The sequence below is a fragment of the Epargyreus clarus genome, unplaced genomic scaffold (assembly GCF_041222505.1).
Source record: "Epargyreus clarus isolate Ecla_fem2 unplaced genomic scaffold, WU_Ecla_fem_2.2 ptg000039l, whole genome shotgun sequence".
NCBI classification, from domain to species: Eukaryota; Metazoa; Arthropoda; class Insecta; order Lepidoptera; family Hesperiidae; genus Epargyreus; species Epargyreus clarus.
The window spans coordinates 343,741-415,829 of NW_027332242.1; the positions used below are offsets into that span (position 1 = coordinate 343,741).

At 41.2% G+C, this 72,089-nt stretch overlaps 4 protein-coding genes across 4 annotated transcripts; 2 read left to right on the plus strand and 2 right to left on the minus strand.

Moving 5' to 3' along the window:
- Window positions 1-27,945: 27,945 nt before the first annotated feature.
- LOC140757072 (uncharacterized) lies at window positions 27,946-29,011 on the minus strand. Its single transcript, XM_073092611.1, has one exon. The coding sequence runs from the start codon at window positions 29,009-29,011 to the stop codon at window positions 28,001-28,003; it is 1,011 nt and encodes a 336-aa protein (XP_072948712.1). The 3' UTR covers window positions 27,946-28,000.
- Window positions 29,012-30,877: 1,866 nt separating this feature from the next.
- On the minus strand, window positions 30,878-31,943 carry LOC140757073 (uncharacterized). The gene has a single exon (XM_073092612.1). The coding sequence runs from the start codon at window positions 31,941-31,943 to the stop codon at window positions 30,933-30,935; it is 1,011 nt and encodes a 336-aa protein (XP_072948713.1). The 3' UTR covers window positions 30,878-30,932.
- Window positions 31,944-53,736: 21,793 nt separating this feature from the next.
- On the plus strand, window positions 53,737-55,329 carry LOC140757075 (uncharacterized). Its single transcript, XM_073092613.1, has 2 exons — window positions 53,737-53,848; window positions 54,749-55,329. The coding sequence occupies exons 1-2, from the start codon at window positions 53,737-53,739 to the stop codon at window positions 55,327-55,329; spliced, it is 693 nt and encodes a 230-aa protein (XP_072948714.1).
- A 12,327-nt stretch (window positions 55,330-67,656) lies between these two features.
- Window positions 67,657-68,517, plus strand: LOC140757076 (uncharacterized). The gene has a single exon (XM_073092614.1). The coding sequence runs from the start codon at window positions 67,657-67,659 to the stop codon at window positions 68,515-68,517; it is 861 nt and encodes a 286-aa protein (XP_072948715.1).
- Window positions 68,518-72,089: the final 3,572 nt, after the last annotated feature.

Consider the following 72,089-nt stretch of genomic DNA (forward strand, 5'->3'; position numbering starts at 1 on the left):
ATATATATATATATATATATATTTTTTATATATAATTTTTTTCGTGAAAGTAAAAGAGAGAAAGAAATCTAACTTATAACCAGTATCTACTGTACTTACTAAATTTTCTATAGTAAAAGCATTACTTATTATATTTATGCTTAGTAAATTAAGTAAATACTTACTTCGGCCAAACATTCTTAATAATTTAAAAGTGATAGGTAAAGTATTAGAATGTTAAAATTATGCGGAAACCCAAATATACTTTTTAAATGTAGGTTTTATTTATCTTATCTTTAACTATTGTTTTTAATCAGTGACAAATATATACAAAAAATTAATTGATAATAAATAAAAATCCAAATCTATGAATGAGGTAGATAACATTGATTTTGAACAATTGTTTTCATTTAAAGTTTTTTTTTTTTAATTATTAAAATTGACAATTATCCCAACACTAATTTGTGCACAATATTCTTGGTTAACCTGTCTTTTGCTAACACAAACAAATTTGATGACTTTCCCACACGTGAACAGGCCACATACAGTTGTCCATGAGAGAAACACGTATTTTCTAAGTCTAAACCGCAAGTCAATATTGTTTGACCTTTTTTTTTTTTTTTTGTTGATGAGGGGGAAACTTTCAAAAGGTACCCTATGCCGTGGGAGCGACACGGGGTTATGTGGGATTCTTACCGCACTAAAACCCCCCCGGTGGCCGTCCTCGGCGCTGCGTAGAGGACTCCGGGATCTCCAACGGAACGCAACCGGAGTCCACTTGGCGCGTTGCCCCGTCGGGCTCCGCCCAGGTGAGCTTGAAACTCACCACACCATCTGGTGTTCACGACGGTATGCGACCACACATACCGCCGTCCATCCCGGGGTTGCTGGCCGGGCGGTTCGAGCTCCCACTCTTGCCGTCCGCAACCCCGGAAGCCCCCTTTTAGTCGCCTCTTACGACAGGCAGGGGATACCGTAGCCCTATTCTGGTCCCGGAACTACAGGGACAAATATTGTTTGACCTTGCAATTTATTTATGGTCATCGCAAAAGCTAAACGAATTGGAAATCGAAGCCTTTTGAATGGTATTGGAGATTCTGACGCTATTAATGGAATTCGCGGCAACAGGACGATTTTGCCTTTAAACTTTCCAGTCAAAATTGTTGCTTCAAGAATATTTCCAGTGATCCTCTTGATGACTAAACGTGTACCGTTGCATAATTTAGGTGGGTTTAAATTTCGGAGAAGAATAATTGGTGAACCAATTTTCAATTGCAGATTGTGTGGTGGCATTCCTGATAAATCCAGAGAATTTAAAAATTCGATGGGAAAGTTTACGGCTTTGTTTTCGTCAACAACTGTATCGATTGATTTAAAAGACATCAAATCACTGGGTAATAATTGTTGTATCTGGAAGTTAATTTCGTCGACATCAACGTTTCTTGCTGCCAAAATAGCACGATTACAGAGCCAATCATGATCTAAATAATTATTTATAATATCCGGGAAGACACTCTCAATTAGTTCACTTTTCGTCTCAACAACAGTGCAGAAATTATCTGGTAGTTTGATATATTGTGTATCTTGATACAGTTCAACTTCACCGTTTCCAATATCCAGTAATTGCTTAGAAAATACTTGTGCCAATGGATCATTTTGCACTTGTACTCGCATGTTTACAGTCAATCGAAGAGTCTCGACGTTTCGCCATAAAAACGATTGTTTTAGACATGCGTTAATTTCATCGGCAAAAGTAGAGTGAGGGATAACTGGTAATGTCTGTCGGAAGTCACCAGACAATAGTAAGACAGTACCACCAAAAAGTTTATCGTTACCTTTTAAATCTTTCATACTTCTATCCAATGCTTCAAGTGAATGCTTATGTGCCATAGTACACTCATCCCAAATTATAATTGCACTCTTTTGCAACACTGAAGCCATTCCACTTTTTTTTTAATGTTACACACTGCATTTGGTTTGTTGTGAATGTCTAATGGCAACTTCAATGCTGAATGTGCTGTTCGTCCACCATCTAATAATGTGGCAGCAATGCCTGACGATGCAATTGCCAATGCAATTTTTTGTTGCGACCGTATCTTTGCAAGGATTAATGATATTAAAAATGTCTTACCGGTTCCACCTGGTGCATCTAAGAAAAAAATCCACCTTGTTCAGCATCAACAGTCCTTATAATTCGATTATAAATATTTTTTTGTTCAGTTGTCAATGATGGCTCATTATTCGCAATAATTGAAGCTAAATCAATTTCATTGTAATGTGTTTCTCGTTGCAAATCAGTGTTAAGTAAGTCAGTGGCTGGACGATTAGGTGTTGGCATTTTTTTTTTTTTTTTTTTTTTTTTTGTTGACGAGGGGGAAACCTTCAAAAGGTACCCGATGCCTTGGGAGCGACACAGGGTTATGTGGGACTCTTACCGCACTAAAACCCCCCCGGTGGCCGTCCTCAGCGCTGCGTAGAGGACTCCGGGATCTCCAAAGGAACGCAACCGGAGTCCTCTTAGCGCATTGCCCCGTCGGGCTCCGCCCAGGTGAGCTTATCGCTCACCGCACCGTCTGGTGCATACGACGGTATGCGACCACACATACCGCCGTCCTTCCCGGGGCCGTTGGCTGGGTGGTTCGAGCTCCCACTCTTGCCACCCACGACCCCAGAAGCCCCCTTTTAGTCGCCTCTTAAGACAGGCAGGGGATACCGTAGCCCTATTCTTGTCCCGGAACTACAGGGATAGGTGTTGGCATACCATAATGACTAAGTGGTAAATTTGAAATTAAAATACATAAATCTTCAATCAACACCAATGCTTCATGATACATCTCTGGTGTGAAATCTACATTTGGACATTGGTTTGTTTGTTTGGCTCGATACAGGATGTCTTCAGTCATATAATTTTTATATTTCTCCTATAAAGTCAATGAATGTGTTGGATAACATGTCGTCAATATTATTGCAAATAGTTGACGCATACTATTGGGTGTGGATGTTAACGCTGCATCAGCAAGTGTCAAGTCCCAATGATTATCTGCCTCCAATAATTTCAATTCACAACATGCATCTTGATATGTATTGAACACTCGACCATTAACTGTGCGCAAAAATTCAAAAGATGTTGGTCGAGGAACATTTATCAACAACAAACGCAAAAAGAAACATTCACGTTGTTTTGGATGTACAGTGTAAAGTCGTCCCAATGTCTTGGCTTTAAATAAACCTGGTATTGATGGATGTGGTGTTCCTTTTTTACGTGGTTCCCATTTTTTGCCTACATTATTCCACGTAAAATAGCATGGAACTTCGGTGTACAATAATGTTTTTGCGAATTGGCCAAACACATCAGATTTTTGACAGAAAGTAAAAAATTCAGTTAACGTCGTCTTTGGTGGCTCAAGTGCTTTTTGGATAATATTTTTTTCAGAAAAATGAAAAATCTCTTTCATGTATGGGAAAACTAAAAATATGCCAGATAGCCTCGTTACTACTAATATATCTCCCCATTTGGTATCGTGTTATTTCGTCATTTCGGTTAATATTTTGTACTTCGAATACGGCCAGATCACTTCCTTTATTAACGTACTTGCAAATGTATTTAATGGATTTCACGGAACTACAAAACTCGACATTAATATGAGCCTTATACGTTTTGGAAAGCAGTGGTGAGTATGGAACTACCTACCGATTATCAATTTCAACTTGATTTGTAGAATTTGACATTTGCATATAAAATGTGCGGCCACCATGGTTAGTGTCTCTACGGCGATACAATGGATAACCATCGATATCCGTAATAGTATCATTCGTAAATGGTTTTGGGAAACGTTTCTTACATTTTCCATTCTCCATGCATGGCGACGTCATATTAAAAGTGGATCATCTGACTGGTAACAACCTCAAACAACTCTGGGTCAGTTGATGAATCTGGAATTTCAGCAGAAATTATTTCATCTATTTCTTCTGGACGAATTTTATTTTCAAGCCAAATCAAAATGTGAGCATGAGGTAAACCTCTCTTTTGGCACTCAATAGAATACAGCCAGCAACATATATTACCAAAAATTGAATATTTAACGATCAAATCAATCATAGATTTCAATTTTTGTTTAAAAACACGTGCAACGATATCATGGCGATGTACTGATTGTTGGCCTGATAATAACAAAGTTTGTATTTCTTCCCAATTTGGGTTACACGTAAATGTAATGAACAAATCAGGTCGACCATAATGACGTACGTAAGTCATAGCATCTTGTATGTATTCTTGCATATTCCGTGGACTGCCTATGTAGCTTGAAGGTAAAATAAATACAGTTCCAATATCATTGGTGCTTAAGTTCTCTTCGACGTTTCCGATAATAGCATCTCGTAAATGGATGTATTCCTCTGATCGTAATTTAGCCTGATTGTATCTAATGAATCGTAAACGTTCACTTTCGATCTTAGCGTACATACTACAACGTATTGATGGTACAGCTGACGATATCGCAAGATATAATTGTCTTGATTAAATCTAATCATCAATCGGTGCGCATAGTATTTCATTGAACTAACGTTTTTATTTGTTTCATTACCAGTGGCTGGATCACGCTGTTTGATGTTGATGTAATATTCATCTTGCCCTTGCCAGAATATCAAAGGATACTGAAGTGCGTCATATGAACGATGTACATCTGAAATTAAACTAACAGTTCTATCTCGACGTGTGATTCTAATGTCTCTGTTGTTAGATGGATCGCCAACCATAATAATAGCAACTTCATCTACAGTTGGCGCGTTGAACCTACCAGCATGTTCCCCGGATGGTACTTTGTCGGCTTTAATGACAATTTGACAATTGTCACTTATTAATTGTGGCGATACCCTTTTAAATAATTGAATCAGATGATTATAATTTTCAAAAAAAACTTCCAACGATTCCACAATTGCTCTTTCTTCTGCTTTTTCTATAAAATTATGCAGACACCTAGTTGTCACACGATCCTCACAACTGCCCATAAAATAAATTTGAAGAAACTTTGCATCGTCATCAGGCATCGGCATTAGTGACCCAATCTTATGATACACTTGGCCTTGGATTTTGAATGTCGTTTCAAAATTACGTTCATCAGATGTTAAGTCGCAAATCTAAGTTGCACCAATAGATGTCATTTGAAGGCAAGAATTAAATTTACGTGTCTTACGTAAAAATAATTTTGAATCGTCTGATTCGCCAGCAAGAAGTGATTTCAAATGTTCCGGTGGAGTAGGAAGAGGTGGCAGTACAATTTTTCCTGACGCACAACACATTCCTTGTTGTTTCATTTCGGAATTTGAACGCGTGGCAATATTGACATATTTTATCCATCGCACCAATTGTAATCTTAGAATGTGCCGAGTAATTAATGTCTGGTTCATACTCGAACGCAAGGCGAAAGAATGATGCACGTGTTAATGCACGACTGGTTTGTTGCCTCGTTCTTTCGAGTTCTCTAAATCTGACTATATTCTGTTGTCGCGCAGTCCTTAATACATTTTGTCGCAGACGTTTATCACGCTGTTCTTGAGCTTCTTGACTACGAATTTTTGCTGTTCTAATTCGTTGAGCTGCATTTCTTGCTGCAGTTTCTTCTTCTGATTCTCGAGCTCGTCGAGCACGCTGGAGTCGTGCTTTTCTGCTACACTTATTGGCGAGATTAGATTTCTTTCGCGGCATTACTCTGAAATTGAAAATATTTATAATTGAAATAAATTAATAAGTTAGATCGAAATTAATGAATGGATTTATTAACAATTATCAGATTAAAAAATCAAAATAAGAATCCATAAAATCTTAATTTTTATTATTGAAAAGAAAATTGTTAAAATATTTATTTATTTATTTATTTATTTATTTATTTATTGCACCTCTATAAAAATAACAGATACAATAGGGCAAAACTTAATGCCTGATGGCATTCTCTGCCAGTAATATTAATAGAATAAAAAGAAAAAATGCACGTTTAGAAAGTTAAATAATTTCTTCATAAGTGCATTTATTTTTGTTCATTTATTTATTTTTATTTATTATTAAAAAATGAATTTAAGTCTGCGAAATTTACACTCATGAAAAAAATAAAAAATAAAATGCAAGCAAGAAATACTTACATGTGTATAAAGTTATGATTTTGCACTGATTGATACTTGCAGAAGTTATATACTTGGTAAATGCACAGGTATATTTACGTAGAGACTGACACAGAGAGTAGTACTGAGACTTACACTTTCCGGAAGATAGTATTAATTTACTCGTTTAAAAAGGAACTGAACTGCAGTGACACTCGACGCCAGTATTTATACCTGGGCCTTGAATTTCCCGAACGTTCTAGTGCGCATGCTTCGAGAAGAATCGATTGATCGATTGTTCGAAATAGTGACTCTCGAAGGTTCGAGAGGGAGCTTTGTTTACGTTCAAAGGGGGTCTCGAGCGCCATCTATTGGGTGTATTTGCAACTTAGATGTCAAACAATGTTGAAGAATTTGATCGATGAATCAACTTATACCGCCATCTATGAGAACTTCATAAAACTAAACAGTAAATAAACACTTGCTTAATAAACATTTAATTTACACATTTTATTCGTTTATATTCACGACATAAGCGAATAATTGAGATAATAACTATCCTATGCCCTAAGTTAGACCAAATTACAGGTACATGTGAAATTTGGTTGAAATCGGTTCAGTAGTTTTGGATTTTATTGGCAACATACATCGTGACTCAAGATTTTTATATATATAAGACAAGATATATACTGTATACTAAATCGCTAATTGCTAATATATTATTATTATTTTTGTTTTTAAAACTAAATATGTCTAATAAGAGGAAAATCAAAGGATAAGTAAATTATAATTTATATAAAAATTGCTTTAGTTATTTAAAATAAATGTTTACTAAGCTTGAGGTGTTTTCTTTTGAGATAACATAAAATAAGTCTTGCTGTATTAATCAATTTAAAATATTTGAATCAAAATCAATTTGTATATTTTAACAATAAAGTAAAAGTTATTTATTTTGCCATATATTATTTTGAGCCATTTAAAATAAACATTCTCTTATGAGAATGTTTATTTTCCTCTTTTTTATATTAATAATTGATAAAATTCTATTATCCGCATTAAGGCCAAAGAATTAAGCTACAGATATTGTTGGGTACGCGACGGGAAAGTATACCTTCGAAAGGCTGACAATTCTAATTATATATTAGTGAAAGATATAACTGTACTAAATAACTTATTATAATTATTCGGATCTCCTTTGCATCTTATTAATTTTCTAATATATATTTTTTGTTATTACCTATTTATTTTTGTCGACATTGCAAAGTTTCTATTAATTATTGTTTTTCTACATGTTAAATTTTTATTATCAAAATGTTAGAGGTTTAAGAACTAAAACAATAGATTTCTTTAATAATATTGTGTGCAATAATTATGATGTGGTGGCATTGACTGAAACATGGTTGAACAGCAGCGTCTTCAATTCTGAATTATTTGATAGTCGTTATATCGTGTATAGGCGGGATAGAGAAACTAGTGGGTTTCACAATTATAAAGATGGAGGTGGCGTTTTAATAGCGGTATCCAAACGGTTTCCTTCAAAACGCCTGCACGAATACGAGAGCAAATGTGAGGATCTTTGGGTGCAAATAGAGAGCCAAAATGACTTAGGTAAAGTTGACATACTGAATTTATGCGTTGTCTACTTACCTCCACCAGTACAAAGACATATTTTAGAAGAATTTATCAATAATGCTAATCTATCCATGGACCACAATAATGATACTAATACTTTATTAATGGGCGACTTTAATCTGGGATCTATTCCCTGGCACTCATCTGCAACCCCTGATTCTCACAAAACAACTGCCTCGGGCAGCATATTTTCATCTCTCCTAATGGACTTTACTTCTCTATATAATTTAAAACAATATAATAATATAATAAATAATAAAAATAAAATTTTGGACTTAGTGCTTAGCAATATAAATATCTCATGTTTATCTCTTAGTGACCCGCTATCAGTAATAGACCCTTCGCATCCACCTCTACAAATTAACATTTTTCGTAATAGCAACAAGGTCTTAGAGCCAAAAATAAAAGAACATTTTTGTTTTCACAAAGCAGACTACGCTCAAATTGTTAATGCACTTAATATGATCTGTTGGGAAAATGAGTTTCAAAGCTGTACATCCGTTAACGAAATGGTCGCCATATTTTATACTCATATTCGTTCTGCTATTACTAAGTATTGTCCCAAGTCGAAGAGCAGAAGTAAAAAGTATCCAATATGGTTTTCTCAGTTGTGCTCAGAAGAAAGGAAACGATTATCATGAAGTTTATGCTCCATTGGTAAGGTATACTTCAGTTCGATTCTTGCTTGCCCTACCTGTTAAGTATAATCTAGATATAATGCAGATGGATGCTGTTAGTGCATTTCTGCAGGGTGACATAGACGCCGAGATGTCATGTCACAACCAGAATGTTATGATAAGAATACCCAAGTACGTCTTCTACATAAATCTATTTATGGACTCAAGCAAGCTAGCCGTCAGTGGAATTTGAAACTGAATAGTGTTTTAATTAAGATTGGTTTGAAAAGGTCAAGAATTGATCCATGTATTTATTTTTATGTGAATGAATCAGTAATGTTTTTTATTGCAGTTTGGGTAGATGACTTCTTGATGTTTACAAATAATAAGAAAACAGCAACAGATATTAAAGAAAAATTAAGAGAGGAACTCGGTATGAAAGATCTGGGTGAGTCTCATCAATGTATTGGTATTAAAATAAGTAGAAATCGCCAAGCAGGTATGATCATGATAGACCAGGAGAAGTATATTAACCTAGTATTGGAACGTTTTGGCATGTCTGAATGCAAACCAGTACGCACTCCAATAGAGGTGAATACTAAATTTGAGAAGAAGCCTGAGAATGAAGATAGCAATTTTCCATACAGAGAAGCGGTGGGTTGTCTTTTATATCTGGCACAAGTCACAAGACCTGATATTATTTATGCAGTGGATAAATTGAGTCAGTACTGTAATGGTTCGGGAATTTAACACTGGCTTGGAGTAAAACGAGTCATGAGATATCTCCAAGGTACCACGAGCCTAAAGTTATGTTATGTCAAGGAGGATAGTAAAGATATAACAGGGTACTGTGATGCAGACTGGGCGAGTGACCCTCTTGACCGAAGATCCTGCACTGGATACACCTTTATTTTTCAGAAAGGCTGCATATCCTGGAATTCCTGTAAACAGCAGACTGTGGCGCTCTCTACGGCAGAGGCCGAATATATGGCAATGGCGGCGGCGACACAGGAGGCCTTATGGCTTCAACAACTGCAAGCTGAACTCGAAGGCTTGTATAGTAGTAATCGTGTATTAAACATTTATAGTGATAATAATCAGATTGCAATAAGACTAGCATCTACAGACTGTTATAAACCTAAAACTAAACATATAGATATAAGATTACACTTTATCAGAGAGAATATTGTTAATTCTAAAGTATTTTTTTTATTTGTAAACGGTTGTAACATGGTTGCAGATAATTTGACAAAGGGTGTAACATTTGAGAAACACATGTTTTGTATAAGTAAAATGGGTTTGCGTTCTGGAGGGAGTGTTGGTAATTGAGAACGCAACCTCATCTTAAGTTGGCATTAGTAATTATGTATGTTTAGTTGGCAACATTTTTTTCTCTCTTCTTCCTGTCATTGTAGCACTCGGTAGCAGACATTTTATTTTTCACGAATAAAAGTATATTTTTTCCGTGTTACCTAAAGCAGTTGTATTTTTTATTAAACCACCCAAAATATCAACAAGGAGGATTCATTCTCGCTCCGGCTCTCGTCGCGTACGGTCGTGCCTGCGCGTCCGTTCCCGCCGTGAGTCACCGCTAGACGACGCCCTGTGCGTCACCTCGTGCGTCATCCGCCGCCACCTGCGTGCCACGTGGCACGTATCCGCCGCGCTACCTGACGCGGAGTTGTGTTAACGCGAGTGCTGTGTTGTGCGTTTTACATTGTATCCCTGGGGTACAGTGTGTACAGTGCAGTGTTTGTGTCTTCGTTGTTAGGACAGTGTAGTTCGCTTGCCCGAGGCTCTGCCCGGTGCAAGCAACCTGTACGTGCGTGGTTCTAGCCCGCACGTCATACACGAGGAAATTTTAATATTAGGCACTCACCCCGATCCACCAGATTGAGACGTTAGGGCCACACGCTAGGCACACACCTCCCTGTTTAGGCAGGGAGGAACAGACTTTCATTCGTGCCATTATGGCACAGTCCCCTTTGGAGGATATGGAAGCATTCCTAAAAGAATGCTACCCGAATGTGCTCGACATGTACTACTCACGTAGGCACTCAACCCGTCCCGTCGCTAAAACAATCCCTGCATCACCGCAGGGCCCGTCCTCACCCAGCCCTCCATCTTCTCCAGTACTTTCCCCGATGGAGGAGGATGTCCAAAACCCTTCTGACTCGGAAGTAAGCATTCCGGCGTTCTCTGACGCCACTTCAACCGACTCAGATTCCGACGGTTTTCAGCCCGTGAAAGGCCGTAAAAAACGAAAGGCGAAAACCATCATTACGCCACCTCCTACTAAAAAACCCAACCCAGAGGATGCTCCCTCCGGGTCTGCCCCTATACTCCAGGCCGCAGTTCAAGGCGAGCCACAAACCTCCGGCCAAAAAGGGCCGAAAAGTAAACTCCCACCGCCTATTTTTATTAGGGACAAGTCCAAGTGGGACAAAACCTCAAAATTCATGCACTCAAACGGCATGACTATAATCTCGGCTCGCTCCACCCCACCCGCCATTAGGCTCCAAGTAGCCACAGAGGATGACCATATAAAGGTCACCAAATTCTTTAGGGTGGACAATATAGGTTACCATACCTATGCCCTAGAAGATGAAAAGATGCTGCGGGTGGTTATGAAGGGCATCCCAAAGGAATTCGAGATCGAAACCATCGTAAACGATCTCAAATCTCAGGGCCTACCCGTAAAGGAGGCACATAGGCTGTACAATAGGCTGTACAGTAGGGTGTATTTTTTTTTTCGATTCTCTTAACAGCAGACCCCTCAAAAGTTGCATAATTGAGCGTAGATTAATAAAAAAATAATAAAAAAATTATAAAACTACATCTTTAGGGCTCTACCGAGCTTCAAAGTTTTGTGAAATTGACATTTTTTGGTGATATTTCGCTGTTCATTATTACTGTTCCTTAACTTAATTTCAAACATTTATTTACTTTATTTTCTATATTGGGTCAACACAAACACGACGTTTTGATTTGCTTACAATAACTCATTCCCAGCGCCTTCGCATTTGTTAGGATTTAATCAGCAAATCCTCATATTTCCACAAGTTTTATGTTTTGACTCGCGAGTGTTTTCTTTGTGGCAAAAGCAATTGTTATACCATATTTGCTGTTTATACTATGTTAGAACCATACTGAGAATTTGATGATCGGCAGCTTCCAACTATATAGGGACATCCAACTACATTTACGTGTCATCTGGAGAACTCTACCTAACTTTGAAGTTTTATAAATTTTACATTTTTACAGACACGCAACAAACATCTATTAACAGTACAAAATTTAGTTTATAATCAATGACAATACCATAAAATAAAAAAGTATTTTCTACCCAGAAATTGTGCTTGATTTTACAACATACCTATCAATAATAAAGCCATCTCTATAAGAAGCTATATTTACACTTTAGGAGGCCTCTGTTACCAGTTATACATTTATTTCTCTTCACGTGTCCTCATTTTAAATATGTTGAAGAAGCGACGTTTATATAACCTGAAGCTCCACACAATATTTTGGTATAAACTCTAGTAAAGAACTTTATTTATTGCGGTTTAAATATCCTTTTTTTTTTTTTCTTTTCGAGGGGGAAACCTTCAAAAGGTGCCCGGTGCCGTGGGAGCGATTTGAATCAACTGGACTCTAGACCTGGATAAATGTCCCACTCGAGATGGCTACTTCTGTTAATATAATAGCAACTCATCACTAATTCCATACTGAGATTTTACATCGACTATTTATTATATTGTACGTCGTTAAAATATTCGCCCGATTTTATTTCTTATCAAGAGAAAGACTTCTTCTTTTAACTTTGGATTTTTACTGAAAAAGCTGAGTTCTGTTATTGATTACTTTATCGAAAGAAATTCTTTTTCTGTGCATTATTAGTACATTTTCTAGGAGCCGAAGTAGAACCATATTACATTGTATATACTCTTGATGTTATACAAAAATCTGAGTTCTCTCGTGGATTCAATGGACGAAAGGAATAATTTTGTGACAACATTTTTGTCAGTACATTGTATGATGATAATGACTATATTGGGGAGTTAGTATTGCGAAGAATAATAAAAACTGGATAAAATTAAAGTAGTACTAAGCGTAGGATATTAAAATCGCTAAGAATCAACTTCTCTGCTAGATAATATTACATCGAAATAATTGTATGTCTCGAGCGCCAGGTCAAAATATGGCCGGTTCTTCAACATTTTTTTAACAAGGATCTTCTACTCATGTCATGGCTTAAGAGCTCTGATATTGTTTATATGATATTTTCCCTGTCACATGCAATCTACAGAAAGATGTAACAGGTAACAGCAGCCTCACAAAGTGTAACTACGACGAAGTTACAATATCGAGCAAAAATACCAAATCTCGGACACAAAAAATAATTTCAATATCATGTATTTGTTATTGATTATAAGTTCTATATTGTTTTTTATCGTTTTATCGTCTTATTCTATTAATTTTATTACAAAAGTACTCCTTAAACGTGATTTTTTTTTTATTATTCTAGGTGTCTGTTAAAATGGAAAATTTATAAAACTTCAAGGCTCGGTAGAGCCCTCAAGATGACATGCAATTGTATTTTTTTTACTTTATCCGTAATCTGTGTAAAATTACGCAACTTTTGATACCTCTGCTCATAGTCTAGCTCAAAAAATTTTTTTTTTCATACAAGGACGGGACACCCTACTGTACAACAGACTGAGGAAACCATATGACATGGTTTTAGTTATCCTCCCCCGTTCAGTTGAAGCCAGACAGGTCTTCAACATTAAAACCGTCTGCTTGGTATCAGGCATCATAATAGAACCCCCCCGTTTCCAAATTGGCCCTTCCCAGTGCCATAGGTGCCAACTCTATGGCCATTCGGCCAAAAACTGTTTTGCACGCCCCAGGTGTGTTAAGTGTCTGGGAAACCACGGCACATCTGAATGTAGCAGGCCCAAGAACTGTCCAGACCCGCCAAGCTGTGTGCTTTGTGAGACTGAGGGCCACCCAGCTAGCTATCGAGGATGTCCCCGTGCTCCCCGTAAAAAATCAGTCAGAAAGGCCTCCCCTCCTGCTACCAAGGCTAACTCTTCAGGGAAATCCCCCTCAGCTCCTACGGTTAATGTCTTCCCGGTATTAGCCACACCCGTCCCTAATGCATGGGTCAAGCCTCCTTCTATGGTGGCACAAAAGGCCCCTGAAACGACCCGCTCTCAGCCAGAAGTAGTCATTCCCAAGCCCTCCGTAGCTCCTAAGACGAACCATCCTACTGCCCGTAAGGTAAATCCAGTCCCAGAAAACCAACCAACGTTAGGAGCGTAGGACTTCAAAACTATCGGGGCCTTCATGCAGGCTCTCGACTTTGAAGAACTCAAGCTCCTAGCCACCAAACTCAGGGCTGCGAGCTCGCCTCATGAGATGATGTTTGCAGCTTGTGAACACTACTCCCTCTTGGACGCCATGTGGTGATCCAAATCTAACTTTATATAAATACATTATGGATTGTACACCTATTAGGGAACACCACACAAGTAGGGGAAAACCCCGCTCTCTGGCCATAGCGTATTTCAACGCAAATGGCCTCAAACCCCAGACCGATCTCGTTCGTGACTTCCTAACAACCCATCAGATAGATTTAATGCTAGTGCAGGAGACCTTTCTGAAACCAAGCGTAAGCGATCCCAAAATCGCAAATTACAACATCATACGCAACGACAGAGTAACGTCGAGACTCGGTGGTACTCTGATCTACCACAGACGGTCCCTGCACTGCACCTCATTAGAACCCCCTCCTCTTACTAACATAGAGGCATCCGTATGTCACATGGCAATGACTGGACATCAATCCATCATTATAGCTTCAGTGAATCTCCCTCCCGGGAAAACACTCCTTGAATCCGACCTTAGGCTGTTACTCAGTATGGGAGACTCGGTCATTCTGGCCGGCGACCTCAACTGCAAACACCCCAGGTGGAACTCACTACGCCAAAATACAAATGGCTCCCGACTAGACAAACTAACAGACATACTACAGTTTGAAATCGTAGCGCCCCTCACACCAACCAGATTCCCTCCAGGGGAACAGTCAAATCATACCCCAGATGTCCTCGATATAACGCTTCTTAAGAACGTCACCCTCCAATTGCGCAACATAGAGGTCCTAAACGAGCTGGACTCAGACCATCGTCCAGTCCTACTCAACTTAGGTACCGCCCACAACCCCCTCCAAAGAACCAATCGCATCGTCGACTGGTCTAAATTCGACAAACTCCTTGACTCGACCGACTTGCAGACGTTACCTGAAAACGTTGTCACTACACAGGATGCCCAAGTAGCTATTAGCTCCCTGACAAACCACATACGGACTGCGACAGACAAATCGACAAGGGAAGTCAAAGTGGCGAACGATCGGCGCTTTGAACTCCCGGACGAGATAAAATCCCTCATCACAGCTAAAAACGCTGCCACACGTAGATACGACCATTTCCCTTCTCCCGAGAACCGTAAGACGCTTAATTTCTACAAAAGAAAGGTAAAGGAAAGCATGAACGAGATACGGAACAACCACTGGGGGTCCCTGGTCGAAGCAATTTCGCCATCTCACCAGGCCTACTGGAAACTGGCGAAATCGCTTCTATCAGAGACTGTAGCGTCAATGCCTCCAGACCGAACCTACCACCAGGGTTCGATGATATAGAAAAGGCCGAACAACTGGCCGACAGTCTAGAGAGCCAATGCACACCAAGTACTCACTCAACCGACAGACCCAACGCACATCGCCCTAGTCGAAACTGAAGTCGAGGCTCGGTCTGGCCACCCGCCAATCGATCCCCCACTATCGCCTGTCACGTTAGACGAAGTGCGAGCAGTCATAAAAGACATGCACGTCAAAAAGGCCCCAGGCCCAGACGGAATTACAAATAAGGTGGTTAAACGCCTTCCCCCACTCCTGCTAGGACTTCTTTTGGCAATATTCAATGCCCTCCTATCCAACTGCACATTTCCAGACGCCTGGAAGGAAGCAGATGTCATAGGAATCCCTAAACCCGGTAAACCGAGGACTGAGCCTTCGAGCTACCGTCCCATAAGCTTTCTGAACACGTTTGGAAAAATATATGAAAAGTTACTTCTTAACCGACTTAGAGTGGTCGTCCAGTCCAAGAACCTCCTAATGGATGAGCAGTTTGGCTTTAGAGCAAAACACTCCTACGAACAGCAGGTGCACCGCCTCACGGAGCACATCCTCGTAGGGTTAAATCGGAAAAGATCCAGAGGCACAGGTGCCCTCTTCTTCGATGTAGCAAAGGCGTTTGATAAAGTCTGGCACCAAGGCTTGCTTTATAAGCTCTACCATATGGGAGTGCCAGACAGGCTCGTAACCATCATACGAGACTTTTTATCAAACCGCCGATTCCACTTCAGAGTGGATGGCACACGCTCATCCCCTCGCTTCTTACGAGCCGGAGTCCCCCAGGGCTCCGCTTTATCCCCACTCCTATACACACTTTATACAAGTGATGTCCCGCGCCATCCAAACGTGGAACTAGCCTTGTTTGAGGATGACACCGTTCTCTATTACACCCACCCAAAACCCTCAGTCGTCACCTCAAAACTCCAGTCCGCAGCCACCGCCCTAGGTGAATGGTTTAGGAAATGGATAATTGAGGTAAATCCAGAACAAAGCCAAGCGGTTCACTTTGCCAGAAGGGCTTACTACCTCTCTGCCAAAGGGACTGCTCCCATAAGACCAAACAGGTACTTAAGCAAGTATCACTTTTCGGAAAGCCCATCCCATGGGCTAAATCCGCTAAATACCTAGGTGTCACATTAGACAGTAGGTTGAACTTCACTGAGCACATCAAAATAACGCGAAATAGGGCCGCTTTCGTACTAGGGAGACTCTACCATATGTTAGGCAAGAAAAGTAAAATGGCACTTCGACATAAAGTGACCCTGTACAAAGCTCGCGTTAGACCCATCATGACTTTCGCCAGTGTAGTCTTTGCACACGTAAAACTCATTGACAGATATCAAAAGCTTCAAAATCGATTCTTGCGCATGGTCACGGGCTGTCCCTGGTATGTGCGAAATGTAGACCTCCATAGAGATCTTGAGCTGCCCACTATCGCTCAATACATGAAGCAGCTTTCAAAAAGCTATTTTGATACAGCTATCGACCACCCGAATCAGCTAGTTGTCAAGGCAGCCAGTTACATCCCTAATAAGGATGCAAAGGCTCTATACAGACGCCCAAAACATGTCCTAGACTACCCTGATGATAAGATCACATCAGAAAATGCCCCCCGGCAAGGAGAACCTCCTCCTCAGCCTCCACACACATTCAGATTTTACACACACCGTCCCCGCCGGCGGAGACGAGAACCCCACTACAGCACAACCGTCACAAGGTATCCCCGCGTGGTCGGTCGTGTCTCCCCTGTGCCCCACATTAGCGTAACTGACCTAAGCCGAGGCCCGTACCTCACAAGAGGTGCCCTTGGGTCAGCCGCAATCCCCATATGACAAGAGGTGGATGGTCAGGACTCCGGCAGTAGCTGGGTCCGCAACCTTCTCTCCCTCCGGCGCCTCCGATGAAGAAACACACTTGTAAGAGAGAAAAATGAGTAAGAAAGAAAAAATAAATACAGTCCACATTGAAGCAAGAAATCTTTTATTTGGCACCCTGGACCTCACAATTTCTGGGCCATCGAGTGCCAGATTTGGAAGCAGCGCAACAAGGCAACGAGGCAACGGGAATCCAGACACCGCTACGGGCAGCATAGCCAGGACGCCTCCTCGAGCAGCATAGCCAGGACGCCTCCTCGAGCAGCACAGCCAGGACGCCTCCTCGAGCAGCACAGCCAGGACGCCTCTCCGGGCAGCGTAGCAAGGACACCTCTGCGAGCAACGTAGCTTGGGCACCTCGTGTCAGCGACTACACAGCTCTACGGACCTCTGCGAGCAACGTAGCTTGGGCACCTAACGTCAGCGTCTACACAGCTCTACGGTCCACGAGTCCACGGGTCTGAACGCGGTATATCCGCGGCTCTGTCGTACAACCACCTAACGGTGTCAAACGGTTGTAAGGCACGAGTTAACGCCTCAGGGCGGTGTGGTGCATTGTGCAACACCACCGGTCAAAAATCGTCGACCGAACAGCACTTTCTCGCCAGTAAGGGAGCTGTGGTGCGGGGGCCGGACTGTAGGCACTGCTGACAGCAACGGGACATTCCAGCCGGTTGCCGAGCACCCCGTTAACTGCACATCCCCTCTGCTGGGAGAACCCCACCTATACCCACCCTCACCTATCCATACCTGAAGGAGCGAACACTAGCTTGCGAGCTAGTACCTCCCGACGGACCGTTAGGGCTTGTTAGGGACTAGTAGGGATTTAAGTTAGGTATAGTGTTAGGGGCAAGCAAGAGCCGCTGCGATGACGACGCGCAGCCCGCCGGTAACTAGGAAGAAGTTAGCCGAGGCGCGGGCATTTACGGATGCGCCCGCATCACCTTCCGAGCCTACGCGTAACGTGCCGCCATGTGGATCCGCGAGTGCTAGGGAACCGTTTCACACAAGCGCGCAACCGTGCCGTGTGGCTCCGGCGGCGAATAGACCACCCCATGCCTGCCCGTGGGTGTCGTAGAAGGCGACTAAGGGTATTTACCAGGTCGATGGGCAGCAGCGTCTTCTCGGGCATTTAACATCTTACTGCGACGGTCCCACTGGTTGCTGGGTCTGACACTGCCTGGCGTAATTCCTAAAGGTGTCCCGCTTGGTGGTAAGATCTCTTCGTGGGATCTGCCTGGCTAGCTACCACCCTCAGGCCGAAGTCTACCGCCATTAACGATTCGTCGTGTTTCGGTAGTGCGCCTGGGAGCCAGTTCATCCCTTTATCCTCCCCTCCCATCCTCTGTGGTGCTTCCGACGGCGTATCTTTCGGGTCCGGTGGGTTCTTCTAGGTGTCGTTGCTCCCGGAGGCGTGGTGTATTGGCGCGGGGGCCAGGGAGACCCGGTGAAACGGTTTTTTCGCTGGCCGCCCGCCGGTTAGTTGGGGACCCGAACCCGGGTAACACTTAATTAACCTCTGGCCCGGGAGGCTGTCCCGCCAACCGGTGAAAAATCCCGTTGCACGATTGTTCTGCCGGAGTAAGAGACCTGAGTGGAGCCGGGCAATCGTGCACGGGGGGGACCGGGGGCCCTTCCGTCCCCCGCGCCAGCATCCCACATTACCACTGAGAGTACGGCGCTACGAGACCCGCACCTTGTCCCGTGGGGCGTCGAAGGAGCATTGCAAATCCTTTCTAATTCCTCCTCTTTTTTTTAACCACCATCATGAAAAGGCATAATAAGAGAAAAGTGTACTCAGCGGCAACCTCCTCCACACTTACTGTGGACATGTGCAACATCAGGGGGCTTCATTCCAATCTTGATGCCGTCCATCACCACCTTGAGACGGCAAAGCCGGCTTTCCTCTTTTTGACGGAGACGCAGATATCACCCTCGGGCGATACATCGTATTTAGATTACCCCGGCTACAGTTTAGAACATGCCTTTAGGCGTCGAGCCGGGGTATGTGTGTATGTTCGGAGTGATATCTGCTGCCGCCGTCTCAGCTGCCTTGAAGACAAGGATCTATCCTTGTTGTGGGTGCGCGTGGATATTGGGGGGCAGACCCGCGTCTACGCGTGCCTATATAGGTCCTACAGCGGAGATGTTGAGACAACTCGACTATTCGAGCACGTCCAGTGGGGGACTGACAAAATGCTGCAGCAGTGTCCTTCGGCGGAGTTGGTGATTCTGGGAGACTTTAATGCCCACCATATTGAATGGCTAGGCTCCCGAATCTCGGACTTCGCCGGAAGAACTGCGTATGACTTCTCCTTGGCATATGGGCTCTCCCAGGTCGTACCCGGTCATACTAGGGTACCTGATATAGAGACCCATACTGCGTCTTTGCTGGACCTTCTGCTGACCAACCATCCCGATGACTACCAAGTGATGGTCAAGGCTCCTCTTGGATCTTCTGACCATTGCTTGGTAAGTTCTTCTGTGCCCTTGTCGCGTCCCACGGGGGCTCGACCTCCGGGGAAGCGACAAGTTTGGCACTACAGTTCAGCAGATTGGGACGGGTTCCGGGAATTCCTGGCCTCGTACCCGTGGAGACAGATATGCTTCGTCTCGGGTGATCCTAGCACGTGCCCTGACTCTGTGGCCGACGTCATACGACAGGGCATGGAATGCTTCATTCCAAACTCTGTCGTGTCTGTCGGCGGGCGGAGTCAGCCCTGGTTTGATAGGCCTTGCGCTAAGGCATCACGTCATAAGCAAGAGGTCTACCAAGCTTGGGCATCAGCGCACGCGTGCAAGGATCCTAAGACCTCCGAGCTACGAACCGCACTTAACGCTGCCTCCCGTTCAGCAAAAAAGTATATGGCCAAGGCGAAGTCTAGGCACATTGGCAGAATTGGCGAGCGACTACTTGGTTACCCCTCCGGGAGTCGAGCCTTCTGGTCGCTGGCCAAAGCTGTCGAGGGTAATTTCTGTCGCTCCTCACTACCGCCCCTGCGGAAATCAGACGATTCTCTGGCCCACACGGCAAAGGGGAAAGCCGATCTTCTGGGCACCCTCTTTGCCTCAAACTCGACTCTCGATGACAAGGGGGCCACACCGCCGACCATCCCGCGGTGTGAGGGCTCTATGCCTAATATACGCTTTACGCAGAAAGCTGTCAGGCGAGCTCTATTGTCCCTTGATGTCAAGAAGTCGAGTGGGCCGGATGAAATCCCCGCAGTGGTGCTGAGGACGTGTGCTCCCGAGTTGACTCCCGTCTTAACGCGCTTATTCTCACTTTCCTATACCACAGGTCAAGTACCGTCTTCGTGGAAGGTAGCCCTCGTTCACCCGATTCCCAAGAAGGGTGACCGCAGTGACCCGGCTAATTACAGGCCTATTGCGATAACCTCCCTGCTCTCAAAGGTAATGGAGCGTGTGGTTAATACCCAGCTTCTGAGGTACCTCGAGGATCGCCAGCTGATCAGCGATCACCAATATGGTTTCCGCAAGGGCCGCTCAGCTGGTGATCTTCTGGTGTACCTCACACACCGGTGGGCGCAAGCCGTTGAGAGCAATGGTGAGGCGTTGGCGGTTAGCCTGGATATCGCAAAGGCCTTTGACCGGGTCTGGCATAGAGCCCTTCTCGCGAAGCTTCCATCTTACGGTCTTGCCGAGAGGTTGTGCACATGGACAGCCAGTTTTCTGTCTGAGCGGCAAATCAAAGTCGTAGTTGACGGGTGCTGCTCAGACACAAAGCTTGTTAACGCCGGCGTCCCTCAGGGCTCTGTCCTCTCTCCCACACTAATCATTCTGCATATCAATGACATGTTGCAAAAAACTGGCAGCATTCATTGCTATGCAGATGATAGTACGGGAGATGCTGTGTACACAGACCGTGCAAATACCTCTCGGACTCTCGTGGAGGAAAGTAGAAACCGACTTGTGTCTGAAATCGAGGACTCTCTGGAGCAAGTCTCGACATGGGGTCGACTTAACCTTGTTGAGTTCAATCCTACGAAGACACAAGTCTGCGCGTTTACCGCTAAAAAAACCCCATTCGTTATAGCGCCACGGTTCCAAGGAATTCCACTCACCATTAATAAAAGTATAGGGATCCTAGGAGTTGACATATCGTGTGATGTGCAGTACCGGGGTCATTTGGACGTTAAGGCGAAGTTGGCGTCAAGAAAGCTGGGCGTCTTGAACAGAGCGAAGCAGTACTTCACTGCGGGGCAACTGCTTCTGCTTTATAAGGCGCAAGTAAGACCCCACATGGAGTACTGCTCACATCTCTGGGCAGGGGCGCCCCAATACCAACTTAACCCACTTGACTCCGTGCAGAAACGCGCAATACGAATCGTCAACGATCCGAGGATCTCCGATCGGCTAGAACCTTTAAGTTTACGGAGGGACATAGGTTCCCTCTGCGTGTTCTACCGGCTTTATAATGGTGAGTGTTCCGAGGAACTATTTGACCTGGTGCCTACGTCACCATTCCTCCATCGCACCACTCGCCGAAGGATGAAGTTCCATCCACACCAACTGGACTCGTGGCGGTCCTCCACGGTTCGGTTTGCACGGACGTTCTTGCCACGGACGTGTAAGATGTGGAATGAGCTTCCTCCCGAGGTATTCCCGGAGCGCTATGACATGGGGCTCTTCAAAAAAGGTGCAAAAAGAGCTCTCCTTCAAAGCCGGCGATGCATTGGCGACTCCTCTGGTGTTGCAAATGTCCATAGGCGACGTTAACTACTTTCCATCAGGTAGCACGTCTGCTTTATCGTCAGGTTCAAATATAAAAAAAAAAAAAACCCGCGTTAGACGCACAATCGGTGTGCTCTCAGCGTTCTACCGATATTAGGAGAAGCGAACTAGAAGCAGAAAAGCGTCTTCTAGAAGTACGGTATAGACAGTTGCGTTTAGAAACGGAGATAATGGAGAAGCAAATAGCAATAGATAAGGTCGTCACGTCACGCGAGGAAACTGATAGGGAGAGTGTAGGCAACCAACGTAGGGCGAACGATAGGCGCGTCGAAACCTGGTTGAATGAGAGTCAACCACGGGGGGAGCGGCACGAGGCAGACACGGTCCGCGAAGTAATATTGGAGCCGGGCCAACCGATACACAGTAGCGAGCCGATAGCTAGGGTGCCGACGGCGGCCAAAGACGATGTGGTAGACAGGTTAGTTTTCGCGTTAGAAAACATGTCGCGAGGTCGACCTTCATCGCGGCAAACGCAGGAATTGCCTTTTTTCGACGGGGGCCCGAGGAAGTGGTTACCCTTCAAGGCCGCGATGAGGGACTCGACGGCACTCTACCAAATGCCGCCATCGGAAAATCTAGCTAGGTTGAGGGCATGCCTACGGGGGGAGGCCAGGCAGGCCGTGTCAGCCTTATTATATTCGGCTACGGAACCTACACAAATATTGCGTACACTCGAGCAGTGTTTCGGCCGACCGGGGGCAATCATAGACCAGGCGGTGAACGAGGTACTTAGGTTACCTAGCGTAGGTTCCACGGCAAACGAATTAAATATGTTCGCGGTTAAAGTTCAAAATGTGGTAACGGTAATTCAAAGTATACTCGTAGATCCACAAGGTAAGGATACGGATCCGAGATTGTCGCGAATAATTAGTGAGAAGTTAAGTCCCCATTTAAAAAGTAAGTGGTATGACTACGCGTACGAAAGTAGAGAGGAATCGCAATCGGAGTTAGGAAGATTAGCGAGCTTTTTTATGCGAGAAGCGGACAGGGCAATTCAATTTTCGCACGATAGGATTGCCATAAATACGCGTCCCGTGCAACGTATTGTACAACTTCGCAAGCCGGTGTATGCCACAGCAGAGGGTCCCAGTAAGACGGGACAGACAGAATGCGTCTGCTGCGGAGTTGGGCACCGGACGTATGTATGCGATAAAATAGCGGCTATGTCGGTACAACAAAGATGGGAATGGGCAAAGGACGCGCGTGTTTGTTATACGTGTTTAGATAGTAGACACAGGAAGTTCGCATGTAGGGGTAAGAGTTACGGTGTAGGCGAGTGTAGGCGACCACACCACGCGTTGTTACACACTAGTCCGCGGAGGATAGATAGTGAGGAGAGCGGGGTCGAGTCGGTCACGGCGGCATCGGCACATATGCCTACCGAAAAAATACAGGTCCTACTCAAGGTGTGCCCGGTTACCCTTAAAGGGAGGCCGGGAGGTGCACACGCACGCGCTGTTAGACGAGGGTTCGACGATAACTTTAGTTGACGAGGATGTAGCGGCCTCCATAGGAGCTCGAGGCCCTATCAGAGCCCTTAACATCGTGGGAGCTACCTCTAGTCAACAGGAACCCGGTAGTCGCGTCGTGTGCATGAGAGTGAGAGGACAGAACGGCCACTCGTACGAAATTAAAGCTCGTACGGTTAGGAACCTCACATTAGGAAATCAGAGCATAGAAAGGGATTTCTTAAAGTATCCTCACTTAAAGAGAGTACCAAGGGACATAGTGTGTTACGCGAACGCAAAGCCTCGGGTATTGATAGGCGCCGATAATTGGCATCTGATAGTATCGCGTAAATTAGTAACAGGGAATAAAAAACAGCCGGCCGCGTCGTTGACTCAGTTAGGATGGGTGTTGCATGGGTCAGTTTCGCGCAGCGTCGTGGTGGAGAGGGCCATGGTCCTCTATGTGCGCACTCAACAACAGTGCATCAAGCACGCGCACACGGACGATCAGCTGAGCGAGCTGGTCAAAGCCCACTACAACATTGACGCAATAGGCATTACGCCGAACCGCAAGCCCATACCTAGTGAGACGCGAGCTGTTAGCATTACTAAACAGATGGACAAGCGCATAAACGGGCGATTCGAAGTGGGTCAGCCTTGGGTCAGCGATGACGTAACTCTACCGCCGAGTTACGGTATGGCATGCAGGGGTTTACAAGGAATCGAGCGAAATATGGACAGATCGCCCGCGTTCAAGGAAGCCTATACTAGGCAGGTAAACGCGCTGTTAGACAAGGGTTATGCGGAACCCAATACGGGTCAGTATGTTAGTAGCGATAGGGAATGGTACTTACCCCACTTCGCCGTCACTAACCCGAACAAACCGGGAAAGCTAAGGCTAGTGTTCGACGCCGCGGCGCGAGCGAATGGGAAATGCCTTAACGACGTATTGTTAGATGGCCAGGATTTGTTGCAATCTCTAAACGGGATTTTGTTCGGGTTTAGAGCGAGACGGGTAGCATTAACAGCTGATATATAATAATAATAATAATAATAAAATCATTTATTCGCAGAAGTTGTAGCCGCATGCACACATACATAAAAAAAAAAAAAAAAAAACACAATTATAAAAAATAGACAATCACAAAAACGAAATGATAATTAAACACAATAAAACCTAAAACAAAGTATAAAAAATAATAACTTAAAAACAATAAAATAAGAATTGTGACACGTGTGCTGCAGCATAACACCGCGAAATGGGCCGAACTCAGCAATGCCATTGCCGGCGACACCGCACAATGATGCTGATTTTCAGTCCGCCCGTTGTTTTGGGGCAACTCGCACGACCGTACGCGCATCCCGTCGGCACCAAATTATAAAAACGGCACCAAATGATAGAAGCTATCCAAACAGTTACAGTGAACAGCGATTATATAGAATTTTTAACATTTATTAAGACGTCACGACGCACAAGATCTGGAACACCAACTCTTATACTTATAACCTAAAATCTAAGAGGTAAGTTTGTTAAAGAACTTAATAAAGAAATGCTGAATTGTGTTATATATGTCTACTTTTTTGTTCCCTAAGCAATAATAACTTATATTTATATTTAAAGCCGTTTATTGATTGCAGGCTACGTAGCGGAGGAGGCAGGTTGTTCCAGCATTTCGTGGCACTGTACTTGAAACTACCTCTAAATGCAGCTGAACAGTTGGGTGGATATATTAACTTATCAGAAGCCGATCTAGTATTAAAAGTCCTGTATTGATCTTTAGCCCAAATCAGTTTATTATAAAGATATATGGGTTCTTTGTTTTTAATGACTCCAAATAATAATGAGGCAAAGTGCAGTCTACTACGCAAGTCCATCTTGAGGATATTAGCGCTATTAAGGAATGGTGTAACGTGTGCCCGCGGCGGTATATTAAAACAGAAACGTGCGCATGCGTTCTGTACTCGCTGAATGACATTCTTAGTTCGAGCTAGCAGACGTGGTTGTATGAGAGTATTCGCATAATTAAATTTGGAGAGAACCAACGCTTCACAAAGATTGATACGTAAAGTATTACTAAGGTAATTCCGAATTCGATACAGGACCTTAAGCCTAAAGAAGCAATTTCGGGCTATATTTATTATGTGCTTTTCAAACCTAAGATTCTCGTCCACAATCACCCCGAGATTCCTAGCCTCCGTAACTCTTTCAATTGGATCACCATTAATGAGAATATTAGGATTTCTACTGCCAATTTTCTGGATCTGAGCGCGAGTTCCCAGAATTAAGTATTTCGACTTTGCCGGATTTAAAACTAGAGTATTACGTTCAGACCATGAACTTATGCGATTGAGATCTGAATTCAAGGCACTCACCGCTTTGTCTACATCACAAGGCTTAAAACTAATATAGACCTGCAGGTCATCTGCGTACATGTGGTATTTGCAATGTTTTATGTTGTTAATAACATCAGTGCTATACAATATGAAGAGCAAAGGGCCCAAAATAGACCCTTGCGGTACGCCTCGATCAAGAAATCGGCATGCTGATGTTCTTCTCAACCCACTATGAGTGTGTTGAAGCTCGACCTGCTGTGAGCGGTTATTAAAATAGCTATTGAACCACCTGACTGCTTCTGAGCTAACTCCGTAATACGACAACTTAGAAAGCAATAAAGATATATTTAATGTTTCGAAAGCACGTGAAAAATCAAGCAACACTGAAATTGTCCCCTCTCCTTGATCCTGTGCAGTCAAAATATCATCTATTACATCCATTAAAGCAGAGGTGGTACTATGACGTTTTCTGAAACCAGACTGATGTGTTGGTAAAACATTATTAATCTCCAAGTAATGTGTTAACTGGTTACAAGCTGCCCTTTCTATGACCTTGGATAGGCACGGTAGAATGCTAATAGGTCTAAGATCGGATGGTGAAACAGGATTATTTATTTTTGGTATCGGTTTTACAAGGGCTTGCTGCCAAATATCTGGGAAGGTATGTGTTTCAAACGACTTATTGACCATTGCTGTTATCACTGTGAGGCATTCCGGTAGTACCAGCTGCAACATCTCGAGAGATATACCATCACGTCCTACTGCATTAGACTGTAATGAAGCCAAAATCTTAGCAACTTCACACTCGGTGACTGGATTGAATTGGAAGGACACTTGAGAAGTTCGACTGAATTCGTACAAAGTCAGCATGGAAATTGGAACTTTATTATTTCCCGGAGCTCTCAAAAAATAGTCGTTTAAAGCATTTGGGTCATTGAAGTGTGGTGGAAGAGATGTATCTTTGCTACTCAATTGTACTTGCTGTTTAATATGTTTCCACATTACCTTTGGATTTTTTATATTGGCATTGATATAAAATTGAAAATACGCTACTTTTTCGGAGGCTATGGCAGCATTAACAATTGTTTTCAGCTCCTTGTAATAAGCCTTATGAGATGTCTTTTTGGACTTCCTAGCTCTAACTTGTGCCTCATCCCGGGTCTTCATCATAGATTTAATATTATATGTAATCCAAGGATAATTGTTCCTTTCCTTTATGTAAATGCTTTTTAGAGGTGCATGAATGTTATATAAATTTAATATTGTATTGTTAAAAGCCGTAACCATGTTATTGACATCTTGCAATGATATAATAATTTGCCAATTTATAGATTTTAAGTATTGATTGAAGGCATCAAAATCGATACTTTTCAGTGGCCGGAACGAAAAAAACCTTGGTTTAGGGCGGATTTTTGGCAGGTTAATTTCAAATGTCACTATAGCATGACTACTTAAATCGTTGACATGGTCTACTTGCACGCATGATATCGGTATATCAGTACAAACAATATCCAACAGCGTTTCACTACTATCCGTGAAATGAGTGGGGTTTTCCACCCATTGTAGGAGATTATTACATGCTAAAAAATCCGACAGCATGGCATTACTCACGCTGTTTTTATTTAAGATGTCAATATTAAAGTCGCCTACTAAAATAATGTGATCGTATTTAGTGAAGGACCCCAACGATTCACTTAATGCATCCAAAAATAACTGTATACGTAACCAGGGAGGACGATACGCGGTTCCAATTGCAATGGACTTACCACTAATGTTAATGTTTAACCACATTTGCTCTACAGTGGGACAAATAGGATGTTGAATAATTCTCACAGGTAAGTCCTGTCTGAAATAAAAACCCACTCCACCTCCGCGCGCTCTCACAGCGACCGGCCTAGGAACGTGCCGTAGTCGGTATCCCGGCACTGAGGGAGCACGTCCTTCTTCCCCTTCCCGAAGCCACGTTTCATTAATGGCCATTATGTCCACCGAGTGACGCGCCATAGCTACCACGAACTCGTCGTGTCTTGTTCTAAGAGATCCAGGGTTCAGTAAACCAATTTTCATTTTATATGATTTAATCATTGTTAAAGAGATATATGAATTTACTATAAAGGAATTTGTCATAACTGATACACATTAACATTGACCCTTGGGGTAAGTTTTCAACTACAGTCTGAAACGGATTAAGCGGACTTGTTAAATAAAATGTGTGTGTAACGATATTTATTATTAATAAAAAGCATATTGTGTCCTGCTTAATAAAAACCGAACATGTAATCTGACGAGTTATGCTGCAGCACAGAACATAGTTAATAATATAAATGAAACTATTTTTATCACTAATCTCGACAAAAAACAATAAAACTAAGTACACATATAAGTAGCAATTTAGTAAATACAAATATCTAACCACAATATAAAGGTACATTTGATTATTATAAAAACGGCCTGACGTTATTAACGTAAAACTAAAACTTAAAAAACAATAAATAATGTATAAAAAGAATGGTCTATAATGTAAAATATGAAAACATTGGTAAAGAGAAATTATATAAAGAAGCGTCCAACATATCAATCTCCAAAAAATTTTAATATATCCGAATCTGAGCGAATACGATAACGTGCTGAATCTGGTTGCCGGCGTGCGAAAATACATCCATTTCGCGTCCACACAAACCGCCAGCCCCTACGTCGACCTTCCTCACGCGCTTTATAAAATAGGTGTCTATTAATCGGAGTAAGACGTTCATTGATGTAAAATCGTCTTGGCTCCGCACTTAAGTTCAGTCCCGCAGTGTCGGCTCCCCTCCGCACGCGCGCTGCTTTTATTAGCTGGTCTCGAACTGCACGCCGAGCGAGACGCACAACAATTGGACGCGGTCTCGGTTTGTCACCCGAGTCCTCAGCGCGCCGAACGCCCGCACGGGCCACACTTACGACGTCACGCTCGTCCAGTTCAACGCCAATCTTTGTGGCTAGCGCTGTGACAAGGTGCAGCGGATTCTCGCCCTTAAGCTCACACACACCAGCAATTTCGACGTCATTCATAAACAGATCCTGGTCCCGGTCATTCAGCTGTTTCTTTAATTCTACCAATGTTTCCTCTACTTGAGGATCCGCGGACGAAATTTGACTACTGGTTGTGTTTTGCTCGAGACGTAACACCTTTTTTTCAACATCACCTATCCTGAGGCTTAGTTCGCTCACATTTGAATTAATTGTTGACATCTCTTGCCGAAAGGAAGTTATCTCATGTACAATTGTGGTAAGCTGCTCACGTATCAGTCTCATTTCATTAGCGATATCAATATTGGTACTGTGATGCCCTCTATTAGCATGATCAATAAGTGCATCGGTAAATTCTGTGTCCATGCCACCAGAGCTGCTAGATTTCGGTGTAGCGCTTGAAGCGCTTGCGCAGGGAATCTTGGACTTACAACCACGGCATTGCCATTTGTTTGGCACCCGGCTATCACTATTGATATTAGCACATTGCCGATGAAATACACTAGAGCACTTACAACATTTTGCACCGTCCATTACAGACGCGAACTTCCCACAGCCGCTGCACTTATTCGTCATATTATTAAAGTCCAATGTTATAACAGTTCACAGACTCCGCCAAGAGATGGCGCCACGTGGTGCATTAAATATTTAAATGTTCTACTTAAAATCTAAATAGTTTTGTACGTATATAATTATTATAAAGCACTTTGGACATTCAAAAATTACCTAAAAATGTATATATTTGTGGTTGATCACGTCTAATTAGGCCAACGGAGCACAGCTGGTCGTGACATTGTGAACAGCTGATCGACAGTCAACTGTTTTGTAGAATATTAATAACTAATATACACGACTGACACCTCACTCCGAACACTTTACTACACAGCACTACTGAACTGTTCTTATTTTCACAATAATTTGCCACAATTTCCGTTTAAAACATTTAATAAAAAAATTATAATGTGGGATATAACATGCTTTGACAGCCGTCCGAGCTACCCTCATACCCGAGTCAACTGGTTTAATAAGCCTTATGAGATGTCTTTTTGGACTTCCTAGCTCTAACTTGTGCCTCATCCCGGGTCTTCATCATAGATTTAATATTATATGTAATCCAAGGATAATTGTTCCTTTCCTTTATGTAAATGCTTTTTAGAGGTGCATGAATGTTATATAAATTTAATATTGTATTGTTAAAAGCCGTAACCATGTTATTGACATCTTGCAATGATATAATAATTTGCCAATTTATAGATTTTAAGTATTGATTGAAGGCATCAAAATCGATACTTTTCAGTGGCCGGAACGAAAAAAACCTTGGTTTAGGGCGGATTTTTGGCAGGTTAATTTCAAATGTCACTATAGCATGACTACTTAAATCGTTGACATGGTCTACTTGCACGCATGATATCGGTATATCAGTACAAACAATATCCAACAGCGTTTCACTACTATCCGTGAAATGAGTGGGGTTTTCCACCCATTGTAGGAGATTATTACATGCTAAAAAATCCGACAGCATGGCATTACTCACGCTGTTTTTATTTAAGATGTCAATATTAAAGTCGCCTACTAAAATAATGTGATCGTATTTAGTGAAGGACCCCAACGATTCACTTAATGCATCCAAAAATAACTGTATACGTAACCAGGGAGGACGATACGCGGTTCCAATTGCAATGGACTTACCACTAATGTTAATGTTTAACCACATTTGCTCTACAGTGGGACAAATAGGATGTTGAATAATTCTCACAGGTAAGTCCTGTCTGAAATAAAAACCCACTCCACCTCCGCGCGCTCTCACAGCGACCGGCCTAGGAACGTGCCGTAGTCGGTATCCCGGCACTGAGGGAGCACGTCCTTCTTCCCCTTCCCGAAGCCACGTTTCATTAATGGCCATTATGTCCACCGAGTGACGCGCCATAGCTACCACGAACTCGTCGTGTCTTGTTCTAAGAGATCCAGGGTTCAGTAAACCAATTTTCATTTTATATGATTTAATCATTGTTAAAGAGATATATGAATTTACTATAAAGGAATTTGTCATAACTGATACACATTAACATTGACCCTTGGGGTAAGTTTTCAACTACAGTCTGAAACGGATTAAGCGGACTTGTTAAATAAAATGTGTGTGTAACGATATTTATTATTAATAAAAAGCATATTGTGTCCTGCTTAATAAAAACCGAACATGTAATCTGACGAGTTATGCTGCAGCACAGAACATAGTTAATAATATAAATGAAACTATTTTTATCACTAATCTCGACAAAAAACAATAAAACTAAGTACACATATAAGTAGCAATTTAGTAAATACAAATATCTAACCACAATATAAAGGTACATTTGATTATTATAAAAACGGCCTGACGTTATTAACGTAAAACTAAAACTTAAAAAACAATAAATAATGTATAAAAAGAATGGTCTATAATGTAAAATATGAAAACATTGGTAAAGAGAAATTATATAAAGAAGCGTCCAACATATCAATCTCCAAAAAATTTTAATATATCCGAATCTGAGCGAATACGATAACGTGCTGAATCTGGTTGCCGGCGTGCGAAAATACATCCATTTCGCGTCCACACAAACCGCCAGCCCCTACGTCGACCTTCCTCACGCGCTTTATAAAATAGGTGTCTATTAATCGGAGTAAGACGTTCATTGATGTAAAATCGTCTTGGCTCCGCACTTAAGTTCAGTCCCGCAGTGTCGGCTCCCCTCCGCACGCGCGCTGCTTTTATTAGCTGGTCTCGAACTGCACGCCGAGCGAGACGCACAACAATTGGACGCGGTCTCGGTTTGTCACCCGAGTCCTCAGCGCGCCGAACGCCCGCACGGGCCACACTTACGACGTCACGCTCGTCCAGTTCAACGCCAATCTTTGTGGCTAGCGCTGTGACAAGGTGCAGCGGATTCTCGCCCTTAAGCTCACACACACCAGCAATTTCGACGTCATTCATAAACAGATCCTGGTCCCGGTCATTCAGCTGTTTCTTTAATTCTACCAATGTTTCCTCTACTTGAGGATCCGCGGACGAAATTTGACTACTGGTTGTGTTTTGCTCGAGACGTAACACCTTTTTTTCAACATCACCTATCCTGAGGCTTAGTTCGCTCACATTTGAATTAATTGTTGACATCTCTTGCCGAAAGGAAGTTATCTCATGTACAATTGTGGTAAGCTGCTCACGTATCAGTCTCATTTCATTAGCGATATCAATATTGGTACTGTGATGCCCTCTATTAGCATGATCAATAAGTGCATCGGTAAATTCTGTGTCCATGCCACCAGAGCTGCTAGATTTCGGTGTAGCGCTTGAAGCGCTTGCGCAGGGAATCTTGGACTTACAACCACGGCATTGCCATTTGTTTGGCACCCGGCTATCACTATTGATATTAGCACATTGCCGATGAAATACACTAGAGCACTTACAACATTTTGCACCGTCCATTACAGACGCGAACTTCCCACAGCCGCTGCACTTATTCGTCATATTATTAAAGTCCAATGTTATAACAGTTCACAGACTCCGCCAAGAGATGGCGCCACGTGGTGCATTAAATATTTAAATGTTCTACTTAAAATCTAAATAGTTTTGTACGTATATAATTATTATAAAGCACTTTGGACATTCAAAAATTACCTAAAAATGTATATATTTGTGGTTGATCACGTCTAATTAGGCCAACGGAGCACAGCTGGTCGTGACATTGTGAACAGCTGATCGACAGTCAACTGTTTTGTAGAATATTAATAACTAATATACACGACTGACACCTCACTCCGAACACTTTACTACACAGCACTACTGAACTGTTCTTATTTTCACAATAATTTGCCACAATTTCCGTTTAAAACATTTAATAAAAAAATTATAATGTGGGATATAACATGCTTTGACAGCCGTCCGAGCTACCCTCATACCCGAGTCAACTGGTTTAACTGGTGATACTTTCGATTTGGCACAGACTAGCTGGATGGAGCTCTTGCCAGCGACGATGGTGTGCAAGTATACAACACCTCCGTACGCCTGTTCACTGGCATCCGCGAAACCTAAAAGGGTGACCTCACTATCCATGACTACTCCGAGATGGCGCGGGATTTTTAAATTATTAAGAAGCGGTAGTTCAGAACAGAATTGCTTCCATTGCCGCATAACATTCAAGGGAGGCTCGTCATGTCAATCTAACTTTAACAACCAAAGATGTTTAATTAACAACTTGGCGTAAAGAATAACAGGGGCAACTAATCCCAGTAAGTCCCACAACCGAGCTACCGTGGACAGAACAGTACGCTTAGTGCACTGTTCGCCAGGCATGGTGACATGAAAACTAAACACGTCAGCAGCAGGGTTCCACAAAACGCCTAGGATTTTATGCGGCAATGTTTTGTCAAATTCTAATTCTGGCTCTAAGCGGTGAGAAGCGGGGATGGATGACAGAACTGACAGAGAATTACAAGACCATTTTACTAAATCAAAGTTAGCTAATTTAAATAATCTAATAAGTTGATCGGAAGTTTGTAAGGCTTCAGATTCAGATGGAACTGAGAAAACAAAGTCATCCATATATAAAGCATGAGACATTGCCTTAGCCTGTTGGAACTGTTCTCCATTATCAGAGAAAAGCTGTTGAACAGTTCTTAATGCCAAGTACGGGCTAGACTTAAGTCCGAAGCAAACGCGGTTAAATTGATAAGCGGTGATAGATTCCTCAGGATTAAACCGATATAGTATACGTTGGTAACACCTATCCGATTCACGAACCTCTATACATAAGAACATTTGCCGAATATCAGCCGATAACGCGAAAGAGAATAATCTAAAATTTAAAAGAATAGTAAATAAGTCACCTTGCAAGTTAGGGCCACTATATAATATATCATTTAGCGCGATATTTGTGGACGTTTTGGCACTAGCGTCCAAGACCACCCTCATCTTAGTCGAGGTCTTGTCCTCACGGATAACTCCGTGATGCGGTATGTAGTAAGTAGGACAATTCACCTCGCCTGCGGGAACAATGGAAAGGTAACCTTTCTGTATATAATCGCGTATGACTTCTTCATACGCGAGCTTGAACTGCGGTGAGCGTTTAAATTTATTTTCTAAATATAAAAAACGCCGTTTAGCTGCGATATAGGAATCCCCTAGTGAAGAAGGATCCTTAAGAAAAGGAAGGGCGACTGTGTATCGACCAGTGGACGGGTCCCGAGTAGTGGAAGTGGTATACAACTGCTCACATTCCTCGTCTTCCTGGCTTCTAGCGGGTTTACAACAGACCTCTTCGAGTTCCCAAAACCTTTTAAGAATGGTTTTAACCGGTTCCTGGGAAGTGTGTAAACAGGTAGTCAAATTACAAGAAGAACTGAGCGTAGGAACCGAACCCATGAAAATATACCCTAATACAGTCTGTATAGCCGGGGGAGTCGATTCCAAAGGAAACTCGACCTTATGCGGTAGCAATAAATGCGGGAATAAAGAAGCGCCTATTAACATATCTACAGCTCCCGGCTCCATGAATGAGTCATCCGCCAGCTGTAGATCATGTACGTGCGAAAACAGCGAAGTATCGATGCGAGCGGTCGGCAGATTTTCTGTTATTTTATCGATTAAAAATGCATTCATATCAAAGCTTATGTTACTATCGAAACGAGAATGAAATTTAACATGAACAGAACCCCTTACCGGCTTTAATAAACCACCTATTCACCATTCACCACCCTTCACAAGGGAATGAGAATTTTGCGTGTTATTTAGGCCCAATTTGCGGGCGAGCGAATCAGTTATAAAGTTTACCTGCGACGCGGAATCGAGCAAGACACGGGCGGTATGGATGTTACCTAAATGGTCATACATGTGCACTCGCGCCGTAGCTAATAGCACCGTAGATGTCTTGCTCGCACTTATGCGTCCGCGCATCGCCGGTCGTTCCAATGATATGCAGTTTAAATTTGAGCCTGCACAAGGTGGACGCGTGTCATTTGCATTAACTTGTATGGTTCCTATTGTGGATGGTTTTATTTCAGTTTTCGTGAAATGTAATAACGTATGATGGTTTTGGTTGCAAGTTTTACATCTCGATAACGAATTACATTTCTTAAAGGAATGTCGCGTGCTTAAACAATTAATGCAACACGACTTATCCTTTACGTATTTAAAACGTTCGTTCGGTGTTAAGTCGTGAAACATAGGACAGCGGTATAAGTGTTCGTGTGTATCGTTAATACATAAGCACGGCGGCAGGGATGACGTAGCGGTTGTAAATGATTGGGGTAGCGATTTGACTTTATGCGTCGTTTTGTTTACGGAACGGATTTGGGTGTTTAAAGCATTTAAAGTATTATTTGTAGTGCGTTGTAGGATTTTAGTTTGTTCTTTAACAAATTCAATTAATTTTTTAAATGTTGGAATTTTATTTGTCCGTTCCGACATTTCAAAGGAGCGTACGGTGTCCGAATCCAATTTTTTCAACGCAACGTACAACAAAATAAAATCTGTAGTATTGTCTAGTTTTAAATTATACAGTGATTGAACGGAGCTATTTAAATTGTCACAAAAATACTCTAAATTACTTGCGTTTGCGGTGTTAATTTTCTTTAAATCGAAAATATTATCTAAATAGGACGTAGCCAACATTCGTTTGTCTTCATATTTATCTATTAAAGATTGATATACAACACTGTAGTTTTCACCGGTAGGTATAATACCTGAGACCACAGATTGCGCCTTGCCAGTTAATTTGCCTATGAGATAATATAGCTTCTCAGTCTCTGTGAGTGCGTTGTTGCTATGCACCGTGGAATTAAAACTGGCAATAAACATCGCCCACATCTTAGGATCGCCGTTGAACATGGGGATGTCAATTGGGGGTAGTTGGGGTCTTATACGAACTGGATCACTAGACTGCGGCTTTTGATTAGGCTGCGTATGAAAGCGGTTTTTAACGCGAACTATGTGACAATATAAGTCTTCTAGTGCGTTCCAACTTTTATAACTTGGAACGTAATCGTGAATTAAAGCCATTTTAAGCTCATTCAATTCGTTTAACACTTGGATAAAGTCACTACGTATTGAATCAGCAGTTTCTGCGGCTACCATAAAGGTATCCATTTTATGCGAATCAGTTACATTTAGGGAAGCGTTATAAATGGTTTGCATACGCTCGAAATATGCAGCGTTTCGTGCTTCTAGAAGCTTCAATTTCATGTCGTCGGCAGACAATGCCTCGGCTAATTGCTGACGTTTCGACATGCTCAGGCAGATTAAAAGTATGTAAGGGGATAGAAATAGGGATATATAATATGTATATAAATAAAATAAATATAATTATACAAATATATAGGTGCGGTTGATGGATTATATAATAGGATAGCTGATAATAATCCGGCTCGAAGGACCAGAAAGTGGGGTGGCGGTTTTGATGCCTATAACTTGTGCACACTGGAACTAGGTAGGCGAAATAGAGAAAGCGCGGAGAAAGAAGAATTGGGTAGCTTTCCCTATGGAATAACGCACGTACCTGTGGTCTTGTAGTTGCAGCTCGGCAGGCCTCTGGATTCTGTGCACTAATTCTAGGCGGGTATGCGGTTTGCGGTGCGCGATGTGAAAAGCGGAAAAATGCGGAAAAATAGGGCCACGTGGTCGCGAAAAGAGAGTACGCAATTGCGGCGCGGTGCGTAAGGTCACGTAGCTCAAGGCCCACTCAACCGTCCTTGGGACTAGTGGCCAATGTGCATACAGTACGTCATCGTAGACGTCACCGGAGTACGTGCGTCGGGATTGGATGATTGCGGATGGGACTGTATGCACAAGCGAATAAGCGTTGCGGCGTAACCACCAAGTGTGATTTTTTTGAAAGTTTAGATCAAATTGGAAATATGATTAACGTTCGCGATCGCTCAGGAAATTAGATAAAACCAAGATAGCTCAAATATACAATATATTTATAGCAATGCTCTAAAAATCATCAAAAGAAATCAAAAGACATAACCCCAAAGTAACACTGATTGTACATTTTGTCTAAAGTCTTAACCAAACCAAACCAAATTATTAACGTTTCGTAAGTGATACCTACCCGCTTCCAAGTACATATATAAAATAACATACGGTACTGTGTCGCCAGTTCTCTCCCCCTTTTTTCCTGGCACGCCATAACACGTCTATATGACCCTCTACGGCCCGCGACTTCTCTAACAATCGTAAATACCTGTATGTCCCGCAACAATCCCCATGATTACGGAACACTCAGAGCCTGAATTGTAACAAAATGGAAATATATCACCTGAATGCAAGTTCTTACATAGCTGTCATCTCACAGATGCCCATCTGCCATTCGGTAAACATCCTAGTTTATTCTGCGCCAGAAGTTTCATTACGTAGATGCGAGGAACTTTCGCAAGCAACAACTTCCCGGCAGAAGCCCACGAGGCCATAGAACCGGGTGTCCACCAATGTATTAGTGTACTACAGCAACTCGCCCTGAAACTCCACGCATCTAGTCCTGCCATGATTGTGCAAAGTGATTAAGTACACAGGGCCACAGAGCGGGCATTGTCAAGATTTCCGTATTAAAAATTCCATCCCGCTTCACACTAATAGTATCTTAAACTGACTGGCGTTTGACATATTATGTTTCAGAACAACTCATTACCAATTACCAATTGGTAATAAGTCATAGATGACACCTCTCGTACCGACGTCCGGTCTACTACTACTATAAACTTACATATCTTTATGATTAAACCATCCTACAATTATCGCGGTCCCGCACAATTTGCCTTACGTTATTGTGGTATCTAACAGTGTTGGGCAAAATGAAATCATGACTAACTATGATTACATATAGTAATCAGTAATTATAAGTACAGATTACAAAAAGTAATCGTAAAAAGTAGTTAAACATTTTGATTACTAACTACTAATTGTAGCTGCAATCACGATTACATGATTACTTTTCATAACTACATATTTAAAATGATGTTGGGCCTTTAAAATTGTATATACGAGCGCGAGCTCGCGCGTTCAAATTTATGTACCTACTTGTGGTTTGCTAGGTAGTTAGTTAAGAGCCTGTTAGAGCGAGAGTGCAGCGTTAAGTCCTACCACCAAACAGACCATAGGCGGCATAGGAATCAAACCCACACCTTCGGGTTTTAACTCGGGTGGCTGTACAGGCTGTACTCTTATTCCACTTTTTACTCGTATTTCATTGCAAAATATAAGTCCATAGAATTCAAATAATCAGTAGATATGACCACTAGATTTTAGCAATCAAATTAATAGCTACATCATGTAGTCTGATCACTGTAGTTATGTTATCAAAAGTAGTCAACTACAATGCAATCATAACTACATGCAGTTAAGCACCCCAGTCGCAGTTAGTAACCAGATTACAAATTGCAGGTAACAACTACTCTAGTATCTAATTCTAATAACGTCTTGAAATTTATTCCGATAACCTTATATAACCTTTTTAGATGTCTTTGTAAGCAATCAATCAACTATTCCAAATTTATTGGAATGTACCTACTTAGTATATTGCATTGCATACAGTCTTTGCCGTGACTTTGTAAACCTATAACAGATTTATGACTTTATTTATTAAATTCACTTCTAGATTTCATTTGCATGTTAAAATATTATTTTATATCACGGCGTGACTTTTAGATTTAATGACCACACGCGACCTGTATATTATATAATATATTACCACATATTTATTACACATTACTTAAGTGTCTTTTACTACTATTTTTCATAAAAACAGACAAAAACAATAATATTCATTATATTCCAATGTTGTACATAGTATTTTTGAATTTTTCCATTTAGGAGGTAACTTTTGACTATTTTTTTTTCAAATAAATGGGGAACAACTCAAAAGTAATAATTATTTAAACTTAACCTGTTCATACAACGTGACAAAACAGCTAACACGGCGAATGCCATATGTCTGACACAAAAGGGTAACTACGCAGTAAATATACTGATACACATTACACACCTACCCCACGCAGTGGGCTGTGCTGGGCTGTGGGCCGGGCTGTGTGGGTGTGTACGACCGCCACAATGGTTTACTCATGGTTTACTGTAAAAGTTTTACCTCTTCTAAATTACATTATTCAAGTAACGTATATAATTTACTAAACTATCAATTAAGTTTTATCTAATGACGTCATAGATTAGTAAAGATACTTCGCCGCCTTTTTTGAATTCTTGACAAATAAAAACATTTTTAGAGAAAATTTACGAATAAATAACTAATACTGCGTAATTTACACAATAAATAAATGATTATTTCAAATATTTTAGGGACATTTTAGCACGGAGACGTGGGAAAACTTTTTACGCAACTATTTCAATTCTCAAAACTGGGTACATTGATTAAAATAAACATTCTACTTACAGTCAAGTGATTCAGTTTTATCCTCGTCGCTATTATGTAGTGTTCCCGACTCAACGTCGGGATAGTAGTATCACTTAAACCCCATATGGCTCGCTCACGCACCAACACTTAAAAGTTGCGCTCCTGAGCTGTCTCCCATCCTTACACGATTGTTTCGTATCTCCTTAAATACTGGCCTAGTCCCCAAATCGTGGAAGCTCGCTCATGAACATCCTATTCCTAAGAAAGGTAGCCGTACAGATCCTAATAACTACCGGCCCATTGCTGTTACCACCTTACTGTCTAAGGTAATGGAACGTGTGCTTAATACCAAGCTGTTATCGTACTTAGAGACTAACGACCTTCTCAGTGACCAACAGTTCGGTTTTCGAAAGAATCGTTCTACAGGAGACCTCCTCATTTATGCCACAACTATATGGGGACACGCAATCGAGAAGCATGGCGAATCACTAGCTGTGTCTTTGGATATATCCAAGGCTTTCGATAGGGTCTGGCATAACGGGCTCCTTAGTAAGCTTCAACCTTTGCAGTTGGATTGCCAACTTTTTAAGTGATCGGTCTATCCGCGTAGTGTTGAACGGATGCTCGTCTGAAGAGCTGTCGATAAATGCCGGTGTTCCTCAAGGGTCTATTCTCTCCGCGACCCTATTTCTTCTGCACATTAATGACCTCTTGAAACCAGGCATTCTAGGTTATGCAGATGACAGCACTGTCGTGGAATGTTACACATCTACTGCTCAAGCTAGCAAAGGCGAGATTCAATTGCAAAGGCCATGGTCAAACGTGTAAACGAAACCCTTAAATTCGTTTCCGAATGGGGTGTGGCGAACAGAGCCATCTTTAACGCCTCTAAGACTCAAGCATGTCTCTTCACCAACAAACGGATCCCCTTTAACTTGGCCCCAAGTTTAAGAAATCAGGCTATACCGATCTCTGATCATCTCGAGATGTTAGGTATGGATTTCTCTCCCACTCTCAATTTCGGTCGCTTCATTGAGTCCCGAGTCAAAACAGCTGCTCGAAAACTTAGCATCTTAAACAAAGTGAAGCACTTCCTTACACCTATGCAAATGCTTACGCTGTACCAGGCGCAAGTCCGTTCGTGTATGGAGTACTGCTGTCACCTATGGGATGGTACAGCTAAGCATCACTTAGAGGCACTGGACTCGGTTGAGGAACGGGCCAAGAGACTCATTGGGGATGAGTCGCTAATTAAAGCCAGGCTCCAAAACCTACAACACCGTCGGCGTGTGGCTCGTCTTGCGGTTTTCTACCGAATTCATTTTGGGGAGTGTGCGCAACAGGTTCACGATCTAGTTCCCCAGCCCCATTCTATCTTCGGACGTCTAGACGCACGGCAGGCTACCACCCCTATCAAGTCGACCTTCCTTTGGTTCGTACGAAGCGTTTGCCTCGTCTTTTCTAATACGAACCGCCAAGGAGTGGAATGCCCTGCAGACTTCTGTGTTTCCCGACACATATAATCTAGGAGTCTTCAAGTCAAGAGTGAATAGGCTACTTCTAGGCAAGCGTGGCACATCTTAGGCCTCATCGAAGCTTACCATCAGGCGAGATCGAGGCCAAGCGCATGCCTATCAACTAATAAAAAAAAAAATAAAAAAAACACGCCCGTACTCACCGACGGTCTAGCATGACTGCCCCCACACAGTCCGCTCTCATTCCGTGTCGTATGCGCTCGAGACAAACTACCCACAATATGATACACTACAGTAATGTAATTTAAAAAAAAGACCTTCAACTCTTTCACTCTGATGATGCTGGCGTGCTTCCAACCTAAACCATTGGAGTTAGTCATTTTGTGTTTTCATATATGTATTAACGTCAGTAATTAGTCACATAGAATGAAAATTTTGACCTTCAAGGTCTTAACCCTGATAAAGCAAGGTTGCTTCTCGCCTAAACCGTATGAGTTATACATTTAATACTTACGGATATTTAAACAGTATCAAAGCTAGACTTTACCTTTTTTTCATGATCACGTTTATACAATTGTATATTATATTTGAAAGAAACACAGTTAGTACATACTCATTTAATAACCTTTTGCCATTTTAACTATTCCAGGTTAGAATATATAATGAAATATGAATATAAAGCATGTTTATTTATATGAAACATATTCACCTAACCATTATAACCATAGGTTATACTCGTACCATACATAAACATTTACAGATTTCACCTCATTTCTACTTGATTACTTTTACACAATACTAGTAGTATTTTAAAATAATAACCATATTTACCTTTAACACATCAATTACTTATCTTACATAGTTTCCTCTTGCTTACAAGCTGTCTGCGATACGACTATAAACCGACTAAACGAGCCAACGTTAACACAGCCTTTTATAGGGATTTTAGATGCATACTACCCGCAATATAAGGGTATTTTCTTATAAACTACCTATTTTAATATTTATTCTTCAATCATTGCTGTTAAGACGACAACATCCGGCCATCCTGCATACGCATTCGTCCTCGAATGCGTCCAAGTTTGGTGCTGTAGCTGAGAACAGAAACGTGTTATTAACAATGGTATAAAATACTATAAGATTTTGCATACAACATCCAATCAACTGAACAACAACTATTCCTTCACTGGTAAGTTTCATTCAGAAGATCTCACTTTTAGCTTTCACATTTACAACACTATCGTCGTGCTATGCCATCGCCGATAAGCATTATTATAATGTTGTAAAAATGAAATATTCAATTCCCACAAGCAAATAACTACTATTCCATCATCGGTAAGCAGTATTTACTTTTACACGTCCAATCAACTGAATAACAACTATTTCATCACCGGTAAGCTTTATTCAGAGCAGAAGATCTATGTTCTGTTTTCACATTTACAACACTATCGTGCTATGCCATTGCCGGTAAGCATTATTATAATGTTGTAAAAATGAAATATTCAATTCCCACAAGCAAATAACTACTATTCCATCATCGGTAAGCAGTATTTACTTTTACACGTTCAATCAACTGAATAACAACTATTCCATCACCGGTAAGCTTTATTCAGAAGATCTTTTTTCTGTTTTCACATTTACAACACTATCGTGCTATGCCATCGCCGGTAAGCATTATTATAATGTTGTAAAAAATGAAATATTCAATTCTCACAAGTAAATAACTACTATTCCATCATCGGTAAGCAGTATTTACTTTTCTAACAAGACGTTTTTCACTTGTAATAGTATTTTCACAATTATTCCGTCATCTTCATATGTTTGAAGCATAAGCACCAGACACAGTAAATCAGAATATTAGTAGATAATGCCATATACTGTTTAGCTGACCTGACAACATCCGGACATCTATACTTATTTATGTCTGCATCGATAAAAGGTTCAATTTCTTTACAAAACATGAGACCCGTTATCAATCTTCTTCTTCGTCTTCTCAAGTGCCTTTCCGACTAGCGAAGGTTGGTCGTCAATCATGCAAGCTTCCTTTGATCTTTAGCAAGGCGAAATAGTTGGGCAGCACTCGCTATCCGTGTCCACTCTATTATATTTCGTAATCAAGATTTCTTTCTCCGACCACTTTTCTTTAGCCAGCTACTTTTCCCATCATAATAAGTTACAGCAATTGGTATCTGTAATGTTTAATGATATGACCATGTAGGCAACTCCTTCTGCGCTCGATGGTCTGCTAAAATTCTCGTTTTTTTGGGTCACCCGTCGGAGAACCTCTTCATTGGTCACTCTTTGAATCCAACCAATGCACAGCATCCGTCTATATGCCCACATCTCGAAAGCTTCTGTCCCTCCTCTTCACTGTCCCTTAGTTCATTCAGTCACGTGCCGAGTATATGCATGCTCAAGTATGTGCTCATCAACAGAAATCCGCGTCTCTGTCAGTTTCCCGGTTGAAACTACCATGCACTTTTCCACTGCAAACATTCACTTTGTCAGCCATTTGTTTGAAGCTCTTGCTCTAATGATGCTATCAGCACGGTGTCATCTGCATATTTGAGGTTGTTAATCAGTCACACATTAACCTTCTCAATCACAACCTAAAATTGCAATGACCTGAAAACGATAAACATTATTACCGAAAAATTCATATTCATTAAATATATTCTTAAACGCCTCTGCTTCACCTGACTTTTATATATTAGTCTCCCGTAGCTGTATAAACTATATGACATGTATCATTTATAGCTAATACTCTCACAACGAGACTAGTTCGGTGTTTCTATAGAGAATATGCCTAGACATGATGCATTTGTGAACCGTATGAAATTTATATGAAGTAAATTATTGTATAAGAGAAAAGCCATATAACATTTACATGCTTTTATTTGGAATATTAAACAGCATTATTATTCATTTGGCTATGATCTACACATAATAAGAATGAAAGTTTCGCAAGTCTATATTGTATGTCGTTCTACATTGAATATATTTGAGACAGAAAAAGAAAATAGAACAGGGAATAAAAAGCAATTTCAATCATATTTAGATTTTTTGTCTGTCCGTTTGTATGTATTTGTGTTTGGAAATGCGTCAAACCAAAATTAAGAAATTGAATTTAAATGGATCAACAATACGTTTCTAGTTAATATATTGAATTAACATTTCATCTGTTTCCCTCTAATCGATCGTTGTCGATCATTCAACGTTTTAATACTTTAATGTCAAAACCATACACCTTTTCAAAACTTTACATGAACATGCTTAATGAAGAATTTCAGTTTACCAACGTAGTCCTCAATCTTGGCAGAGGGTATAGTATAATTCAAATTTTATTCGGAATCCATACCAAGTGGATTCTTTTTTATAATTTCGTAATTTAATACATGACCATCTGTGCCCAAACTACAATAAATAACTATTTTTTTCTTTATAATTTTACTTTAATTTTCGTTGAAATACTTAAAACATGTATATAAATTATGAGACGAAATCCAAGTTTACCCAATACGAAACTCCATTATTCTTAAAATATTTATAGTCTAAGCGTCTCAACAAATTCTGAACCTGTGATTAACCATCTTTGAAGCACAAAACTTCATTTACCGGTATTTGATAGTGCACAATTTTCAAATCAAAGGGCGTGTAATGTTGTTTTTTCAAATCAAGAGTTATAAAGAAATATTAACACAAAGCGAAACGTTGCATAATAAAGTTCTTTAAGTGCGTTGCATAATTATTTGTCGAAGGAGTGCAGAAATTTAAAACGGACATTTAATATTCTATATCAGTGAGTCAGTCAGAAGAAAGAAAAAAAAAGGAGATTTTCAAAATCAAATGTTCCAAAGACCACTGCACATAAGTTTCTCAGTTTTCTTATAGCTCATAATACTAATTTCCATTTATATACCAAATCTCATTTCTTTTAAGTAGAAAGATACGACATATACTGATAGGAGTCAAAATACGCTGAACCGTTTCGTGTAGTACACAGTACTGCGTGAGTTCGGCTACGATTAGTGGAAGGCTCAAATTTGGCGACGCACTCGCCGACGACGCTTTTGACAAAATTGGGAAAAAATCCAAATTTTGCAACCTACTGTATTAGTATCAGTTATTAACTATACTGTATTCTGTAACAGAGTTTGTTGCTACCGTACCGTCGTGAACCCAGTTAAATTAACAAGACACGTTATCAAAATAAACAATTAATATCTAATCTGTATGCCTTTTCTGGCGTACCTTAGCCTTTATTAACAAAACTTAGGTTCCCTATATATAGATTATATCTATGAAAGCCCGACTGACATTTAAGATTTACAAAAAAAAATCATATAATCATTTTCATAGGTAGGTGTATTCTTAAAGTTCACTCTAAACCAATTAGGGATTTACTTTTTAAACATCTGACTATAACCAAATGTTCAGATTTACTACAAAATTGCCTTGCCAAATTTCTTTTATTACACACTTCTTCACAGAATATGCATTTATTTTAAGTAAACTTCTCAGTTTACCACGTTATTGTTAATTTGAGAATAGAATAAAGTTTATTCACAAAATTTAACTATATCTTTTTCAGAGGGTATTAATATTACATAGAGTTATTAGATATGTAATAATTACTGGTATGCACCACTGTACTATATATATTATATATTGTAATTGAGCCTCCAATAATAGCAACAATAATAGTATTTAATAAATTATATCCTGTTTTCGACATATTAGTCTCAATCAATCCATTTTCTTAATTTAAACGCGTTTGCACTTACATCAAAGACATTTATCTACCCCCATTTTTACTAATTCTTCAAGATTAAAAAATAATGTTTTAACTCACGGTTTTTAGTCCTGTGTCAAGTAAGGCCGTACTTACGTACGGATCACTGTCCATGATTGTGAACTGCACGATGCTGAACTGAAGAACGTGATCTGTACTTACGGTTTCTAGGCACTGCGAGGATCCGTTAAACACTTCTTATGAAAGAAACACAGTTAGTACATACTCATTCAATAACCTTTTGCCATTTTAACTATTCCAGGTTAGAATATATAATCAAATATGAATACAAAGCATGTTTATTTATACGAAACATATTCACCTAACCAAGCTTATCACACTAGTCTAATATCGGTTATACCATACATAAACATTTACAGATTTTACCTCATTTCTACTTGATTACTTTTACACAATACTAGTAGTATTTTAAAATAATAACCACCATATTTACCTTTAACACATCAATTACTTATCTTACATAGTTTCCTCTTACTTACAAGCTGTCTGCGATACGACTACAAACCGACTAAACGAGCCAATTTTTTTTTTTTTTTTTTTGGCGCCCGGATGTTAGGTGGAAAAAGGGCTGACCCTCTACGGAGAGGGAGGAGGAAAAAATGCATCCAAGCACTTACAGGCCGCGACGGCCGGTGCCTGCGTCGTGTGGGACTGACTGAAAGGTCCTCCTGAAGGAAGGACCATCCCACTAAAAACTCCTTTATAGGCATTCGTCCGAGGGGACCGTACAACCGACATCGGATACCTCGACGACCTCTCGTTGTGGAACGAGAGGCGCTAGCGGCGCTCCCTAGAGAGCGACCGCTGGATAGATGACACTGAAGGTGTCAACGTACCATGAATAAGACTAGAATCGTCGGGAAGACGATTCTCTATGGAGAGTTGTACGCCCCTGTGGGCGGCCAGAAGATTCTCCACATCCGTGGAGAGTTTGTTAGGAGCGTCGGTCAAGATATTTCTTGGCCGACGGCAGTTGTGACGGGTAGGAAGAGGGGCAGCATAGTCCGCTGCACCCTTGATAAGTGGGTTGGAATGATTTTCTGAGCGGTCGAAGAACGCTTCAGAGAATTGTTTAAGGACTTGTTGTATTGGAGCGAGTTCCAGGTCGCGGTGGAGGTCGGCGTTCCTGACATACCAGGGGGCATTAAGTGCCCGACGACAAAAAAGATTTTGTATGACCTGGAGTTTATCTAGGATGGTGGGATTCGCGTGAGCGAAGACTGGAGAGGCGTATGTTAACACCGGTCGAATGCAAACCTTATACAGCGTTCGCTTATTCCTGGCTGACAACTTGCTGTGTCTGCCAATCATGGCGTTGAGGCGGCTCATGTAAGAGCGGGCGGTATGGGTGACCTTAGAGACGTGGGGTCTAAAGGTGAGGCCCGGGTCAAGGGTAACTCCTAGGTATTTTACTGTGGGCCTCCATGGAATGGGGGCCCCAAGTAATTTGACGGAGGGCAGGTTGTTTAAGCGCCTGCGTTTGTGGTCGAAGCGCATTGCGGAGCTTTTCTCCGCATTGACTTCGATGCGCCATTTCCTAAACCAATTTCCTAACTCGTTGACCGAGCGTTGGAGTTTGGCGAGGACAGATGACTCCTTTTGCCCTTGGATGTAAAGGGCGGTGTCATCGGCGAAGAGTGATAGCTGCACCCCATTTTTGGGGATAGGAATATCGTTGGAGTACGATATGAATAATGTGGGAGCGAGCACTGAGCCTTGAGGGACTCCGGCTGTTATGGGGCATGGTGAAGAGAGGACACCTTCGTGCCTGTAGCGGAAGGTTCTGTCCTGAAGGTAGGAAGCCACGATGCGGACTAGGCGATCAGGAAGACCAGATTGGTATAGCTTGTATACCAGTCCTCCATGCCAGACTTTGTCAAAAGCCTTGGCGACGTCGAAGAAGACTGCTAGTGTCTTGTTATGTCTTGGATAAAACCCGCTTGTGATGTACTCGACAATGCGGTGGACTTGTTGGGGGCACGAGTGCTGGTGGCGAAAGCCAAATTGGTGAGGAATGATGAGTGGGGGAGCATCTATTGGGAAGAGGTGCCCTCTTATGTGAACGAGGATCACCCGTTCGAAAACCTTGCCCATTGCATTGAGGAGGCTAATGGGGCGGTGGTTGGAGGGAATATGTTTCGGTTTCCCAGGCTTGGGAATACCGATAACTGTTGCTGTCTTCCAGGCTGTTGGAAAGAAGCTGAGATCGAGGCAGGCATTGAAGATAATGACCAGAAGGGTCAGTACCTGCTCGGGGAAGTGTTTAAGCGCCAGGTTGGAGATACCATCCGAACCTGGGGCTTTACGAGGTTTCAAACCGCGGATGACGGTCCGGACCTCGTCTGTAGTGATTTTAATGGGAGCAGAGGTGACAGGGAGAGAGATCTTTTTAAGGACCTCCTCCTCCACCTTGTTAATGTGGATAGGGTCGCACGGTTGAGTGCTGGGGGAGCACTGCGCAGCGATGCTATCTGCGAAGCATTCGGCCTTCTCGGTGTCCTCGAAGGCTATGCTGCCGTCGGGACGCGTGAGAGGGGGAGTGCTAGAAAAGGCTTCGGTACGAAATCGTCTAGTGATTTTGTAGAGTGCCTCATGAGAAGGTTGGATATCCTCCATGAGAGAGTTCCAGTTGGAGTCCCTCAGTTCGGCTAGCCGGGATCTGACTTTCCTTTGGAGGGCGTTAGCGCGCCTCCTAAGGACAGGGGTGGGATACTTAGCGGCCCATCTGAGGGCTGCGTTCTTAGTTTGGATTAGCTTCCTGACCTCGCGAGGTAGTTTGCGGTTTTGGACCTCTACCACCTTCGCGTTGTCATGAAGCGAAGTCTGAACTAGCTGGGTGAGTGAGTTGACCGAACTGTCTATTTTGTCCGTGCTAACAAGGTAGCCTGGGGGAATAGCATACGGTGAATCGGGGGCCTCTATGGCCGAGGTGAGAGATTTCTCGTACCCTTCCCAGTTAGTGAAGGTTTTCGAGGAAGTATGGGGAGTTGGATCATAGGGACCTAACTGGAGAGAGACTGGACGATGGTCTGAGCCCAGATCGTCCAATGTTTCGATCGCTCTTGTATTGAGCGCGACGCCTTTGAGTAGGGCGAAATCCAGCACGTCGGGTTCTTGGTCTTCCCGATCGGGGTAGTGGGTTGGCGCTATTGGAGAGAAGATATCAAAGTCCAGTGCGCGGGAAATGGTTAGGAGTTTCTTACCGTTGGTATTAGTCAGACGACTGTTCCAAACGGTATGTTTACAATTGAAATCTCCAAATAGTACGACAGAGTCTCCGAGCGAGAGGAGGGCCTCCAAGTCGCTTTGGAGAGGGGCTTTATGGGCGGGGAGATAAATTGAGGCTATGATCAGGGACGGGTGTCCTGTCATGCCTAATTTGCATACGGTGGCTTCCATATTGGTGAGCTTGGGTGTTTCCAGAGGGGTGCAATGGAAGGATCTCTTGTAGTAGATGGCAGTGCCTCCGCCACGACGGTCGTCGGCTCTGTCATTGCGTACAAGTGCGTAAGAGGGGAGACTTATGCCTTTAAGGGAGGGCTTGAGGAAGGTTTCCTGAACAAGCAACAGGTCGATATCCCTGTTGCGGACGAACTCTTTGAGTTCGGGAATGCAAGGCTTTAGACCTCGTGCATTGAAGGAGATAAGCGAGACGCCTTTAGGTTTTGACGACCGGGACGAAGGGGTTGAGTATGAACGTTACTCATTGGATAGATTTGAACAACGCTAAGTGTTCGGAGTAGATAGCGATGCGTTCCGCCTGGCTGGCGTTACGCATCTTTTGGGAGACGAGTTTGATCTCGTCGAGGTCCACGCCCTTAACGCAGTCGACAAGGAACATGATATGTTCCCTTACCGATGCATCTTGGGTGGGACGGGGAGTGGGAGTGGCCTTAGGGGCCGGGGTTGGTGGGGCGGTCGCGGGTGCGACTTTCCTCCAACTCATGGGAGCGGTTGGGGTTTTGGAGGCCCCTAACCGCGGGAAATTGGTCGAATTGACCGGAGGTGGGCCTACTTTGGAGGGCTGCTTTTTGGCAACCTTCTTTTGAGCGGGACGGGGGGCTTTCGGGCAACCACGGTAGTTAGCCGGGTGACCGGAAGTGGTGCACAACACGCAGGCAGGAGGGGACTCGTCTTCACGAGTCCTCTTGCACTCCCGTGTGGCGTGGGGTTCGAGGCACTTGACGCACCTTGGGGGGGCAGTGTAGTTCGCCGCTGCATGGCCGTAAAGCTGGCAGCGGTGGCACTGGGCAGGGTAACCACGCTTGTTAGGTGGTTCCACCTTGATTTGAGAAAGGCCACAGATTGTGAGCTCCTTCTCTTTGAAGATGTCCTTGGAGGACGGGGTCTTGGACAGTATGGCCAGGGCTAGTGGGTATTTTATCCCGTTGCGGTTGTACAGCTTGTGTACACCTTCCACGGGGAAACCTTGGTTGACGAGATCCGTTTGGATGTCGTCGGTGGGAAGTTCATAGGGGAGACCCCTAAGGACCGCTTTGATTTTGCGGTCCTCTTCCAGTGCGTACGTGTGGTACGGGAGTTGTAAATGAGTTAGGAGCCTAATGAGGCTCCTGAAGTCCTCGGTGGTGGGGCATGATACGCGAATAGAATCGCGAAGGTTATGTGCCTTAGTGTAGTGGATTTTTCGTTCCACTAGGGTTTTGGAGAAGTCGGACCATTTCGACTTATCCCTGAAGAAAATGTGTGGAGGCGGTTTGCACTTGGCAAGTGCCGGTTCGCAGCGCGTGGCTGGCTTGGGGGGCTTAGCCGCGGGGGATGAGCTCTGGGGCTCGGTGGAGGCTTTTGGCACGGGGGCCAGAGTGGAGGCTTTTGGCACGGGGGCCAGAGCGGGGGCCGCTGGGGCTGGGGTGGCTTCAATAGAGGCCTCGGAAGAAGTCTCACTTGTCGCCTTAGCGACGCGTTTGACTGGACGTTTCTTTGTCTTCTTCGACTTGACGGGGGTGAAACCCTGGTCGTCGTGCAATGCAATTACCCCTAAGGGAAAGTAACTGCTACCGTCACCCTTGGGATAGCCCAAGTGCAGTGGGATCGGGTCTGCCGGTTTCTCTCAGGCCGAGAGGTCTGAGAAGCGCACCGGGTCAACGCTAGCTGGTTTCGTTGGCACCGTTAGGTATCCACCAACTCAAATGCGTCGGGACGTGAGTTTTGTTTATTCCCAATAAATTGGCAATAAACAAAGCACGGACCGCTACCGATAAAATCGAGTAGTCGAGAACCGGCCGAAAGGCCAGACAAAAATCTGGGTTAGGAAACACTTAGAGCGCGAGCAGGCGGGGCTGCTCGGTCTGGCGTTCAAACGCAGAGCGTGTAAACGAGCCAAAGTTAACACAAACTTTTATAGGGATTTTAGATGCATACTACCCGCAATATAAGGGTATTTTATTATCAAACTACCTATTTTAATATTTATTCTTCAATCATTGCTGTTAAGACGACAACATATTAATATAGACTTTAGTATGTTATCACTAAAAAGGGTGAAAACACCATTTTAACAAAAAAACATCGGTTGTCTGTAAAGTCGGTTTACTGACGATAGTTGAACGTGACAACGTCATAAGAAAATTATTATTTTCAATTATCGTTGCTATAAACAATTGACATCACATTCACTTTTCGCTGCACTTCATACTTGACGAAAACATGTAAATGATAGAAATACTATTAATAAAGACGTAGATAAGTCATACACGTTCGAAATTTGGCACATGATTTTCGGGTTAATTGGCCTATGACAACTTAGTCAAGGGACGCGCGCCTCTCAGAATGGTTGTTTCTATGTCAAAATGTCTGTGTTGAAAAACAATTAAAAATGCAGTCTTGTGTCATGAGATTTTGCACGAACTACAGCGGAAAAATTACCAAAGGTGGTGGTGGAATCACTTATTATTTGTAAGTATTTCAATTTCAAGAAGTTATTATCAATTTTTAAATAATACAAATTAAATTTTAATGTAAGTAAATGTCACATATGTCATAGATAATAGAGAAAAAAATAGGTGCCCAAATTACTAAGTGTAAAAAAGAAGTATTATGAATTATGGGTATCCATGTATCATAGATTAAATTAACAAATGGTCCAGAAGGTACATTATTGACACCGTACCGTCTGTACCGTAAGAAACTACACAAATTATTTACTAATTTGAAAGTATTATTATATTTATTAATTTGATATTTAAGTCGATATTTTGTTTAATACTGTTTCTGTGTAGTGTTTGTATTTTTGTGCATGTTTTAGGTTCCCATCAAATGAAATAGGGCGACTAAAGTGGTTGGATATTGTTCGCAAGCAAACAAGGGAAAACCATTGGCGTCCAAATTATTGGAGTCGGATTTGCTCTGAACATTTCATAGACGATGATAATTAAATCTTACGAAAAAAGAATATTTTTTTTTATTTACCTGCATTCAAAAATTCATACTAAGGTAAAGTTACCTAATGCCGAGGGATTCTGAAATTGGCACCAAATTCCGTGGTATTTACAAAAACGGCTTTTATAAACTATTTACGAACTCATTTTTACTGAAAGGTTTGTTATTTAATAAATAATTTATCGCTCTATTGTCATATGGCTATCGTAATAGTATTATGTGTATGTTTTTTTAAATAATCGCATAGTTTTGCATGAGTGCCTACATCAAACGTATGCTTCATACATTTTCGGCATTTTGCAGGTGAATGTCACGATTTCTCAAATAGTGATTTTTTCAATAAATTTGCATGTGTGTGACAGTGCTTCGATGAAAACATTATATTTGTTCATTAAGGGAACATAAGAAAAAGAAATATTGGGATAAACGTTATAATTCAAAAACTTGGTACATAAAACAATATAAATTAATATGGAGACGTAGGCGATCGAATTCCGAGTGCGCGCGCGCCGGTAGTGGGGCGGTCGGCGGGGACCTCAGACACCTCCCTCTTCTCCGACCCTACCTATTCCGATAACATTTTTGATAGTTGAGGTTAATGGAATTAAATTTAATTGCTCCTTTAAAGCCTCTGTGACGAAAGAAGACTGGCTTCCGCTGTCCAATAATGCCTTAGTCGTGAGCGATTTATTGGTTATTGGATTTATAATTTCAACCAAGGCAGTACATAATAGTGTCTCAGAGGATGAAACAGCTGACATTGAAACAGGTTCAGAGTCTGTGTTGACAGTGTCAGGTTCCGTGGGCTTATGTAATTGGGTGTTATGACGTTTTTTACAAATTCTACATTTACCTAGTAGCCTGCATGCACCTTGAGGATGGCCTTGTCGCAAACAATTTGTACATAATTTTAATTTAGATACAACAGCTTAGGTCATTTATCACCTTCAGAGGAAGACCGACCTGAGACCTCCTACTTTGTTCCGCATCACCCAGTCGTCCGCGAGGATAATGAGTCCACGCGTCTTCGCGTAGTGTTTGACGCCTCTGCACGTACCGCATCTGGTTTGTCTATAAACGACATTCAATTGATAGGGCCTACTGTTCAAGATTCTCTTTTCAATATCCTCATTCGATTTCGTCAACATCGTTATGTGCTGTCGGCGGATATTGAAAAAATGTACCGCCAGGTATTGGTAGATGAGTCTGACCGAAATATGCAGTTGATTCTATGGCGTGACGCGGAAGATAAGGCACTCCAAACTCTCAGGCTTAATACGGTTACCTACGGCTTTGCTAGCGCCAGCTATCTTGCCACTAAATGTCTCTGGCAAGTCGGTGAAGAATGTAGTGATTTAATAAAAACCATTATACAGCAAGATATTTACGTCGATGACCTGCTAACTTCACACGATGACGAAAGTCAGCTTCGTTTTATTCAGCAGTCAACGTCAGCGAATCTCCTTAAAGCGGGTTTCAATTTAAGGAAATATCGTTCGAATTTACCTTCTTTAATACCTCCAGATGTAACGCAGTCTTCTGGTAACTTGACATTTAGTCATTCAACTAATACGTTGGGATTAGATTGGAATCCGTCTTCAGACAGCTTGCATTTTCCAATAGGCGAAGACCACACCTCTGTGGTTACTAAGCGAGGTATCCTTTCTTCTACTTTCAGAATCTTCGATCCCCTGGGCCTCTTATCCTTGTGCACTATCGTTCCCAAAATTTTAATTCAGACCTTATGGTCTCTGAAATTCGATTGGGACGACCCTGCACCTGAAGAGATCGCCAAGACATGGAAAACCTTCACTGAAGGTCTTAAATATATCTCTGACTTATATGTGCCTAGGTGGGTATCTGTTGAAGACCCGATGTCCGTTGAAATGCATTGTTTTTGTGATGCTTCGCAACGCGCTTATGGAGCCTGCTTATACCTTCGGTCCATAGACAAGGCGGGCCGAGTACATGTCCATCTTCTATGTGCTAAGTCACGCGTTGCTCCTGCGTCAAATCCTACCACTATACCTCGTCTTGAGCTCTCAGGTGCTTTGCTTGCAGCTGAAATGAGCTGTTCAGTGACACAAGCTTTGCGTCGTAAGATATCACGGCATGTGTACTGGACCGACTCTAGTATCGTTCTCAGTTGGCTACGTGTCGGTTCAAATAATTTAAAAACATTTGTTGCTAATAGAGTGGCCTCAATCAGAGAATTGACCGACATCGATTCTTGGAGACATGTCCCCACAGAACACAACCCTGCTGACCTACTATCCCGTGGGGTCAATCCCCAAGAAGTCGCCAGTTGTGCAATGTGGTGGCATGGACCCAGTTTCTTGTTATTGCCAGAGTCTGATTGGTTTAATCTACAACCACAAAATAATGATGATTTACCTGAAATGAAGACAATTGCTTGCACTACTGTTAATACAATCAATACGTCATCTCAAATAAATAAATTTTCCAACATTAAACAATTAAAACACATTTTTGCATATACACATAGATTTATTCATAATTGTAGAAATCCTAAAAATAAACATACAGGTCCGTTGACTACTCATGAAATTAATAAAGCTTTGAATTCATTAATCCGTATTTCCCAGGTAGAGTCATTCCCCAAAGAATACGACATTTTGTCTAACGGCAAATCATTAAACTCTAAGACCCATATTGCTGCGCTCAACCCCATTTTTTCATGAAGGGGTCATTAGAGTAGGCGGTCGAATACAAGCCTCTGAATATAGTTTCGATATGAAACACCCCATATTGTTGAGATCCAAACATCATTTTACCCATCTTCTATTCCAACATGAACACCGAAAGCTTCTGCATGTCGGGCCTCAAACGCTGCTAGCCTCTATCAGATCCAGATTTTGGCCTATCGGTGGAAGAAACTTGGCTCGTCGTACTGCGCGTAATTGTAACGTATGTAGGCGTTTCCAAGGTAAAACAATGCAAAATATAATGGGCAATTTACCTACCGACAGACTCGTACCCGACTTCCCATTTATCACTGTGGGAACTGATTTCGCCGGTCCATTTATGATCACGGATCGCAAGGGTCGTGGTTGTAAAATTACGAAATGTTATCGATGCATTTTTATATGTTTTAGGTATAAGTGCGTTCATTTAGAAGCAGTAAGCGAGCTTTCAAAAGATGCCTTTATTTTAAGTTTAAAACGCTTTATTGCTAGGAGAGGGCTCCCTAATAAAATATATTGTGACAATGGTGGAAACTTTGTTGCAGCTTCTAAAGAAATAAAGGAATTCTTCACCTCTAACCAGGATTCCATTCTTAAGTTTGCCGCTAGCGAGGGCGTCAAATTTCGTTTTTCACCCGCATACGCTCCTCACTTCAATGGCTTGATGGAGGCCTGTGTGAAATCGGCTAAATTCCATTTAGTTAGAATATTAGGAACTGCACACCTTACTTTTGAGGAATTGTCTTCCCTGTTCGCCCAAATAGAAAGCATCCTCAATAGCCGCCCCCTTTGTCCATTAAGTTCCTCCCCTTCTGATCTTTATCCCTTAACCCCGGGCCATTTTTTAATTGGTAGACCCCTTCAGGCGCTGCCATCTCCGTGTCTACAAGACGCTAATGCTACCCGTCTTGACAGGTTCCGACGTCTCGATCAAATAAGGCAGATCTTCTGGAAGCGCTGGAGCCACGAATACATCGCCGAGCTACAGACGCGAGCAAAGTGGCGTGCTAAGTCTGAAGAATCATTACAAATAGGAGACTTGGTCATCATAAAGGAGGACAACACCCCACCCTTGTATTGGCGCCTTGGGCGGATCGAAAGGTTGTTCCCAGGAATGATGGGATAACTCGCGTCGCTGATATTTTTACAGCCAGAGGGACTGTACGACGCGCCTTAAATCGAATTTGTATGCTGCCCAAGCCTGACGAGGAAGCACAACTGGAAAGCTGCTCAGCTTTCCAGGGCCGGGAGCATGTTGCCGCTATTAACACCGCGCCAACACACCGCGGGGTCGGAGAAGAGGGAGGTGTCTGAGGTCCCCGCCGACCGCCCCACTACCGGCGCGCGCGGTGTGTTGGCGCGGTGTTAATAACGGCAACAATATTGATTATATATGGAATCGATAACATTTAAAAATTGTGCTTATTTCTTAACAGATAAGAGTAAAAATAAGTTTAAAAATGCAGCGGCATTAGGTGCCAAATATTTTGGGCTGTCCCTTAAACCTAGGTACACCATGGAATAGCAATTTCATACACTTGTTTTGACGTGACAACGTCTTATAATTCGATGGAGCCGGCTGCACGCACCAAAAAACATGACTCATGCGGCGTTACCTCGCTCTGAGGCGTTCCATTTAATGCTTGAGGTGCAATAAGAGAATAAATTCCTACATGAATCAATTTAATATGGTATTAGTATTAAAGGAAAAATACGTAATTCGGTGCGTGTCTCTGTGTGAATGTTGTATGGAATGGAGACGAGAGGTATTCAAGAGTGTTTTATGAGGTAAAGTCACCTATTTCCGCAGTATTTTCACCAAAACTAGAAAGAGCGTCAGATATTAAGCATTTACTACGGCATTTAATAAGGAATTAGATAATTTTATCAGAAGCTTTATTATTATTCCATATTATTATTATTTCTGGTGTATAATAATAAACCGTAGTATAAAGTACACGAAGAAGAATGTCCAAAATTGTATTGCAGATATACGAATTGACTGCAGTTTAAAAAAATACATGAAATACATATATTAACCAGTCAAGAAACTATACAGTAAAAAGCTTTATTTAGGCAGCTTCCCTTTAATCATAGCTAAGAACACTTTTGATAAAGCTACTCTTTAAATAATAAAAAAAAATCGAAATTGAAACTTAATCCAATAAATAACATTTATTTTATACACCATGTAGCAGTCGTTCTATCTCTTTCACTCCCTTATTTTGTATACTCGGAATAAGAAACCAAATACGTCGGAATTAGGGTTTTCTGACTTGGTTCATATTTGTTTTAAATACACATTTAAATCAATATTTAATCGTAAAATGTCGAATCTATTTCCAGAGTACAAATAATAAAGCTTCTGATAAAATTATCTAATTCCTTATTAAATGCCGTAGTAAATGCTTAATATCTGACGCTCTTTCTAGTTTTGGTGAAAATACTGCGGAAATAGGTGACTTTACCTCATAAAACACTCTTGAATTCCTCTCGTCTCCATTCGATACAACATTCACACAGAGACACGCACCGAATTACGTATTTTTCCTTTAATACTAATACCATATTAAATTGATTCATGTAGGAATTTATTCTCTTATTGCACCTCAAGCATTAAATGGAACGCCTCAGAGCGAGGTTACGCCGCATGAGTCATGTTTTTTGGTGCGTGCAGCCGGCTCCATCGAATTATAAGACGTTGTCACGTCAAAAAATTAAACCGACTTCTATGTCATTACAAAGTAAAAAATAATTCAAATAAATGTTGGTTTAGTACATATTTCTGAAGTCCGCGCTCATACTGGACACGCTGTTTACGCCGTTATCCAACGAAATATATTGAGCGCCGATTTCAGAACTATGTACTAAACTAACATTTATTTGAATAATTTTTTACTTTGTAGTGACATAGAAGCCGGTTTTATTTTTTTGTTAATTTTTTTTTTCATACCCCTAAGTGATAAGGATTGTTCACCCTTAGCATTTTTTTATTTATATGTTAACACAACGTTTGCCGGGTCAGGTCAGTAATTTTATAAAATTATATATTCTTGTGCTTTTAACTTATTCGTTTTACGCTCGTAAGAGAAGTGAAGTTTTAAGCTTTGTTTTGTAAGCTCTTCGCCGCAGTACGAAGGTTTTCTTTGTAGGGCTACGCCGTCCTTTATAATCGTATCTTTTCACGTCAAGGAAATAAAGTACGTAAATTATTTTAATAAAATGCGTCGATGTAAGGTTGCAAAATCGTTTGTTTCCAATTATTTCAGGAATTATCCAGCTAACTTACATATAATGTTACCATCTCTCAGAAGTAGGAACGCATTTTAATCGTTTTCAGGTGGATATGGGCAGCTGTGACCATAATAGGTACCATAATTAATAAATAATAAATTATATTGAGCGCTATAATATGCCTAAGTCACATTTATTTTGTAAGAAATGTACACACCTGAGAGTTTTTTAGAAAAAGTTTTTAAAATGTGTGAAGTTCTATAATTCAAAGTTGGCCAGCGCGTTAGACTCTTGCCTAAAACCCTCTGAGAGAAGATCCGTGTCGAACAGTGGGACATAAAAGGGTTAATGACTATAAAATTATTCGCACCTGTACCCTTACCATGAGTTTTTACGTTTTGACAAATATGACTGTTTTGGTATTTGTTAACGTATTTGCCCATATAATTTCCAATCGCGCCCCTAGCGGAATGTATCAGAACTATAGTGTCAGTAACGTAACATTAAATGTTTAAATTGACAAAATGGCGCTTTATGTTTTGTCTCTCTTTTTTGCGAACATGTGAGGTAGACAAAAAGACTTGAGCACTTACTTATTGTTAAGTTTACTCAGTCTACTAAGCAAACGGAACAGAATAATGGATTGAGTAAACGTAGCGTAAAATTGTGGGATGTTTTGAAAACTCGTGATAAGGGTACTGTACCAACACAAGCCGAAATCGATTCCACCCTTCTCAACAATACAGAAATACTTACTAGTTAAAACAATTTTCAGTGTATTTTGCATCGAAAGAGTGAAAATAAAATAAAATAAACAACAGAAACAAAATAATCCCCGTAAATGTTCCTCATTTTATAATCCTCTTTACTGAAGCACGTTTAAAGTAGGCGTTGATCCAACTAATGAGGCTGTATGTGGCATTAAAATGTATAGGTATTTATTTTTTCTACGAAATGTTTTTCTATTTCTTCGGAGAAAAACAGTGTACAAAATAGATATACTTATTAGCCTTTTTAGTTCACCCTTAACATATTTTTATTTATATGTTAACACAACGTGTTTTAGTGCGACGACAACGGCACGACACGGCGACTGCATCACGTAGATATAAAAGGCAAGTGTATTTGGTATGCAAAGTTATGTTAAAGGTATTTTGCGTATCAAAAGGGAGAGCAAGTTATTGATTAGAAATTATTTAGTTCGTTATTGCGTTTTTTTTATTATTTTAACTGTTCGCTAGATCGATCCACAAATATAAATAAATAAATAAATGATAGATAAATGTTTTCGATTTATATATTTACTCTCTTTCATATATTTTGGTCCTAAAATCGATCTGTCGAATTATCTCCGCTATATATACCTTGTGAGGTCACAGATCGCAGATCGCAGAAGAGAGGATCGCGGACGTGTAAGATGTGGAATGAACTTCCTCCTGAGGTATTCCCGGAGCGCTATGACATGGGGCTCTTCAAAAAAGGTGCAAAAAGAGCTCTCATACAAAGCCGGCGATGCATTGGCGACTCCTCTGGTGTTGCAAATGTCCATAGGCGGCGTTGACTACTTTCCATCAGGTAGCACGTCTGCCTAATCGCTAGGTTAAACGATAAAAAAAAAAAAAAAAAAAAAGAGGAACGCTTGGTTTATGTTTTTCTTGTTCCGTGGTTTCATACAGATGGAGTTGCATGTATGACCGGCACTGACAAAACTGATAGAAGTTCTGACAGCATCGGCGCCGTATCGTGCCGTTGTCGTCGTATTGAAAAGGTCCCATTATTTGTTTCTTGTTATTTGTTACAAGGTTATTAACCTTAATTGCCATTACTGATTCTTAGCTCTTAAGCTGATTACAGCTTAGGAGCTGTTTACAACATAGACATTGTTTTTTACAGATTTTTAGCAATATTCTGTTTTAACGTGGAAAATAACCGGGTTTATCCCCGAGCTATGTAATACTCAATTAAAACTCTAAATGTGGATTCCTAAGTCAGTTACTAGTTAACCCAATATAATTAACCGTTAAAATTCTTGTTACACATATATGTTAAGTTGGCTCTAACGACTTACACATATAAGCGACTATTTCAGCCCATAGTGCAATAAATCTTGATGAATCATATACAGTGGAATTTTAGTTCCGACACGGTCCACGGGGACGGTATAAGGTAAACATAAACGGTGAACGTTTACGAGCAAACGTAAAAAATCTTACTAAGGGTTCAGACCGCTGGCAGTGTTACCTCGTTTTATAGTGAGGCTAATTTTTTGAGCAAAAAAGCTGCCAGCCCTCTAGTCACCTGAAGCGAGGATAAGCCTGTGGGACATCTCTTTTCATCGAATATCCCAACAACCTTCGGAACCTAACTTATTGCATGAAAGTAAACATACTTAGTTTATAAAAGCATAAAGTCACTTGTCACAAGTCCATTATCGCAGACAGAGGATGCTGAGGTAAAACGTTGTTTACAAGTTCATAGTCATGTGCCGTGTGTGTAATTCAAGAACGTATGGCGATTATTTTTTGTGTAACGTTTATCGAATAAGCTATTCTACTTTAATTAATACTCTCTGATACAGTATCAGAATATAAGCTTTATCTAAATATTAGTAAAACGATTGCCATATAGGTACATGTGATGTGTACGTAAGCATGTGATACTAAGTTTTTTTTTTTAATTTTACAGTAAACACAACGATATCATATTTGTACTGGGTATAAATTTGTTTATTGAACATTGTGTGCATGTTTTACTAAATGAAAAAATATATATAACAATAATCCAAACAACTTTCACCTTTTATATAATACTACACACAAGTGAATCTGCTGACAACATTGTTAGAAAAATAGAAAAATACGTCAGAAAATCTTCAGTCTAGCCATCAGTCTAGAAAAAGGATAGGACGTAATATAAAGTTCAGGAGACTTTTGTATGAAGCGCAGTGAGGTGAAGTTTCCTTTATTCTGTTAACGTGGTGGTCTAATTTACTGACACTAGAATATTTATAAACTATATAAGTATTGTTTAATAAGTAAGACAATTTTGAAACAATAGTAGTGACAAGGTTTTGTAGACAGTCGTTTTAATATAGCGTAAATATTCGTAAAAAAATGTGGTGGCAGCATCGCCAATTCCGCCTGTTAAGTGCTGCTACATTTTGGTTTAAGAAATAGCAAATGTAGTAAAAGTAATATAGACCATGGGTAAAAATATGGAACAAACAACTCAATGTATGTCATAAAGAAAAATAAATGTATTATTGGGTGATTTTACTTATTACCTAAATAGATGCAACCCTCTTATAGACATGCGCTTAGAAATTTCACTTTATGTATGTAACTTTGTATAACGATACCCATAAAACGCTACATCTTTTGAATTGCGTTATCAGCTTATTATGCGTACGCCTACGCGTGGCTAAAATATGGAGTAGGTCTCTGGGGGAATGCTGCAAATGCAAACGATTTATTAATTTGCCAAAAAAAAATGTGTACGTGCGATAGCCAGCATTAATTTGACAAATAGTTGCCGCCCGTTGTTTAAAAAATTAAAAATACTTACCTTTCCGTGCATTCTAGAAATGGTCATATACATTCTAGAAATGGTCATGTTTGTACGAAAACAACGCCACTTATTTCAATCCAATGATTATCTGGACAATACACGCCGCAAACATAAGTTAGCCTACCCACCAAACAAAAAACTAGGCATTGTCGCTAAAGGCACATATTGCATGGCCATAAAACTTTATAATAAACTACCCCACCAAATAAAAGAAATAAATAAAGATCATCAGTATTATAAAGAAATAAAAAACATGTTAATTGAAAAATGCTATTATGATTATAACGAATTCCTAAAAGAATGAAAATATAGACATACAATTATACCTATAGTGAGAGCCATACATTTAGAACGCCTTAATCGGCATATTAAATTTTTGGTGCTTTTTTGACTATGTGTACATCCTATATATTGTAATCCAAAAATTTACTTAATAAAGATTATGAATGAATGAATTGGAACACAACCCTCTCGCCAAGAAGTTTGCTCTTATATCCCGCTAACCTGTTGCTCCCTCCGTTTGATGGATAAAACCATTATGGTGCTTATTTCCAGCAAAAGAGAGACTGATATAATTCAATTAGACGACGATGTAGTTATTTTGAAAACTTACAAGTCGTTTCATAAGTCGTCTTCAGTTTACTCTTTTTTTTATTGAATACGGAAGAAACAAAAGCGTACGCAACCCACTGTTACCCTTAGTAAGAATTTTATACATTTTTATAAAAAATACTGTTTTTAACCGACTTCCCAAGAGAAGAGAAGGAAGAGAGGTTATCTAATTGACGCTTTTCCTTTAGTTTGTCATTTATCATTACTTCCCAGAATTTGATCCTTATAAGCGACACTATCAGATAGTGGAATAATATAGAGGGTGTATTTTTTTTTTCAAAATGAACTCGTTCGATTCTCGGCTAAAGAAAAAGATATTTTTAAAAACTAATGATGCAGTTTTAGTTATTATCAAAATCGGCCTCGTAACTCCTTTCAGCATTTTTCGCTAATCCTTATACTTTCGGATTTGGACCTGAAGGCCTATTTGAAAAATTCACCCTGTATATATATGTCGTGGATATCGATATAGTTGTTTGATAAGATTGCTAATTTTATTATCTGTACCTCAGGTAGACGCCGTGACGTCACTTTAATTTAAAAATAGTGCGCCATGCGGACAGTCGTATTCGAGAATGAGGGTAGTTTACCGTGAGACACGGACCCGGTCACATCTCCAATGCGAAACTGTCGGATTACCTAACTAAAACGTTTTTGATCGCTATGGTTATTTTGCTATATACTTGACCGACTAACTGTGATAACTTATTTTATTATTACTGAATTACTGACTGACGTGTCCCTTTGATGTCCTAAGCGTGTTTTCCCCGATATCAGAAGTGGGATGGAGCCCACGTGGTTCTATCTAACACGCCCTTGTATTACATAAAAGTTATAAAGTAACAGTAGTAGTGACATAACATAATAAGCCACGTGTATCGGAAGTGTTTTACTGGGGAATCTGTAGCGTGGCTGTACTCCTGACGACGGTTTGGGACGCGCAATGGAGGCAATGTTGACGATGCTTTCGACATTGGAGGAGCTGTGCGAAACGCGATGAAACCGGTTTCGTGAGTAATGTGCACGATGTATTTTAGAATAATTGGCACTCCGGTAAGGTGAAACCAATGGTTTTTATAATTTCGATTTTAATCTAAACTTGCCATTTTTGCTGTTTGGAGGTTATTAAATATTGTAAAATCACCAATATAAAAATGTTTGCTTACGCGCGATATATTTAACAATTATACGTGTAGGTACCGAAATTTTTAGTAATGATTTGACTTTTTAAAATCTTACACTAATGTTGTTCGCTTTTTAAATCTTCGAGTAATTTCAACTATGCTTTTCAGTTTCGTTGCTTATAACTTTTTAAAAGGCGATGCTTGCTTATTAAGGCGATCAGCATTAAAATTTAAGGAGTTCTTAAATTTTAATGCTGCAAAAAAAAAAAAAAATTACGTTTGTGAATACAAGTTCTGATATCTAGCCTTCGTATGTAATATTCGTTGTGATGCATTAATTTCAGCGATTGTAAAGTAACTTCGTACCTTGTACCCATCTTAATTCATTCATGTTGTACTAAACAAAAATCGAACATTCGTAATAAACTCCCAGTGTTAAAATAAAACTAGTCACAATGTTTGTTACTGTGGGTAGCATTATATCACTTTGGTTTAGTAAATTTTATTTCAAGTTTTATTTAACCCTTTGTAGTCTCGTGTAACATTTCTGTAACAAACCTCAATAATCCGGATAAAATATATACTAAATATTTAAGCTCATTCAAATCAGTGTCACAGTATTGTAACATACCGCACCGAACATTTTATTACCAACAGCAATCATAGATGGCGCAATATATCGATTTTAGCGAGTTTGAATTTCGTTCGTTAATGAAAGTGACAAGTTGTAACTCGTTAAAAGTTTGAATTTTATAAAAATATACTAAAAGTGTATAAAATTGTATTGTTTTTGAAATCAAAGTCATCTTGAAGGTCTTGAAGTCATGTAATAATATAGTCACATAAACGGTACAGAGTAACGATATAACAATTATACGTAAGTAAGTTCACACTAGTGATTAGAAGTATTATAACTACACAAGTATCTCCGTTATTCGACTGCTCTTGCTGAAGTCTCCGACCAGAATGTCGCTCTCTGTTAATTCGAGCGCCGCCAAGGTGTCGTCCCCACTTCACCTACCCGCATCTGTTTTTAAACTGTAGTATCAAATGAGTCACTTATTACTTTAATGTAACGTTATAAAAATGTGATATCGTTAATATCCAAGCTTCTTATTAACGACGATAACATTCGGCCGTCCTGCTCACACGTTCGTCCTCGATCGTGTATGGTCTGATGCAAGAGCTGCAAAAGAAAAACAGTTGTTTAATGCCTAAGTCCAGAAAAGTTACACATTTTCTTGTAATACCGACTCGCACGTAAGAGGCCCGAACTGTTAATCAAAAACATGGCTTAAACTATACGCATTTTCTTGCAATACCGACTCGCATGTAAAAGGCCCGAACTGTTGATCCGAACCAAGGCTTAAACTAGGTGATTTTCATATAGAATCACACTAGTTGTGTATTACCTAGGTTATAAATCTGCCCCAACAGTGTTCACCACGGATTTTTGTTGCAGGCATAGTTCATAAGGACTCTTTATATAAATGTCATATGCGCGACAGGTATTGAAGCGAATGCATTAGACCATTGTTAAATAATAAAAAACAGGGTTATAACTAGGTGATGTTCATATAGGATCACTCTAGTCATGTATCACCGCAGTTTTTGTACCTTGTTTACGATAACATTCGGCCAGTGCTCAACTCAAATTTACTCCAAAAATGCAATATTCACTTAATGTCTTCAAGGTACTCGATGCCTTGGGTCAACCCAACCATATGCATCACCAAGAGACACCCGTGAACATCACACTGCCCGAGGCATCTGCACTAATCCATCTTAACTCCAGATAAATAAAAATCAAACCACAAAGTTTCCTACACCTACAGTAATGACAACATCTAGCTGCCCACTTTACTTATGCCTGGATTCTAAGTTCCAATAGTTAAATCTCCAACAACTATTGATTCGATAAAGTTACGCATCAGAATAACGAAGTTTATCTTATTAGTCAATTTCGGAATGCTCAACAACCTGTTCAATAACTGTTATACTGATAGATAGATAGATCTATAGTTGGCCACTAAATGAATCTGTGCGACTCAAAATACTATTATAACATTATTTTATTACTACTTAGTACTTCTTTTAATTATTACAATGTTATTTTATACAAATAGTTGCCTTTCCAACGTACGTCTTTTATCAACTGATGAAGCAGTATCAAAATAATAATATATCGTGAATATTTGAAATGAATGATATCAAAGTTAAAGACTAAATAATGGTAAACAAACCATTTCACACAATATAACACGTAAAAAGTTGTATGAACCCAATTTTTTATGTTATTTATCACAAATTCAAATTATTTCTTTCAAAGTAGGGCCACATAACCTACTTTTGAAAGCCAGAAAGAAATTTCATTACATTAAATTGAATTTATATTCAGTTATAATAATACATACTATTACATGAATTTCAAAATTTAATTAATAAAGCAAAGGACCCATGCGTTCACGTCAGCGACATACTTGTCAATTGTGTAATAAGCTTAACTACTTAACTTTTTTTTTTATTTCACCAAAAGTTTTAAATTAAGATTCCCATAAGGAAGTTATAGTTTGGGCTATTCTACTGTAAACGTTATGCATTATACTAAGGAAGATTTGCTAGACTTTACGCAAAACGTCGTTTTTAAAAAAAAAACAAATAATGTTATGGAAAGAATAAACACATTAAAATGGTCCGTTAATCTAAACGGGAGTTTAAACAGACCTTGTCTTACATTGAGTTCTTTGGAAGCGGATTTTTTTTTCCGTAGGTAGTTATCAAACGGATAGTGTTATTGAATACATACTCGTAAACTACCTACCAAGAAAAATGACTTCAGAAACCGGCCATTATTTAACTATACTTATTTGTGTCTACAACTGATAAGATTTTTTTTTAAACCCACTTTTATTTTTACCACGCTTTTATTAACTTGACCTGTATATATGTAACGGAATATTTGAATTCGATTTTTACCTACTTTGAACGGTCAGATTTATTTAAAAAAATTTGAAATACTTATAACATGACATGATTTTAATAATCTTGTCCAATTCTAATTTTGTCTCATCACGATCGTCAGATTTAAAACTATAACTGTTTTACATAACATGTGGCGTGGCTCCTTATCAATCACAACCTAAAATGTCTATGACCTGAAAAAGGTCTATTAAAGTTGATCATGATTTTATACCAGCCAGCCAAACAAACAGTTAGTCAAACTATCTTATGATACACCTTATTACCGAACAATTCATATTTATTATATATATTTCAAACGCCTCGGCTTTACCTGACTTTTATATAGTTTGTAATAAAAATTATATTAGTGCGTAATATCTGTATAGATTATCTTATAGATGATCTGTATTAATATAATATGTATCATTTACAACCAACACTCTCAAGGAGACGCTCGATGTTTCTATAGAGAAAACCTAGACATGACGCAATTGTGAACCGTATGAGATTTATATGAAAAGTAAATTATTGTATAAGAAAATCCCATCGAAATGTACCTATGCTTTTATTTGATTACATTATTAAACAACATTATTATTCATTTGGCTATGATATACATATAATAATAATGAAATCTTCACGTGTTTACATCGAATATATTTGAAAAAGAAAAATTTTTGTCTGTCGGTTTGTATGTTTGAAAATGCATTAAAACCAAAAGTACGAAGTTGATGTCAAAAGTATACATTTTTTTTAAACATTACATGACCAGGTAATGGAGAATTCCAAATTACCAACGTACTCCGTGATCTTGACAGAGGGCATTGTATAATTCAAATTATATTTTGAATCCACATGAACAAAGTCGCATGCAAGACTCGTTTTAAAAATGCAATTCAAATTATATTCTGAATCCACATGAACAAAGTCGCAGGCAAGACTCGTTTTAAAAATGCAATTCAAATTATATTTTGAATCCACATGAACAAAGTCGCAGGCAAGACTCGTTTTAAAAATGCAATTCAAATTATATTTTGAATCCACATGAACAAAGTCGCAGGCAAGACTCGTTTTAAAAATGCAATTCAAATTATATTCTGAATCCACAAGAACAAAGTCGCAGGAAAGACTCATTTTAAATATGGTATACAAAAGACTATCTAAATTTATGTAGGCTTGACCAGTGGCAGTGACCGTTTCTCACTTAATACGTATAATAACTCAATTGCTGTAACTTGTAAATAGAACTAAGCTCAAGTTATAAAAGCATCAATTTATTATTATTTTACTTAAAATAATTTATTCTCAATAACATACAAAGTGGATCCCGTTTATCATTTCGTAAGTGGCTCACATAATTGACAATTGTGGGTAACTTACATTATTATTATTATAATATTTATTTTACACTTAACATTTCACATTATTATATTTCATATATTTATTATATATATACTATTTACCTATTTACATAACACTGACATGCACTACACATTCACATACATACATACATTCATAACACATTCACAATTATAAAATAAATTAAATGGACAGGCATCGCCGCGCGACACTAAGTAGTTAAGAAGACACTGCACGGTGCCGTATAGCTATAGACATAGGCGCGAGCGCATCACCGCGCTCGCCACGCCGCCTCGCCGGCCTCGCCAGTCGACCCAATACCGTCCGACGCGTTACCTGTGCCACTCGCTACTCGCTTTTATATGTTCGCTTCGCGCGCGTATTTATTTTTAATATTGTTTCTTGTGCCTAAGACTTTCTCTTGCTATCGCTTCTTCTTCCTTCTATTCTTGTGTATACTGTGTATGTGTGGAACTGAATAAACTGTGTCTTCTATCGTTTGTGGACTTTTATATTTCTTAGAACTATTAGTAAATAACACCATCATTCACCATCCCACGCTACAAATTGGTGACCCCGCACAAACACGTGCTAAAATGTCCAGTGATAGCGGATCCGACACAGCGCGCTCACAAGTGAACACACGGCCACGTCGTCCTATCAAGATGGCGGAGCGCGTGAAGACGACCGAGACCAACGCGATTCACGTAAAGATACCACCATTCTGGCCAGAGAAACCCACGATATGGTTTGCCCAAGTAGAGGGTCAATTTAAGATCGCCAATATAGTGGACGATGAAACAAAGTTTCACCACGTGTTCGGTAACCTGGATCGGCAGTACGCCGGGGAAATCGAGGACATCCTCACCGGGCCGCCTAGCTATGAAAGATTGAAGAGTGAACTAATAAAAAGACTTTCAGTGTCGCGTGAAAATAAAGTTATGCAACTTTTAATGCACGAACAACTTGGCTCACGGAAACCGTCACAATTCCTCCGACACCTCCAACATCTCGCCGGCCCCGGCATGCCACATGACGTCCTGCGCACTATATGGACTAGCCGTCTACCATCGGCCATGCAACCCATAGTCGCATCCCAAGCCACCCTCTGCCTCGACGGTCTAGCTGATCTCGCAGACAGAATATACGACCTCGGCACCCCAGCATGTCAAGTAGCGGCTACATCATCGATAACCACAGCCCCCATAGACTTTTTAATGCGTGAGATAGCCGATCTGAAAAAACAGGTCAGTGAATTGACCATACAGGTCAACCGATCGCGGCCCAGACATCGAGAGATGGGACAACAACACCGATCACGCTCACGGTCACAGCGGTCACTCTCAAGCTACCGCCGGTACCCCATTTGTTGGTACCACCAAAAACATGGGGCCCACGCAAAGAAATGCATTAAACCGTGCGACTTCATGGCGGGAAACTCCCAAGGCAATCAGTAATGGCGACAAGTGATTGCCACGCATCAACGGGTCGCCTTTTCATCACCGACCGCACCCTGGGAGTGGAGTTCCTGGTCGACACAGGAAGCGATCTGTGCGTCTTCCCTCGATCGGAGCTCCGGCAGCAACGCGCGAAGACCGACTATCAATTGTGTGCGGCTAACGGTACCCCTATAGACACTTATGGTTATCTTGAGCTTAAACTCAATTTAGGACTCCGTAGAGATTATGTGTGGCGCTTTGTCGTGGCCGATGTCACAAAGGCAATTATTGGCGTTGATTTTTTGTCACATTATAAGTTAATTGTAGATATAAGTAATAAACGCCTAGTCGATAGTTTAACAAATGCATCAACTGTAGCCACTATCGATGCAACAGGTAGATTAATATATAGTGTTAAGGTTTTGTCTGTTTGTACCAAATATAAAAATTTATTGTCAAAATTTCAGAGTGTCGTGCGGCCTGCAGGTACACCACATACACCTAAACACAACACTATACATCACATCCGCACCACTCCAGGTCCTCCAGTGTCATGTGCACCTCGGCGCCTCGCACCTGATAAACTGAAAATTGCCAAGTCAGAGTTCGAGTGTATGTTAGCGAATGGGACTGCTCGACCATCTGAGAGTCCCTGGTCGTCGCCCCTCCACCTAGCCCCCAAAAAGGACAACGGCTGGCGTCCGTGCGGCGACTACAGGATGCTCAACTCCAGGACCATCCCTGATAGGTACCCCATTCGGCACATCCATGATTTTGCTCACAATTTATCTGGTTGTAAGATCTTTTCCACTATCGACTTAGTTAAAGCGTACAATCAGATACCAGTATTTCAGGATGACATCCAAAAAACGGCAATCACCACACCGTTTGGACTCTTCGAGTTTCCGTTTATGACGTTTGGCCTGCGGAACGCTGGTCAAACATTCCAAAGGTTTGTTGACGAAATGACTCGGGGCCTAGAATTTTGTTATCCGTACCTAGACGATTTCTTGGTATTTTCCAAAGACGAATCAGAGCACGAGGAACACCTTCGTCAACTCTTCACCAGGATGGAGGAATACGGTGTACTCATCAACACCGCCAAGTGCGTCTTCGGCGAACGAGAGGTAACATTTCTAGGCTACCACATCTCCGAGCGCGGCACCAAGCCTTTGGAAAGTAAGGTGCTGGCCATCAAGGAGTTTCCGCTCCCTAAAACAGCAAGGCAATTACGCAGATTTCTGGGCATGGTAAATTTCTACCGTAGGTTTATTCCACATGCCGCCCAAATCCAAGCACCGTTGAACTCCTTGTTGACCGGTTCCATCAGAGCTTCGCAGCCCGTCGACATACACGGCGACTCGTTGAGAGCATTCGAGGAGTGCAAGGAGAGCTTGTGCAATGCAGCAATGCTTGCACATCCAGACTCCTCCTTAGAACTAGGGTTGGTTACAGACGCCTCCGATACTGCCATCGGTGGAGTCCTACAACAACGTAGGAATGGTCACTGGGAGCCTCTAGCATTTTTCTCACGCAAGTTGAGTCCGTCACAAACCAAATATTCACCATACGACCGTGAACTCCTTGCCATCTATGAGAATATAAAATATTTTCGACATATGCTAGAGGCTACCCATTTTACTATTTATACAGACCATAAGCCGTTGTGTTTTGCGTTCCACGAACGTAAACATAATTGCACACCGCGTCAATTTAGACATCTGGATTTTATAGCACAATTCACAACGGACATTAAGCACATATCTGGTAAGGACAACATCGTTGCTGACACGCTCTCTCGCATAGACGAACTGTCATTGCCAGTTAACTTAGAAGAGCTTGCCCGAGAACAACTGACAGACCCGGAACTAACTGAGTACCTATCAGGCGATAGTTCACTTCGCCTTGAACGGATGAGTATTCCTGGGTGCCGCACGGAATTGTACTGCGACGTCAGTACACCGACGCCCAGACCTTTCGTCCCCAAAAATCTTCGTCAACAGGTATTTAATTGCCTTCACTCACTCAGTCATCCCGGTCCCAACGTTTCCACCAAGCTCGTCGCGCAGCGCTTTGTTTGGCCTCTCATGCGTAAGCAATGCCGTGAGTGGTCCAGGTCATGTTTGAGTTGCCAGCGCACCAAGGTAAACAGACATGTCACATCACCTTTCGGTACATACGAATTGCCTTCGGCGCGTTTCAGACATGTCCACCTGGATCTGATCGGCCCATTACCACCTAGCGGAAACTTTCGATATTGTCTCACAGCCGTCGATCGCTTTACGCGATGGCCGGAAGCTATACCGCTTACCGAAATCACAGCTGAGACGGTAGCCAAAGCGTTCATAAGCTGTTGGGTGTCGCGATTCGGTTGCCCCACGGACATTGTAACCGACCGCGGCAGACAATTCGAATCAGCTTTGTTCCAGCAATTGTCCCAGTCCATCGGTTTCCATCACCGTAAGACTACCGCGTACCACCCACAGTGCAACGGCTTGGTGGAACGATTCCACCGACAGTTGAAGGCAGCTATTACCTGTCACGCCGACGTGAGATGGACCGAATCCTTACCCTATGTTCTTCTCGGCATTAGGAGCGCCTTTAAAGAAGATCTTAACTCTTCTTCCGCTGAGTTAGTCTATGGTGAGCCACTCAGACTCCCCGGCGAATTTTTCGGTCACAATGTGCCAAATTATACGACCGACATCACAGACTTCTCGGCGCGCATGAAGTCCTTTGCCGAGAAGCTACATCCCGTCCCAACCCAACACCATTCAAAGAACAAAATCTTCGTGTATAAAGACCTTGCCACTTGTAGTCACGTATTCCTAAGGGAAGAAGTGTTACGTGGTTCACTTCAACCGGCCTACACGGGACCACACAAAGTTCTGAAGAGAGGTGCTAAGACCTTCAGAATTCAAATAAAAGGAAAAGACGTCACAGTAAGCATAGACCGATTAAAGCCAGCCTACTTGCTGTTTGACGATTCAAACGCCCAAGCAAGCTCTGATTTTCCTTCCGATCCTCCTTCTGAACCCGATCCTCAACCTCCTATCCCAATTCCCCAAGACTCCTTTCATACAAAGACGACACGCTCAGGAAGACAGGTACGATTCCCTGATTATTATCGCCCGTAGACACGGTCTCTGGAGGGGAGTGTTGTGGGTAACTTACATTATTATTATTATAATATTTATTTTACACTTAACATTTCACATTATTATATTTCATATATTTATTATATATATACTATTTACCTATTTACATAACACTGACATGCACTACACATTCACATACATACATACATTCATAACACATTCACAATTATAAAATAAATTAAATGGACAGGCATCGCCGCGCGACACTAAGTAGTTAAGAAGACACTGCACGGTGCCGTATAGCTATAGACATAGGCGCGAGCGCATCACCGCGCTCGCCACGCCGCCTCGCCGGCCTCGCCAGTCGACCCAATACCGTCCGACGCGTTACCTGTGCCACTCGCTACTCGCTTTTATATGTTCGCTTCGCGCGCGTATTTATTTTTAATATTGTTTCTTGTGCCTAAGACTTTCTCTTGCTATCGCTTCTTC

Coding starts and splice junctions, on each gene's coding strand:
- LOC140757072 (XM_073092611.1), bottom strand. CDS start 29,011: ATGACGAATAAGTGCAGCGGCTGTGGGAAGTTCGCGTCTGTAATGGAC.
- LOC140757073 (XM_073092612.1), bottom strand. CDS start 31,943: ATGACGAATAAGTGCAGCGGCTGTGGGAAGTTCGCGTCTGTAATGGAC.
- LOC140757075 (XM_073092613.1), top strand. CDS start 53,737: ATGTCCCCACAGAACACAACCCTGCTGACCTACTATCCCGTGGGGTCA. Junction 53,849..54,748: donor AGTTTCTTGTTATTGCCAGA/GTCTGATTGGTT, acceptor ACTTTGTTGCAG/CTTCTAAAGAAATAAAGGAA.
- LOC140757076 (XM_073092614.1), top strand. CDS start 67,657: ATGTCCAGTGATAGCGGATCCGACACAGCGCGCTCACAAGTGAACACA.